A 59,286-nucleotide genomic window follows, 5' to 3' on the forward strand; every position below is an offset into this window, starting at 1 on the left:
GTGCATTAAAATACCTTTTAACCTCTCATAATGATAAAAGGTAAACCTCTCACAGGAAAAATTAGCATCACTCCCCAAATATACACACAAGCAGGATAGACACAGTATTTAAATAATGTCATTTTTTCTCAGTTCAGTGGGGGAAAAAACGTATTCCATTAAATGTGTCCTTAAGTGTTCTGGAAGTTATCAGTGGTGAAAACAACAGTGCAGTCTCAGATAAAGAAGCAGCAGAAGAAATGCACTCTCCTTAGATGTTGAATCCACCACCAACAGGGAGAAAGAAAAAGACTACTGCACTTGCATATAGTTGTGATTATAAACTGCTCCAATTGCACTTATTTATAAAATCCCTTTTATTAAATCAACTATAGAATAGAATAGAAATACTTTATAGAGCCCAGGCTGGGAAATTGCAGCGTAACAGCAGCATTACACAAAGACACATCAGTAGTATAAAAATACAATATAAAAGATACCTAAATGATAAAATGTATAAATAAGTGGTCTAATTGTAGTGCATGTGGTCTAATTGTAGTGCAAACACATGCTGATAATCAGAAATAACCATCAGGTACACACAACAACACTGACTGTACTGCAGTACTCTGAAGTATTTTTGAATGAACTGCAGATTGACCATCAGCTGTGTCGCAGACCTAACATGAACCTGCAATGAACCTGCAACCTAGCATGAGCTGGCAGTAATCATCAACACCGCAGCTACTGTACATGTGGCACAATAGTCCCACTTACAGTCTAAATAAACCTCTGTGAGCACTAGTGGTTCATTTGAGTTAATAATAAAACTGTCTAAACATCATATAATGCAACAGAAATAAAAATTGATGACAGGGGATAATATTGAGTAATATAAAAGGTCTTTTTTCTTTTCTTTTTATACCGTAAATACCCTGGATGCCAGGGTTTGTAATGTTTTCTATTGCAATTTGCAATGTTATCATTCATTTTCATTCATTCATCTTCAACCGCTTATCCCGGGGTCGGGGTCGCGGGGGGCAGGAGCCGATCCCAGCGGACATCGGGCATGAGGCGGGGTCCTGGACAGGACGCCGGTCTATCGCAGGGCACATAGAGACGCACAGAGACAGACAACCATTCACACCTACGGGCAATTCTTAGAGTAATCAATGAACCCAACACGTGCATGTCTTTGGATTGTTGGAGGAAACCGGAGAACCCGGAGAAAACCCACGCAGACACGGGGAGAACATGCAAACTCCACACAGAAAGGCCATTTGTGATGAATTTCTGCAATTTCATTGACTCTAGTTATTCTGTTGTGTCCTGTAAAAGACTAGTTTATTACCAAGCAATATTAGCCACTTTAATTTTTACTGGCAGCAAATTGTTGCCTTTATGGCCGCTTTATCCTACTGAACATTCCACTGAGCGGCCCTGGAAGGTGCTGGGCTGTAAAACTGTAACACAACTTTGATTACAGAATATATTATCGTCATAAATCAATATAATGTGAGCAGCTGAAATCTTTCATTTTCATCCCAGTAAAACATTTTAATTCTTTTCCCAATAAAACATATTAGATTTTCAGCACAGTGAATTCTTAAAGCCTGAACCTTTTTACGTTCAATTGAATGTTTCTTTAAGCACTGAAATACACTCAGTTGCCAATTTATTAGGTCCACTTAGCTCAAAGTAATGCAGTCTGATTCAACTTCATGGTTATTTTGGGGTTTTCTCAAGATGTATTTTGTTACACAGAGAGGTGTTTCTCTCTACTCCATTTACACCAATGAGGATAGACTAAATATTGGGGCATATTTACAGTGAAACAGGGTAAAAGAAAAGATGCCATACCAACAGTCTGACGATATAATTATTTTAACGATGCTGACATACTGATGCTACAGGACTCAGGCCCTACACACTTAAGAGTTATACGAGAGTTTGTGGATGAGTGCGGAAGTATTGTGTTACAAGTCAGGTATGCCATTTAACTAACTCAAACTTCAAATGAAGATGGAAAGCATGGTTTTATCACTCTGGTGATTGTGTCTGTGGCTTGACCAGAGAGTGAGACTGATATATTTATCCCCGCAAGTGCTAACACTGACTGTCACCCACAAAGGCAGCAGACTGACACCATAGAGATGGAGGAGCCACAGGAGAGCAGAGCTCTCAGCTGGGGGTAGATGGAGGTATAATAATAATGAGTACACACCGGGACTGTTATGCACTCGTTTTTTTCCACAGCAGGTGATGTCAGCAAACTGATAAGATTAATTACAGAGAGGAAAAAAGGAGCCTCTCTGTAAATCTGCCTGTGCCTCCAGGTCGAATCTTGTAATATTTAGGCACTGCAGACTTTGCACAAAACTCTGCAAAGCCATACATTCTCTAGATGAATAGGTCGTCCAGTGACATAAAATTATGAGCATCTCTTCTCACTGACTTTTTCCGTGGAATATGAAAACAACCAGCTACTTTGACATGAAAAAAAGATGCAGAGGTCACAACAGAGGTCAAATGTTAACCCTGCTAGTGTAAACTTCTTAAACCTCCTCCTTTCCACATTGTCATAACAAGGTCACCTCACAAAAACCAGCGCATAAAGAAAGTGGGAACATGACATTTTGTTTCAGTGACACCATATTTCACGAAATTACGTTGAAATGGTCATGCTCCGGTGAAAAATTGCCAAGCGTAGTTTCTTTTTTTTGCTCACTTTTGCATTCAAAAAAAATCTAGAACTAGATGAAAAAACATTTCCTTTCCCTTCTAATTTTTTTTTTTCACTGAATTTTCCATGAGATGAAATTGGTTATACACACAAGCCCAACTCTCCCTATAGTCCAGCGCCAAGTAATGAAGCCCAGTCTATGTCTCTATTATCTCAATTGGCCAGTGGCCAAGAAAAAGAGAGAGACAGAGACAGAGAGAGAGAGAGAGAGAGAGAGAGAGAGAGAGAGACAGACAGACAGAGGGAGAGAGATGGCTGAACAGAACTGCACTGTGGCTGTGTGTAAAATTATCTCATAATCAGTAGCCTACATATGATCATGGCAAATGTAACCGATGAGCGGCAATCATCTAATAATGCTAATCACTTCATTTGAACCTAATTTGCTTTCTTAGCCTGGAAATTGGCGAGCCCAATTAGTTTATAATAAGTAATGCCTTGTAGATATCCAGATCAAATGACTCATCATAGGCTGACACTTAAATGCCGGTTTTCCCCACATGAGTTTTCATGAATCAGATGTAAAGTACCATTCAAACACAGACTGTAGGGGATTTCGTCCTAAAGAGTTTTTTTAAAATTCTGTTTCAACACGCTTGAAACCACAAGAGGTTTGGTAGAAAGAACAGAAACAAACATTTGTCACACGCGTAAACGACCTTCAGCTTTCATTTTACAGAAAGAGCATATACCCTATAATAAAGCCTATTTAGTTTGAATAATTTCTGATAGGCATACTGCACTTAGCTGCTTCCATGTAAATCTCAATTTGCAGACTGAAGCAATATCACATAGATAAACACACAGGGAAGTGAACTACTCAACCAGCCTATATTAATAGGCTAAGAATATAAATGTTTCACTGTAGGGTGGCGTTCACAGAAGATAGATTAGAACTAATCTCTTGTCAGTAGAGAGAGTCAGAGAGAGAGAGGGAGAGAGATAGATGGAGAGAGAGAGAGATAGATAGAGAGACATAGAGAGAGAGAGAGAGAGAGAGAGAGAGAGAGAGAGAGAGAGGTCCCAGTCCCATCTAATCGGCTTTGGCGACTACAGGTTAACAGGCTGATGTGTCTCTCCGCCCTGTAGTCTACACGGGACGGTCGTGTGCGCGCCGCTTTTACTTTCTGCTTTAGCTCCACTTTTTGTTTTGTTTTGTTTTGTTTTGCAAAATGTATCATACGTTTCCACTCGTGTGCGCTCGGACCGGATAAGTGTAACTACAACCCCACGTGGTTTCGTTTTGGGAGAGCGCGACAGAAGGTTTTCACTCCGTGGGACGTTCACGGCTCAGATGGGCGTATTGTCTAAAACTCGAAAATGACAGTTACTGACGGGCAACTGCACGCGCAACATGCTTAACTAGGCCTGACGCGGGTCAAGGAGTTTGTGTAATTTAGGCTCCTGTGGGGGATTTAAGTGACTCTTTAAGCTCGGGTCACGATAGTTTGGATTCCGCTCTTGTCTGAGGACACCCACAGTCCCATGCCCGCGCCCCGCGTGTCAGGCTGCACTCTATACCCCGTGGACACTGCCCTAGGCTCGGGGGTTAGATGGTGCTGATCACAGACGACAGGGATGGAGGAGGCGCTTCGTCCGTCCGGGTCAAACAGCTACGGCAGCAGCAGCAGCAGCAGCAGCAGCAGCAAAAAGTCGGGGGAAACATCCCCCAAAAAGTCCAACCGACCATAAACGAGCACCCGTCGTCCAACTGTGACGACGAGGACTACCTGGGCTCGTGCGAGGAGGAGGAGGAGGATGAAGAAGAGGACGACGGAGGTGGGGAGGAAGATGACGATGATTTCGAAGAGGTTGACTTTGAGGACTTAGAGGACTGTCGGAGTATCGCGTCGGACGACTCCTTCTACCCGCTGGATGATGTGTTCGCGGACTCGGAGCGCAGCCCGTCTCCGGAAAGCCCCGAGCCGCTGTCTTTCTTCCAGGCGTGCTGCAGCAACAACGCGGCTATCGTCCGGATAATGATACGGCATGGGGTGAAGGAGGAGGAGGTCAATGAGAAGGACAGGAATAACAGGGTATTAAACGCATAACACAACGAGTAACGTAACTGTAGGTTAGTCCACTTTGACACCAGTCTTTACCACATGAAAAGTTGTGCTTGTGACCTGAAAACAGACTGGTGTGATGGACAGGACAAGGCTCTGTTGAAGCTTTAGTCCAGTAGCTGAATTGGCTACAGTTGCAATTATAAATCAAAGTTTTTATTCAACACAGCATTTAGATCTATTTGCATTTGCATATAGATAAGTTATGAAGCAGGTAGGCCTCAGTGGTCTTGCTCAGGGGCACTAGATCTTTCTTTAGTAGGGAAGCACATCTTCAGACAGACAGCCTCCATCCCCTTTCTGTCACTCAACAAGTGCACTAAGTTCAGTTAGTAGTAAGAGCCGTGGAGTCAGTCTAGGAAGGCCTGTTGAAATGATAATCCCTAGGTCGCTGCAGTATCATAGGCCTGCTTAACTACATTACCCTATATTTCCAGGCTCCGACTGTCCTGCCTCACTGACAACACTAACATCTCTGTGACTTAATTGCAAAGATGAATTAATAATCACATTTATAATCAACTGGTTAAAAATCAAACAATCTGATATTTCAACCAGACAGGTTGGTTACCAGGCTGTCAGCTTGAGAATGCCACATTTAGGCTACATATTTACTTTTTTTTAATCATTATTTCATTGGTTCAGTTCATTTCTATAAGCGGACACCTTTTTATCCAGAATTCATAGCAAACTGTATTTTTTGACAGGTCCGAATGTGTGTGTGTGTGTGTGTGTGTGTGTGTGTGTGTGTGTTCACAGACCTCAGTTTTGCTAGAGCGAGCAACCTCAAGCTCCATAAAAACACTGAAGTCTCTCATGGTTAGCAGAACACACAATCCTCTGTGTGTGTGTGTGTGTGTGTATATGTGTGTGTGTTTGTATGTGTGTGTGTGTGTGTGTGTGTGTGTGTGTGTGTGCTCATGCAGGCACATTTATGTGTATGGGAGTATGCGCCTGAGAATGCGCATTTGTGTTTTTCTACTGTTGGATTTAATTTGTGTGAGTCTGTAGGAAAACCCATTATCGAGCAATAACATGACGGCATTAGTGTGTCTAAGTGCAATTAGAACAGTCGAGCTAATGACCAAAGATGCATTTTAAAGCCATAAATTACAAAATAGGGAAGTAGCAGTGCCTGTGGGTTGAATTATAGACTTTACCAACATCAGATGTGTAATCATTTACCACTTCAGTCCATTGACTTTAAATCACACACACACACGTTTTGTAATATTTCACTGAAGGTATAATTCATCATAAGAGTTTCGACTTATTAGAAAATGATTGGAAATCATACGGTCTCTGCAGTGAAATCAAAGCATGTATCCCTGTTACACCTTGTGTATCACTTCACTCCTGCCAAAGAACTGCAGGCCGGGTCAAAGAGATAAATCCATAATGATGGAACACCAGATTAGTTTTCATCCGTCGAGACATTTCGCTAATAGTAATTGAATTAGCTGGCAATGGGCACTGTGCTGAAGAGGAGCCACACTTTAACTTGTATTGTTGTGACTTAGTTTATTTCTTTACAATTTGATTCAGAAAAGAGTTGACAAAGCTATTTTTCTTATTAACAGCACATTGTTTTATAGACTACTCTCAACATAAAAGATAACTGAACTGAAGTTTTCTACCATTGGCAATTAAGGAGTGTGACTGCAGTTGCTGAGGAAAAAAAAAGTGTGCTTTATTCATTTACTTTCTCCATTGAAAATCTCCCAGCTGTTTTATGTTTTCATAGTACTGACCTTAAATCACAAATCCGCGTTTGTCACCTTGAGGCTGCCCCATCTCTCTTTATCTCCTCTCCTTTCTCATCATCCTTCACCACAACTCGCTCCTATTTCTCTGTATGTATGTAGTTGCTGATGAGGACATAGGAAGGAGGAGTACCAATGACATAATTTGAATGTTAAGACTTCTCCTCTTGTCTGTATGACATGGGACACTGAGGAATCCAGTTACGTGTTTGCATAGATAACCAGGATGTGACCTGTGACCTCAGGGAGCGTGCGTCTACCCAGACACAACCCCTCGATTGGAAACACATGTTGATAAGACTCTGTTAAGGTCAACATCCTGACACAGATGTCAACATCCTAATACAACCTTAGCAGACAGCCTGACAGGGTGATGTGCAAAACAAAGAGGCGTGTTACATCCCTGGCTTGGATTTGGCCAAATACAGCATATTTCCCCTTTCTACTCTTCAGAAGGGAGATTCTCAGTATAGCATAATGATTTAAGTCAAAGAAAGTACAGTAGAGGTTATGTCAAATTCAATTTACAGTATATTGTATATATATATATATATATATATATATATATATATACATATATATATATATATATATAAGTATTGTATTGTATTGTATTGTATATTAATAGTAGGGTTGATAAAAAAAATATAAATTATACAACGATTAGTTCCGACCAAGTAATGTGATTGGACAAGTCAGGCATGACTGGAACTTTTAAATACATGAATCACTCCGCTTTACAAGTGTTCTAACCGTTTAATTACATTATTGGCAAGTACCGACTACAAGACTTTAGCCCCGATTTTCCACTCGCCAACAGATGTTGGAGCTCCCTGACAAAGGGCCCAGATCGGAGGCAAAACAGGGTTGGCTCAGAGCTTGCACGTTGGCGTTTGAGCGCAATGTGCAAAGTGTTCAAAAACGCGAGCCGAGCATCATAGTTTGTAACAAGCTTTGCACTGCCAAGATGGACATATTTCCACAAATAACACCTGGTCTTTGAGCTGCTTTCAGACTTGGGTAAGTCTCAAAAATATAGGCTAAACATCGACATCCAGTCCAGTAGTCTGGAGAGCAGAAAACGATGGAGTGACGTAATGCTACTGTCTGATCAAGCTGTTGACTCGTCGGAATCACGCATGCCACCAAAGCGGCCATCAAAAACAGACTCATATTTCACTGGTTTCACAGTAAATGGAAACATACAGATACATGTACACGATATAGCTGGCCCGCGGCAACCTGTAGACCTAATGGCTTACATAAAAAAAGCAAGCCAGTGCGCAAGCTAGTGCGGAAAATGATTAATTAAATAAATAAACGAAAAATCATAATCTGTTGTAGCTTATTACTGTAAACCATTAAATATCGCTTGTAGAACTGCTGCCTAAAAGAAATATCATACTAGAGGTTGCGCTGGGTTACTGAATATCCTCACGGTTGTGATTTGCTGTGATACACCACGCTACTCTGAGAAGAGAAGTCATTTTTTGTAGACTTCTTTGGAGAACTAAATAGGCTCTTAAGTTGCCTATTTTATGTGACACACATAATCATGTGTGGCCTCTGTTGTCTTTGGTCTCCTTCAACAGGGAGGACCGGGTCAGTTGAATGTAGGCTCAGTAGATTTTTGCACCAAAGCATCCACAAGGGTCTGTTTGGCTCATATAAATATGCTCCAAAAAGAGGTTTCATGATAAAATGTTGAGCACATATCAACAATCCTTGTGGACAAAACATCTTGTGACACAGATTAAGGATAAGACACGCAGAGAGGATAAAAAAGTACAAGTCAAATATCCTGAAACAACATTTGCAAAAAATGAACCCAGAAAAGACAAAGATAACAAGTGTTTCATCATCGACCTCTAGGAATGCAAAGGAAATCTGATAGTCATCACCTACAGCTACAAACCGACACTTTCAATAAATGTTCCATGGCAACTGGAGAATACGTTTTGAGGTTCACGAGAAGGCTTAAACATTCAAAAGTACATTTTATTTTTCCTGAAATATGAAGCACCATGAACACCCAGTCACCACTCTTGATAGATTTTTTTCCAGCATGTTTTAAATGCCTATTTGAATCTGGTTTCAAACCATTTTTTTGTCTCAATCCAGCATTTGGAGCAAATAAAATCATACTTTCCATTGCCAAGCGGACATGTTGAAACTTGATTAACTGTAATCATGATCACAACATAATAAGTCAGACATAAACAGACAGTGTCTGTCCCCTGTACCCTCAGGAGACAGGGAGAAACAGTCCATGTTTCAACTAACACAGCCTGAATGCTTCATTTAGCAAGCAACTAAATGACAAGCCATTATGTAGGCCATAAGTATGTGTATTTAGTTAACCTTGTATATGATTATGGCACAGTAATTATATATATGCTGTCAGTGTCAGAATCCCTGCAGTATATCCTCATTGTTGTGACTGTGATAGCGGATGTGTTGGATTAAATTTCAACAATTTATTGCCATTGTTTAAATGCAAGTCAGTAAACATCAGGGTAATCGCCTCTGAATGTTAATATATTTAAATATACAAATATCAATGACATCCTAAGGCATCCTAACTTCACATGAAAACTCAATAAATACACGCACACACACACACACACACACACACACACACACACACACACACATAATTCAATCGGCTTAAAAGGGGCCACCCACATGACCACACAGATACAGTGCAACAAATCCAACCACAGAGCGTCAGGCAGGCAGAAAGTGAAGCTGACCAACACGCAGATCGACCATCAGGCAAGCAGACTAAATGACGCACTGACAGGAAGAGGCAGAGATTTGGCAGAGCAGAGGTTAGCAAGCATGCTGCTGCTATAGCAAATACAGACGAGTGGAAAAATCAAAGCGACAGTCCAACACATTTGATTTGATACAGCCATGTGAACGCTCAGCTGCAGACGGAAACACAGTTAACAGGGAGGCTATTGACAGAAACACAGCCCAGTACATCTATGTCAGTCCTGTGGTGTATGTGATTTAGGGCGGTCTAGAGTATATTTGCCTCTGTGTGTGTGTGTGTGTGTGCATGTGCATGTCCTTGAACAAAGATGCACTGTAAAATGCCAAACGAATGCAGCCATTTATGCTTGATTTTCTGCACCACGCTGCAGAGAAACAGGTTGTCTGCTGCTTGGATGATTTGTGGGATTAAGCTTCAACCGGTACTTATATGGAAGTAAAAGATACATGGGTTGGCATGGTTTTAGACCGCTAACAACTGCGTCCAGGTTTTTACTATAGATATTATTATAGTTACTGGAAGTGTGTCTGTCTCTGTCTTTGTCTCTGTCTTTGTCTCTCTCTGTCCATCTGTCCGTCTTTTCTTTCTTTCTCTCTTCTTTTCTTCCTCCCCAATCGGTCAAGACAGATGGCCGTCCTCCACAGAGCTGGGTCTGTCTGACGTTCCTGCCTGTTATAGGGAAGGTTTTCAACGCCACCGTACTCTACGGGGGAATTGTTGGGTCTATGTAAATCATAAATGAGTCATAGAGTGTTGTCTATACCTAGTCTCTAAAGTGTCCTGAGATAGCTTTTGTTATGATTTGGCACTATAAATAAAACTGAATTGAATTGAATTAAGCCCTTATTTAGGAAACAAGATTGATTTTTTAAAGAAGTCACATTGGGGAGTGCACGAGGGAAGCTGGCTCTTGGTTGGAGGGCTAACATTGGACATTATGGGGAGATTAAACAGGTCGGGAGGCTATCCTAAATGCTACATTTTCCAGCAGTAGCAGAATGATAAACATCATAAGGCATGAAGAAAAGGTTAACTGGACTAATAAGGATTAGGACATAGTTTGTTTGATTAGTTCCATCAATTTAAAACCTTTAGGATGCAAAAAGTGTAAATTGAACTTCTTACTTACACTTAATAATTCCAGATCCTCTTTCGTGTCCGTACAAGCCAAAGTCGATCAATTCAAACATGTTCATCTGAAGACGCTAGGGTACTTGTTCAAACATATACGTTGGTCTGATTTACATGATTTAATTAAGATGCAATTGATAACATAGTTGGACATTGTTGGTTGTGAATCCTGTATTTATTGTGTGTTTATAACAAACGTTAAGGGTTACAACGGGTAGTGTGTCATCCTCGTTGGAGCCAATTACTACTGCATTCTCACATCCACTGTAGATGCACGGTAATGCCCGTCTCCCTACCCCCCCTCTCTGTCGCTGACTGATACAGCTAAGCCTTTCTATTCCTAGCCCTGGATATTCCCCAGATTACTTTGTGAGTGTGAGTGTGTGTGTTTGTGTCTTTGTCTGTTTGCATATGAGCTAATAATAAGTTGACCAGAATTTACGTCTGTGCCAGCGTTCAGACGGTATGAGAACCCACTGACCTTGATTGCAAATGCAAGTTTTTAGATTAAATACAATTTCAATTAAAATGTATTTTTTCGCTGAGGAATATTTATGTAACCCCCTTGGTTTGTTATGGCATATGGACTCATTTGGCCAAAATTGTCATTACCGAACATAATTTACAATTTTCAAACTCACCAGCATGACGGATCCTAGATGTTAGATAGTGAAAGTGAAAATAATTGTATCCACATGGATGCACCAGAAATAAAGAGATTGCTACCCACATGTGTTAGATTTGAGTGATCTTAATCCAGACAAGCAGTTTTCAGCTTTGATACTATCAAGAGATCGAATACCACTTCACACCACAGGGCAAACGTAACGTATACTACTTTGTACTTTACAAGCTATTGTAAAAGTAAACCTGCACTTCCATCAATTGGGGGCTAATGTTACAGAGGAGATTACAGTCAGGGAGGGCATATGTCTACGTCCATCAGCATAAAGTAATGAAAGCTTTAAAATCACCATAGTGTGCATCTTCATTCGGCCTACATACAAAATACAAAATCCTCCCAAAAACTGGTGATCGGTAAGGATTTGAATCTCTGTAGTGCTAAAAGTCCCTTCACATTTTACTGTAGCTCTTTCTCACACACATGCACTGCACACACACACACACACTCATCCATCCCTGGAAGTACCTCTCCTGTTTGATTCAGGGTTGTTGAGCTACCTGGTGTTGGTATTTTAATCCGTATAGCATCACAGTTAGTCACTGAGGGGGTTATATTATGTATATTATGTTGTATTACGATTGCATTTTCCTTAAGGAATAGACACACATGACTTGGAGCCAAATAGATTTAGCAAACTCCCCAAATATAGAAAAAACTGGAGAAAAGGGTAAAAAAACAAAAAGAACGAAAGAAGAAATTAAATGATAGTACAGCGTGAGAAAGGTTCACAGAGAAAATAGGACATTGCAGACAACTGAGATTGCTCCAGACATGCTGCAGGGCATGCTGCTAAAGTACAACACAGCAAGGCTGGAGGCTTGCCAAGAATGTGTGCGTGTGTGTGTGTATATGAGAGAGTGGAAGACATACAGTAGACAAGGTCTACACACGTAGACTCGACACCAGATAGAGCAATCTGGAGCCGGGCCAGTGTAAGTGTACTTTCAGACAACTCAACTTACTCTGCAGGACCTCTCTCCACCTTTACCCCTTAAAACTCTCAGGGCTGACAGCACTAATGTGACTACATCTCCAGTTGGCTAACAGCCTGGCTTGCTTCAGCAAAGTTCAGTTTGTCTAACAGGTGAAAAACATCTTCTAACTGTACATGTGCAGTAAATGCTGCAAGGCATCGTTGTAACCCAGGGTTCAGTCTGATACAGGTTGACACAAGTAAAGGCAGGGGGACAAGGAATTATCAAACCATCATGTGTGCCACTGTTAAATTGGTCACATGTAACATTAAGCTGACACAGTCTTGATCCTGATTAATGAAGGATAATGGAACCAACTTTGTCAGTTTTGTATATACTTCAGGCCCTCTCTGTACCAATCATTATTATATGTATTCATTCCAGCGAGACAGAAATTTTGACTACATCCATTCCAGAGTTTGAAAGATTACCGGAGTAACACAGTGTACTCGGGGGGGAAACAAGATTAGAAACCTGTCGCGTTTGAGTGCTCTTATGAAGAGAACATTGTGGCCCAGAAGCAGGCTCAAAAATCAAGGAATATCAAACGTGGAACAAATTGGAACAATTTACCTAAATATCATATCCTAATACTTGACTCTTGCGGACTCTCGGCAAACCTCCGATGCTCCGAGCTCTGTGTGCTGCGGCCACGAAGGGAAGCCACCCTTCATCTGCAACCACTGCCCTCATTGCAATAACACAAAGCTGGATTTAAATCAGCAAAGCTGTTTAACTGTTATGGCACAGGTCTGATATTCACATGGCATAAATATGTACAAAGATGTTAAATACCTCACGGTGTTATACGGACAGAGATCTCTCCTGTAGTTTAGTCAGTTTTTCTGTCATTTTCACAACAACTGGGAGGTGTTTTAATCACCTGTTTGTGCTTGGCATACTTCATCATACCTTATGATTTTAGGTTATGTACAGCATGACTTACCTTAACAACCAGGGATCTGATTTTTACCTTTCACTATTTTTTAAATCATTGAAAGAGACCTTAAATTTGTGAGAGTCAATTGGATTGGATTTATTTTGTTTGTGGAAATACAAGGACTACATGAAAAGGGCTACACTTTACGTGTTAATTACTCTCAGCAGGCCCGTGTAGCAGAATACATAAATATTTGTCTCGCAGCTGATGCACACACTGTCTACGTGCGTTTTGACACAGAGTAGGTCTGAGTGGTTGACCTTTCCAGCACACCTGGCTTTAATAAAGCACTCATTACTTTGATGATAATTAATTAATAATTAAGAGTCCCTGGAGCACTTCTAGCTTGCCAATCAATAGGTTGTTCTTAACAACACATTCATTGTTTGACTTTATTGCAAGTTCAATTTTTCTTAAAGAAGTTGAAACACAGTAATACAATAATTTAACATTTTTAATGAATAACTCATAATATCCACTGTTTCGTCACTTGCCTAGAAAGTGTTTCATGACTCTAACCAATTGAAGAGAAGAATAGCATGTTTGACCTTTCACATTGAAAACAAACCCCTGAGTTCTATTTAAAAGAATTAAACGCAGTGCATGTCAGTTTTATACCTTTCATGGAACAAAACAAGACACCTGTGAAATATGACATGGAATGGTTGCTGTGAGGAATGAAAGGTTGGATAAACATTTAGAAAAAAAAAAAATTACATATTAAAAACAGACTGTGCCAACATCAGCTATGAACAAATATACAATGTGATGCCTCCTGCGGGTGTCTAATTACATTTTATCTAAGGCATTTCTTGTTAAATGCAAGTCATTTCCAATGAAACTTGCATTCCAAATCACTATTTATCCACCTGTGCTCCGGTCATCCAGTAGAAAGATCTCTTTCTAACAGAAATATGTAATGTATAAAAACACTGTGTATATGATATGTCGACTGAGAACTCTGTGTTCCTAAATTCTACTCGCAGCTTTCCCCCCATCACTCCTCTGGTGGTAAACTTGTTTGTCTTGGCTGATGAAGTGTGCACCTTCCGGAAAGTACCCAACTTTTACAGGAGTTTTCCAGGACTCACACACACCCGAACTCAGTTAAACTCACACTCGCAGACTAACATTTACACACACACACACACACACACACATAAAAGGGATCCTATCCTGGCATATACACACAAGCGTAAATACACAACACCATCAGACAGAGAGACAGGTTATTCTTCCACAGAGTTCAAAACCATTCGCAATGAAAAGATAACGGAAGTCACATTTATTCAAGGATATTAGTTTATAAAGATTCACAGAGGTCTCCTGTTCTTCTGGGTTTCTACTGACACGGCTGTGATCATATTTTTCTTCATTCCGCTTCCTATATGTCAGCACTTTACTGCGGTTTTGATTGATTTCCTCCCTTTTTCTGCTGATTCTCTCTTTCCATCTTTTCTCTTATAAGTCCTGTCCCTTTTTTGTGTCTCAGATAGGGCTGTTGGTTGCGTGTTACCAAGGTTTCGTGGACGTCGTCATAGCACTGTCTCAGTGTCCGTATCTGGATGTCAACTGGCAGGACAGCGAGGGGAATACAGCTCTCATCACTGCTGCTCAAGCAGGTAACACACAAACACGCACGCACGCAAACACGCACACGCACACACAGGCACTGACAGGCTGGTTCAGAGCACTGTTGAACCCATGCACACAAAGATGCAATGAAGATAAAACAAAAAAACACACGTCTGCACTCGTACTGTACTTTTTGAGTTTGTTGTGTGAAAGCGAATGAAGAGAAGATCTTGCCTGTCCAAAACATGATGGACAAGTGTGAATGATCCCCAGCAGACGCCGTGTGTTTCCAGACTGTTTGTTGTGACCTATAGTAACTACTGTTCACCGCTCTTTTCCTCCAGGCCACATAACAATCACTAACTACCTGCTGAACTACTACTCTGGGCTGGACATAGAGAGGAGAAACTGCCACGGCTTCACCGCTCTGATGAAAGCTGCCATGCAGGGCAGGGTGGAATGCGTACGCTCGCTCATGATGGCAGGTGAGGAAAATGTGACTGATGACACTAAATGTACAAAACTCTGTAGCAATCAGAAAGATGGAAATGTGTCGATTTCACACACAGGCACACCTGTCTCAGAACTGGGATGCTTATATGTCTGTATTAATTGGGAAGATTATATTGATTACAACCACGAAATATGTGATTTTTAAGTTGGTTCTGCCATTACTCTGCCATCAAGGCTGTTTAGAACGATCAGTGGACAAATGGACACTTTGAATATGTTAACTAACTGATATCAAATACCAAATCATCAGGGTTTCATTTTAAATTTAACAATGGGAATGACACCTTTAGATATACAGTATATGCATTTTTTTTTTTAAAAATTCAATATCTTTAAAGCAATTCTTACCTTTCTGGCATTTTAACACTTTTTCACACTCTTCTTAAAATGCTCCTTATAAGCGTATGGCACACTAAAATGTAAAAGGTATTAAAACTCATCAATATTCAATTCTCATATATTTCTGATAAAAGTCTGACCAATTATTTTATTTGGTCCGTATAAAATTATTTGCTGAGCTTCATGCTTGTCATCCGTTGCCTTGTTTAATTTGGGCTGATCATGCTGCGTTCGAGTGCCATGGGAAGTCCAAAGTTTCGGACCTCCAACTAGGCAAAATGCACTGGAATGCCTGTCAAAGTGGAACCTCCTACTAGTGAATTCGGGGTAGGTATATCTCCCCCGTGTTCATCAGTAGGAACATTAAATTGGAAATTTCGGACTTCCTATTGCACTCGAACGCAGCATTTCTCTCAGCAAACATGTTGGGGGAGTGTCAGAGGCCTGCCAGGGGAAAGAGGGTGAGACTGGAGGGAATGGTTGGGGCTGTTTTTATACATGTGTGTGACATGCAAGAACAGTAGGAATTGCTTTAACTATTGCAAGAGTTGTATAAGGGTGGCGTGCGTAAGTTGTCCTGAATATAGAAACAAATAGCAGCATTTGCAGACAAACGTTTATCTTCAGTCATTGATTTGCTTTCCTCTTTACTCGTGATACATGTAACTATTTCCAAATTTCTACCTACCTTAACCCATAGCTACAAGTTTATCCACCGTCTGTTTGATCCTTTCTTTGACATATTTAACCCTCTTTATTGTGTCACCACCAGGGGCTGCCTTGAATGCCAGGGACTTTGGCCGCAACTTCACTGCGGTGGATTGGGCCTTCTTTACGGGGCGTTATGAAACTGCCTGGGTGATTGCGCGCCTGATGGAACGGCCCTGCGCGCGCCAGTTCTGTGATACATACAGGTAAAGTCATAACTGGATCATTGTTTCTCTGTATGCCCGTCTCTCATATACCAATATCTGGAAGAGTGATGCAAGTACAGAAGATGAAATATTACAGATGCATTAAGCAACACATAAAAAAAGTGGCGCTTACATCCTGCACTGATATGTAGCACTCTGTAGTTTGGCTTATGTGAAGCTAACCCACCTAGTTAAGTCTAGCTGTTCTGAGGTTGCACCCTCATGGTGGAATGTACTTATTGGAAGTAACTTTGGATAAAAGTGTTGGCTAAATGAAATGTAATGAAATATCAACTTTGCTCTCCAGTCTAGAGTGGCCCCCACTGGCATCACTGGTGGCCAAAGCCCAGGAGCCCCGTGGCTGTTTGAAGCGCCTGTCGGACACCGTGCGAAATGTCTTCAACATGGCCAACGTCACCAACCCTGAGGATGAAGGTGTCATCGACCACATGGTTTCTATAACAACTGCCATGAGGAGCCCCGTCATTGCTGTGGCATGCCATACAGTGAGTATTTAAGCTCTAGATCATGTTTACTCTCCATTATACACAAATTCATTAATCAGCATTGTAACACATCAACCCCAACCCACATGCCCCTCACTTTTTGCCCCTCACCAACAAGCGCTTTGCAAATTTAAGCTGAGATAAGGGGAAGTAGGTAACTACTCTTTGTGATAGTGGAAGGATTTGGAACGGAAGTCTTTAAAGTTGCTCTCCTTTGCATTATTCCTGGCGGTGTCAGTACATACTCAGCATACTTGCAGATATCAGAGCTTATTTTCTTATCTCCAGAAGGAGTCAAGCATTTTTGTACGATGTGGAAATAACCTTCCACAGACTTCAGCTTCAACAGTCCATATTTGTGTTTTTGTATCAGTGTAAAAATGACTTCTGTTCTTGTGATTAACAATTAGTAGAATAAAGCAGTAGTAACAATAATGATAAGATTGTTGTAATGGTGCTATTAAAGGATAAATGATGAATCAGGCGCTAATTTATTTTTTAATGTAACAGCAAATTCTCTGCTTTTTTCATGGGATTTACTCACCATAAAATTATATAATTAACAGCTGCCTTATCTGATAAGCTTTTATGCAAGATTAACATTACTACGGTACTGCAAACAAAAGAGAGGCAGAGAATACTTCTATTATCACTATTTTTGCTACAGCAGTGCTACTAATACTGATATTATAACAAGTAATACCACTCAGGGACCATTGATTTTGTTTCAGGTGTGTCCTGACAGCCCCCCAAGTGTAGGAAAGCGGCGCTATGCAGTTCCTGAGATCATCCGCCAGCAGCGCGCCAAGGAGCTCCGCTCCATCAACCCTGACAGGGTGGAGAGCCACCTCAAACTCTTCCAGAACTCCCGAGTCACAGTGGTGGCCAAGAATGCAGCAGACCGCCGGGCCAGCCTTCAGGCCCAGAACCTTGCACCTCGACACAGGAGATCCAGCATGAGCATGGTGGCTTGTAGCGAAGCTCTGGAGCTGCGGAGAACCAGTCTGCTGCCCATGCACATGGTGCTGAGGAGGAGCAGCGTCAGGCCGGGGTTCAGCATCCCCAAAGTTAGGGTGTCCAAGGCCCCCGTGCCCACCTATGAACCAGAAAAGATCCGAAGGAAGAGCAGCAACAAAGATGGAGGGGGACACTTGCTGCAAATACCAAAGTGGCGGTACAAGGAGCTAAAAGAAGAAAGAAGGAAAGCCGAGGAGGCAGAGAGAAGGAGGCTGGAGGCTGTGACCAAGAGACACCTCGCCGCCGGCAAAAGGAAATAATATCATTGCCTCAGGAGATGCCATGTACTGTACACTACGCCAAGAACAGACTAAATCTGGACTGACAAGGCTTTAATGTTCTTCAATAAAATATGAATTATCAGCAGTGTTCTGTGAAGAGGTCAGGAGACTGAAGGCTGCTTTTGTCTGCTCAGTTTTACAAGGGGTTTGCCTGTTGCCCTCTTAAAGATGGCTGCCGGATCTTTGACAGGGTTAGAAGTGCACGACGCCCATTCTCCTTTATGATGTCCAACCGTGAATACCCAGGGGATTTGATACTTGAAATGTTTTTAGCTAACTTATTTTTCATATTTATTGCTTTTTTGATTGATGGCCTAGTCCACTTTTTGCTACATTTTGGGTGCCCAAGACAGCAGTGTTTTTGTAGTGTGTTACACCGTATCGATTGAGCAGAAGACCCCCGTGAACATTCTCTCGGACTGTAACCACGGCAGAAACATGTGTGTTCATGTTTCTGCCTAAAAAAAGGAAGGAATTCATCAAAAATGTTTTGGAATTTTGTCTTTAAAATACTCAGTGGAAAATACTACAGCTAAACATAAGCCCATATAATATTTAATAGCATTTGACAGCAATAATTTTTGGATTATTTTTATTTTGCTTTATAATGACCAAGCCATGAATGTATTTCGCATCTATATTTTATATTAGAGATTTTAATGCTTTTTGATGATAAACGTTTTATTTTTTATTCAGTATAGACTTTTTCACATATAAACAACTATGTTTTCTAGTCCCGACGTTTGAGACCAAGACTGAAATGTAAAGCACTATTGCGATGTAACAACTTAAATGTTACCGCGTGGGAAGGAATGTTTACATTGCATAAACACATTCACTGCGACGAACGCAACTCTAAGATTGAATTTGGTGTATACAGGGTACGGATGATGTGAACAAAATAAACACTTCTGCTGACAGCGAGTGTGGATGTGATTGAGCCAAACATTGATGCTTAATTGCTGTAATAATTCCAAATACCCCAGCCATGTTGTGTTGGAAAATAAGCAAATAATGTTGTTTTTCTTGATTTTCATAAAACATCTTAACACAAGGGGCTTGCGTTTAATCTATTAAGAATTGTAGAAGGGTTAGCCTCGGCCAATGTGACAGTACAAGAAGCATTGAAGTGATAATCCCTGACATATGGACCCTCTGATAAAAACACAGTCAAACCATCATAGAGCAAGAGGTCAGCACCCTGTTTTAACATTAGAACAGTGTAAATAATGGGGCGCAAAATAGCCGTGAGTTTAAAACACACAGAACCCCGGGGAGAGCGGTGATATAACATTGTCAGGATTCTTCAGAGCGCAATTTCACGGTGCTCACCCCTCATGGCGATTGCAGCCTAAGTGCCATCCAAGAGCGTGTGTCTAATATACATGGTGATGAGTTGCTAAAGGGCTTACAAGGGCACTGCGCAGCCAAATCATTTCTTCGAATAAACTTCATTGACTTCAGAGTGTCATCTGCTCAGATACCGCCCAGAGGAAGTCATCTGAACACGACAAAAGATGAGCAAGTTCTGCACTTAACAAACTGTAAGTGGACGCAGGATTAACATATTTAACATTAGGATAGGTTTTTTTTATTTTATGAAAATGGCTTTTTTTCCTACTGGCAAGGCAGTATCATGACCAACAATGTCTAGGGTGTGCAGTTTGTCATGAGGCATACTAAGTTTGCTGACCAAGAATGGTTAAATGAATTCATTGGCAGTGGAGTTTTGTGAGTCAGTATGGAGCATTTTTCATGCTCCATTTCATGTTTCTGCAGAAGTTCTGTGAACTGGTGACAGATTTCTTTGAAAATAAGGCAGAAATCAAGATACTTTTAGATAAATCACATGCTTATAATTAGGACAGGATATTAAAATTCTGGTATTCATTTGTACTCGTTTGTGTTATTCAACATCTATTCCAAGTTCACTCATACATTGTGTGTGTGTTTGTGTTTGTGTGTGTGTGTGGGGGGGGGGACCTATTAGCCCTGAATGCATCAGATAATATTTAGGTCATGGTTGTAGCTCAAACAGCTGTTGGCTTACATTGTAACCTGAGATTATGAAGCACTACAGGCTGGGTCAGTGATTCCCATGCCGCCGCCGCCCTTCGTCCCGCACCACGACCCACATCCCTTATAGAAATCCAAAAGCAGGGCACTACCCACTGCTTTAGTATGACGGCCATTATGTCATGCTGTGATGCTACAGGCTGGGATTTAGAAAGGGTGACCTGATTCTAGATCAGCACTGAATGAGTGCTTCTGTCAAAACCTCTGAACTTCAGGAGGGAAATCCTCAATTGGGGCCCTCTGCTGGTTGGTTTTGGTACAATACGTAGAGGTTTCTGCATGTTGGCGTATACCTACAGTGAGTGGCAGTGACATGAAGTGCATTGATTAAACATGACGGGATAATCAATGAACAATACCATTCCTGACATTTTGTTACTTCTTTACATGCTTTTTTATTACAACATGTCACACCTTTATCTAACTAATAATATGCAGTGATAATGTGATGTTTTTACATGCCAGATCTAAGATTAACACATAATATTGCATCTTGATTAGTTATATGATGTGGTAGTTATTAAATTGTAATGTATAAATATATATATATATATATATATATATATATATATATATATATATATATATATATATATATATATATATATATATATATATATATATATATAAGAAATGGAAAATAATAAGAAATTATCAAAGTATTTCATGTCTCTCGGGCAAATTTAATAGTAGTGAATGACTGTTGAATGGCTTTATTTAGAAGCAATACATGCTCAAAATGATTATTGTTAAGTCCAAAATGACTTTCTCCATATATCTGAGATTTGGCAAGAACTAAATAATATATCCCAGTGCTCAAGGTATGAGAGCTAAATCATTTAAATTTCCTTTTTTTTTTAGTATTATGTGAAATTATACTGTGATGCAATCAAGCATAAAGTAGGTCCATCATAATGAATCCATTTCCGAAAACCTAAAAAGTATGAAGAAATGAAAATGTCTCAATTAAATCAGGATCAAAATTATCTCCAACATTTGAACTACAAATTAACTGCAAGTGGTGGTGCCCTCACTGATCAAACAGTGAGGAAAACTTGGCAAAGAGCGGCTCTCTCCCAGGAGTTTGACATCAATTTTTTTTTAATTATTAAAAAGTACCCCATTATACTTTCTTCTTCTTAAATAAAAGGTAGAAGTAGTTTGGTTGTGGTGAAACTGGACCTGAAATGTCACCAAAACCTTGTCATGTTAGCCCTTAAACCTTATCGGAATGACCATGAGAGCATCCAGAAAGGTCCTGACCTAAATTACCCCTTACTGTTGCCTGAGTAAACACCAGTGGAAGATTTTCACGTGGCTGTGTCCCAGAAATCACTTGTCTCAACTAGCTGAAGCCAGTTTTAATGTTCCTGAGGACCTCATGTCTAACAGCTGGTGGTGTATACCCAGGGCTAATAAAGGGGCTCTAAATGAGGACTTGGCGCTAAGGATAAAGTACCTTCAAGTGTAACCTTGTTGTTTTTATGGTGTTGAAATATTTTTTATTTTTTAATGCAGGTTTCCCTCTTAAATATACCCACATAGAAGGCAGTGCCTTGCTCATGGGCAGATGTTTGAGCAGACCACTGACTGAAACCACTGACTCTCTCCAGACTTCATCAATTATGTACCAACAAGGGAAAAAATAAAGCTACATAGTATGGGTGGTCATAGATACAAGTGAAGAAATATTTGCAGTATTATGTGCTAAATACTGATATAATGATAACCAGTTAGAGTACAATTTTGTTTCATCCATTTTCTGAGTATTCATGGATAAATATTGATCTAATTTACTCACTTACGTGCGAAATTCATACTCACACGACCTGAAATAACGGAGGACGGCAGTATGAAACATTTTTAGCAGTGTCTTTCAGTCAGTCTAATACGGTATGACAGGGGATGAGAGGTCTGCCGCGTTGAGAGCAGCTATATAAAACCATGGAGAGTCAAGGAGATTCAGTCTGCTTTAATTGGGTGTTTCAGCTTACTGACAGAGGCTCGTACCAACTAAGCCTGCACTGGCTGGTTTATTGGGCTAACATAAACTGACAGAACACCTGGTTGCAGATGCTTGTGTAAAGATGGATTACATGCAGTAACACCTGGTGCACGCTGTGTGTGTGTGTGTGTGTGTGCTAATGGAAAGAAAAACAGAGGACAGCTCTTGGAGAGATGCTTCTGTTTCATTTCAAAACACCACCTGAGCCTAAATCCTTCAGTTCATGGTGCCAATTCCTCATGGGATGTTCAACTACTCTTGGTGAAATACAGGACCCACTCCATCAAGTAGGACTACTTTGAAATGGAGTATAAAATATTAGAGCCATATCATTTACATTCTCTAGTACTGAGCTGAAAGTCTTTTTTTGTTGTTACAAAGGTGTCATATTGTAAAAAGTGAGCTATCCATGACTTTATATTTATAAAGTGGGTTGAGGTGCTATATAAATACTGTGAAAAAACACATAATCCACAAAGACATGCACAGCCGGTATTCAGAAATTCTGTCTTTAAACAAGCCGTCAGGACTTCTGTACAGCTGTGATGTCTCACGCACGCACACTTGCACACACGCACCACACACACACAGACACACAGCTGAAATGACAGAGCAGTGATGCTGAGGGCATGAAAACATTGACCAATCAGCAGACTGAGCTTTTTTTTTTTCTCCAGGAGAAAGACTTAAAGAGACAGGCGAGTGTTTCAGACAGAGGGTGAATACAGGTATACTTAGACATTCATTCATTCATCTTCGACCGCTTATCCTGCGGTCGGGGTCGCGGGGGGCTGGAGCCGAGGCGGGATACACCCTGGACAGGACGCCAGTCTCTCGCAGGGGCAGACAACCATTCACACCTAAGGGCAATTTTGTAGAGTCATCAATTAACCTAACACGTGCATGTCTTTGGATTGTGGGAGGAAACCGGAGAACCCGGAGAAAACCCACGCAGACAACATGCGAACCTGGAACCTTCTCGCTGTGAGGCAACAGTGCTAACCACTACACCACCATGCAGCCCTTATACTCAGACAGAGTATGAAAAATAAAAACCTGACTCTCGGCAGATGAATTTCGTTCCGCCTAGCTCCACTCAACCATCTGGGATTGCACCATAGGAAAGTGATTTCAGGTGGTCGAGCCAATCAGGACCACCGAGCTGGGGTTTTATAGATGTGACGTAGCGGAGAAGCGACTGTTGTGATTCAGACAACAATGGCGGCTCGATCGAGGAAGCAGGCGTCAACATTGATGCTGCTATTTCAGCCGTTTTGTCCAATCTAGCAAATATTTCTTTTTTAAAAGAACACCAGAGAACGGCTCTGAAGGCTTTTGTTGGTGTTTTCGCCCTTCTCCCGACCGGGTTTGGCTTTTCCCTGCGTCGCTCTCATCAGCGGCACAGGTTGGTTTTCGATGTGAGTGGATGAAGTAGCACGTCAATAAAGATGACAAACAAGTGGTTTATCCAATCATATGCAAGGACTTTTGATAAGGCCCAGCCTCCTGAAATGACTTCCCTGTGGAGCAAGCCCAGATGGATGAGGGAAGCAAGGCGGAATGAAATTCATCTGGCGAGAGTCAGGTTAGAAAAATACTGTGTTGTTTTGAACATTAACTCATGAAAACATGTTCTAGTAGAAACCCAAAACACAAGTATGGACCTCAAACTGAACATGTCTCCTTTAAGACTAGACATCCCTCATTTCATTCAAATATAGACAAGCTGAGAAAAAGGCATTCTTCAAGATAGCCTATATCTTTATTTATTATGACAACCACACCTAATACCTAAGTCCACTCAATCACTAAAGATTTGTACAATTTGAACAATTTACTCAAGAAAAAAAAAACAAAGAATAAAACTCTTTTAAACTTAATTAAATTAACACAGGAAATCTTTCCTTCTTGGCAAGATACATTTCATTCTTTCTTTTCTGGAAACCTGAACATTAGTGTTGCAACAAATTACACTTGAATGTAAGGGGATGGGTGATTAAGGATACGGGTGATGTGTGTCCGTGTGTCTTGATATGTAATAATTCTAGGGAAGTACCGATCAAGATTTTGGGGGCTGATACAGATTTCTGATATGAAATGAGCTACGTATAACTGAAGATATCCTGGCAAGTAGAAGTAAATGCATTGCATTTTCCTTGTACACTGACACACTGCCACATAGCTAACATATTTGTTTAAACACTTTTCTACGGAATGTTTTTGCATGGCGATTACCTTGATACCTTCAACTTACAGTTAAGAGCCTTACTATTTTCTGAACTCCTTCTCTGCAATGCTTTGTTGATGTTGTGATGTTGAGGGCTGATGTTAATGCAAACACAGCATCTTAAGATTTCATTATATTCTAAGCTATATTTTCATTATAGTTGACTGGTGAATAGCAGATAAAATGTAAATCCATGCATGTCAAATGAGGTTTAAAAAATCCTGAAATCTAAGCAGCGAGGCACTCGTTTTTTTTGGGTTGCATTTAAATGACCATTGCCAGGACAAGATAGACAACAGCTCCAACAAGGCAGGCAAAAGTAGAGAATAGATCAGAAAGAGATCAGTAAGTCTCCTCTCCGTTAAATAAAGGAACCAAGAGTGACACGAGAGCATCTTACAAAAAATATATTAGCTTCAGCTTTAACTGTAAAGTCATCTTAAGTCATGACACTAAAGACATGCATCAAGTAACATCTCAGGTAATGACGGCCATCATTACACAGAAGTGGGTCATATTTTGCATCTCACTGGTTCTCATTATTGGGTATCTATAGTAATGAAATGACCAAGTGCTTGTTGAAGTTGCTAGTTACCTCATCGTTTGGGCTAATAGTTCATGTAATTAGTTACTTTAACTCTCTGGTCTATGCTGTACCGGTGCTATTTGGCAACAGTCTCAATGATACACACATCAAACTGAGTTCTGCAATTTAGAAGCTGCTCTCTGTGTTATTTTTTTTTGGTTTCTGTTAATAATGTAAAACTGTGTCCCCATCATGATTTGTTGATTGGTTCTTTTGGTCTGTGAGGATCATAGGTAAAAGGCTGGAGCTCAGGCTCATAACTGGGACGTGATTGGTGTGCCTGATTGATAGGTTGCTGTGATTGGCTGGTTGAGAGTTCCCCCCCGCAGACTCAGATTTCTCTGTTAATGTCTAATCCTAGACTAATAGCCATTTTAGAAGACCCTCCATCCATTTATACAACCTTAAGACTATACAACTGTCAAAACAATCCCCCTTAAAAGGAAAAGGACACAAGAAGTGCAGAACTAATCGTGCAGCACCGATGCAGCTGGGGCGGAATGAGAGAGACTTCTACAATGGCTGTATTGGCATTTGGAGCCTGTCACTAGATACATTCCTCATACATGTAATGCAACAGGCTCACAAAGCGACTGATTATTAAGAGGAGATCTGTGCCTGGTGGGGAAACATCTTCATCCTATGTGTTCCATTTGGGAAGGCCGGCTGGTGGAGTTCGCATGGCGTAGCCGTTCACTTGCGGGGCTGGTTGATGTGCTGGTTGATATGCTGGCCGGTGGGCAGCTTGGGGACACAAGGTTGGGGCTTCTGATGGGCCACCTGGGCGGCCGCAGGGGTGAAGTCCTTATCACCCTGAACAGAACACAGTCAGTTAATGTCTTTAAATGGGAGAAATGAAGTGTATTCATTGTTTTTGCCCAAAAAGCTAAGACACCAAAAGCTTACAGCCAAATCTGAAAAATGAGTTCATGCGTAGTCTTCCTGCTACACAAGATGAAATGAAACACTACAACATGTACGACTCCATATCATGCCTACTTAATATGTTTAAGTGGAAAGAACAGAAAAAATATTGATAGTCAATATAAAAATGCTTAGATGTCATGTAATTTCAGGAGTTTCCTAGTAAGTTACCATCTCAAAGACCAAACAGCTGGTTTTCCTGCAGGTGTAACTGCGCATGAAGCATGGAAATCCTTTGTAGAAGTGCTTAAACCAACCTTTGTCTTGTATTAATCCCATTTATCTCATATCTGCAAGCTAGGAAAATCATGATTGAAGCTGAACTTCCACATGACACCGCCCATAAGCGCCGCTGCATCATATCTGTTGCCCACCTACCACTGCAACATACGGTAGAGCCAATATCTATCCAGCCGAGGTTGGCTATTAAACAGTAGGACAGTGATGTGATTACCAGTGAGAGGCTCATTTTCAACGTTAGTATTGCAACTAGAGTTGTAGTAGTAGTTGAAGTAGATAATGATAAGGGTGCAAAAGGACATAACTTGACGGTAAGGGTTCTGTACAATAAATGTGTGAAAGCGCATATGTAATGAAATGCTTTTTAGATTTTTTCTACGCCCGCACAGTGTATGTTCACTTCATGCTCCTTTTTTAATCCTTTCCCCCTGATAATCATAATAACAATGAGGAAATCCCCTACGGTGAAGGGGTAGAGTACGGCGCACTCATCTGTCCCCGCTGATGGGCTCTGCAACCTCAATCGGTTATTCCAAGAAAAATGTCCATAAACAGCCACTCGCTTCTTAATCCGATCAAAGCAGGAATTTGATCACTCACGGGGGAAATGCAGAATTTTAATCAGAGATTTACTACAATAATGACTCGATTCCTCCCCTCTTTTTTATCTTCACCTGCCAGCATTCTTTCTCTCAATGCTTCGTATTCTCTCCTTTCTTGCACCTGCTCCTCACTGCCCTGTTCTTCGCTGGTGTTTGTCAGACCGTCTTTTGTTCCTCACCTTAAGTTACCTTTTCTCCCTAACCTTTTTTTTTTACCCCAATCCCATTTCTGAGAAAAAAACATCAGTCCAAGTGGATTGATGAGATTTAAAGCTAAAGCATTTCCCACTTACATCTTACACTTAGGCTGAGCAATTTTGAAAAAAATAGCTAATACCGATTATTTTGACAGATATTGCAATACGTTGCATGATATTGGATCATGTTGTGATTTTTTTGGCGAGGATCTGTAACCAAACTAAGACTAAACGTTTCTTAAGTGTGTAGAATATGGTTTGTAGGCAGAGACATCTTTGCAGCATCACAATACATAAAAGGAAACATCAGCTATTTTTGAAGTGTAGTTGTATGAGGTAGGTCCTTATCCATAGCAGATTACGGTTAGCACACAGCCAGTTTGGAGAAGCAGACAGGAGTTCGGACACAGAAGCTGCAGCGTACAAACTGAAACTATTTTTTTTAGGTGGCTAAAGTACATTTAAAGTGCTGCCCTTGTCCACTTCAAAATAGCCAAACCATCTCCTTAACACAGAATGGTATTTTGACACATATTTGCCGCTTACAAATATTGCTCCTCCTGTGATTTGGATATTGCATTAGTTGTCGATATGCCAACATTGATATAATTCTGATCAATTGTTCAACCCCGCATAAAACGCAATACACATTACATCGTAGCTTGCATGATTCAGTGAATTAATATAAGTTTTAATTCTGCCATCTCAAATACTAGATTTAATTGAGTTGCAGAAAAAATGTTGCCATATGTGGATGTTACTAATCCATCATATATATAATAACTAAACACATGGTTCCCTCATATTCTCATTTATTATGATGTCTACATGGATAAAGTCATATAACCAATTTTAATCAACACTATGCAAACACACACACTGCCCGTCTGTTTGAAACTCTTTGTGGACTACTCGCCCATCCCCTCCTTGTTTGACCCTAATCCTCTCTGCATGTACTGTACGGCATGCAAGGCTATCAGCAGCTCTCCTGCATGTATGTGTGTAGGTGGGCAAAAAGCATTGACTGTGTGTGTGTGTGTGTGTGTGTGTGTGTGTGTGTGTGTGTGTGTGTGTGTGTGTGTGTGTGTGTGTGTGTGTGTGTGTGTGTGTGTGTGTGTGTGTGTGTGTGTGTGTGTGTGTGTGTGTGTGTGTGTGTGTGTGTGTGTGTGTGTGTGTGTGTGTGTGTTTCTTTAATTTGAAGCCAATTCCACAGCTAACTGCATGGGATGTGGATGGATTTAACCACCAATTGACTTTCTTCTCTCTTCTGAAGCTCAAAGTTTCCGAAGTCTTCTCTCTCTGTATTACTGAATCAGAGGTACGGGAGGGAACGCAACACTTTTGCTGTATTATTGCACCAAACTGTGAAGAGTAATCATTATGAGTGGCAATACCCGGGTGCAGACTACAGGGAAGCCAGAGGGAGCTTGGCTCTTCTTAATAAGACATGAACTCCTGACATGACATGATTTGTGAAATTTGGGTTTGCATTTTTTCACCATGTATTTCTATTATTCTGGATCTTCACCTTCATGCAGCATGTGTAAAACTGTTGTTATTATTAATGTATGATTCCTGCATGAGGATGAATCATACATTACTTCACTTTAATAAAAGATACAGGCATGAATGTTATTCTTGTCATCACCAAGTGTGGCCGCGCATTATCGTTGTGGACCTTTGATATGATGGTCATTAACTGATCATTAGATGTGCTAACATAAAGAAGAAAACTGTTAACAGTCCACCCTGCATACTGGGTCAGTTTTGAACCAGCTTTTGCCACCTCAAAATACAACAAGTAGGTCTAGATGTTTGTAGCTATGAATGTTTCTTTGGAACAAGAGTAAGAGCCAGTCCTCTTTTTACATCCATGTGGTATAAGCAGATGTCATTTCTTGAATTGGTCACATTAACATAACGTTTTTTTTCTGTCAATGCATTTTGAAAAAATCTATGCTTTTTTTCTGCAAATTTATTCTCACCAAATATGCATTTACGTATGCCTACTCTACTCAACAAAGTATTACTTCTTGTACTATTCAATTTCTGGTGAGACTTGATCCCAGCAGCCAGGAGGACATGTGGTCTGAACCACAAAACCCAACCCTGCACATGAGGATGGAATGTATTTATCCCCTGAATTTAAGAGATATTTTGCTGATTAAAATCCAGCTTTGAGTCAAGGCAAGGTGGGCAGTGTGTTCAGATGTTTGGCTTCCCTCCATTAACCCAGTGCACGGGTCGCGGACCATTGGTGGTCTGCCAAGAGTCCGCTTAGATCCACTGGATGACACAAACCCCCCATTTGGAAGCCAAACATTGTTTATCTGTACACACTGACCCCACAGACATGATACAGAACTGGTTTATTTAAAAATCGTTATTTTCCTTCAGAGTTTCTACTCCATCTTTAGATGCACAAGAGAATCCTATTCTGTCGTTTGAAGAGAAAGAAAATATAGAAAAGACATACATAAACTCCACAGACACACACACAAACACTGAAGTGCTTAACTTAGCTCCTGAAAGGCTTTCCTGAGGCTTTGTGCATTGCTAGCTTGATGGTAGTGATAGGGGGTGAATGGGAAGGCTAGAGAAGGATCGGGGGATAAATGGAATGACTGCCACCTTGCTGATATCACTGCAATCTTCCGCAAACAATCTGTCTGGTCTGACACACACACACAGAAGGGAAGTCAAGGACACACTTTTTCCACACACATACACGCCCTAACACTACATTCGTGGCAAAAGGCCAAAAACATACAAACAGACTTTGACCCACTTTTCATACTTGCAGGACAAGGCTGTACACACACACACGCACACACGCACACTCACACACTCACACACACTCACACTCACTTCTGGTGGCTGGCTGCAGTACATGTCATAAGTCCCGCCCCTTCCATGTTAGCATATGGGACATGGGCCATGAGTTAAAAACATAGACCTCAAGTAAATATTCCCTAAAGATGGTTTCTGTCAATGTAAGTTGTTTGTATCACACTGGTGTTTGTTCAAATGCTCAATTGTTCGTAAACATTTGGTTAAAATTAGTTATTTGTTGCTGTAAAAACAGGGTGAAATGTCATGACTGACAAGCGTGACTGGCTGGATTGGACTTTGATGACATGACTCTACTGTCTGATCCCTACTGCACAGACTCTGGTTGAAAAATTACAACATGGCAGTTCCCGTATGTGGGATATATTGGCTTCACCTTTGTACAGTAAAAGAAGAGGCAGTAGAGGTGTGTCATCCATCTTTATATACACTCTATGGTTACATGTCACGCCTCTTTTGCTTCCCTAATGTTGCATGCCATCTAAAATTCACACACTGATGCAGCATTATGGCAGCATCGTTTGGTTTACAGTAAAAATGGTTATTATCTAACAATTCATCAAACTCACAGCATTATCTTTAACTACAGATTGATTACTGATCCTATGCCTTCTTAACTTTATCACATCACATTTTTCTTTTAGTTTGGCACTTTCTCCATTTTTTTCTCCTGCCCTTGTTCTGCCATGTTATTCCTCTTCTGTCCTTCTATCTCAGTACTATGCCTCCACCTCTCCCTTGAGTCGATGTCCAAGTTATAGCCCACCTTATAATGACTACTGGTGGTCTTTGTGTGCATGTGACTCACCTTTGTCACCACTCCAGACACAATCACGCGAGTCTTTGGTGGACTAAAGAGGGGGACAAAAGAAAATGGGAGAATAATAAATTGAAAATGATTTGTAGAATCCACAACAATACACAATTCAGTAAACAGAGTGTGTCCCGTGCTTCATTCTGTGGTTCATTGTGTGTGTAATTAAATCATGTGTGCAGGCCAAGGGTGCAGTTTCCTGTGTGGCAACATTTACAAAAGTTGAACAATCTGGCTACCTCCAAAAGTGACACCGCGCAAATAAACGGACAATCTCACACACACACACACACACGCACGCATGCACGCACGCACGCACTCACGCACGCACGCACGCACGCACGCACGCACGCACGCACGCACGCACGCACGCACACAACCTGCCAGCAGAGTAAATAGCTCCCATCCATCCTGGCCAAACACTGGAGCTCACAGCTTCGGGATGGAAAGCATGACAGGAAGGATGGAGGGAGGAAAGTGGGAGAGCGCTGAGGCTAAGAGAGGAAAAGAGACTTAAAGAGGATGCTGATGATAAAGGGAAGAGTTTGGAAAGGAGGAGAAAAGGAGAGGAAAAAGTGGAGGAAAGAAGGGGGGCAAAAGGGTAAAGCAGGTCAGTTCCGATAGAGGCGAGGGGGCAGGGAGGACAGGGGGACAAAATACCTATATAATAATAGACTGTTAGAGGAGAGGAGAAAAGGATGGAGGAGAGGAGGAGGCGAGTGGCTCACTCAGACATAGAGAAAGGGAAGGGATGGAGGCAGAGAAAAAGATGAGGAGGAGGAATGCGGAACCCAAGGTAAGTATCGACCTTGACATGACAAACGAGCGCCGTCTCATTTTACGGCGTCGTCACCCTCCGGCAAAAGAGTACAGTTGTGGTAGCCACCTTCAAAACTCCACTCAAAGACATTAGCTACAGTAGCAAGCATGTCCACACTTATGGCTTACCTCATTACCAGCATAAATATGTTGAAAAGATGAAAGGTTTGAAAAACCGCAGCCTCAGCAGTGAGAATCTAAGCACGAAGGAAACATCTGAAACATCTGCTATTTTCTTATTTATTTTATGATGCACAACTTTTTATTCACTATCAATTAGCAGTTATGGATTTTCAACACATCTGGCTAGCCTCCATCTTTGCAATCAACATCCTGGCACTGAACAGCCTTCTGCTAGTTATCTTTATGAGAGCATTTACACCTTGCTATTAAATTAAAGCTTGGATATGTTGAATTTCACTCATTAATTCTTCATAATTTGGGGTTGAGAGGTTCTCTATTAGCAAGTCAATTAACTCGAATATGGCATACTGATGTGTTTCAAATTCAAATGAATGCCCTGCTAGATGTGAGGTAGTCTTGCTAGCTTACCGCTAACATTTGGCCTGATACCAGAGTTTGAACATTTGAAGTCTATCTGAAGAACAAGTTCTGGGGAATAAATGTGCATATGGCAATGTGCCAGATTAAGAAAAACCTCAACTTTGAAAAAGGCTAACAGGAGATTCATTACATATGTTTATGTCCAAGAAGCTGTCGGCTAAACTCTTATCATAAACACATCTGTTGGAGCTCCATTAATTTCATGCATTATCATTAACTAAAAATGGTATGCTAGCATCATATACCAGATTTCCTCATTTATTATAACAGGCCCTTCTAGCTCTATGCTAGCCCGTCAGGCTGTTTTTCTCCATTAGATAAATGAAGAAACTTTCTAGTAGAAATGACGTGCTTCACAGGTAAAATATGTTCAGAACAACTTTACATGTTCTAAAGGGAGTGTAGGCCTCTCCGGGATCCTATGTTCCCCAGATCAATATCGTCGTAATATGACCTATTAAAGAAACTTGTCAAAGGGGTTTATGTTGAAATCACTCATTTCTAGTGATAAGCAGACACGTTGACTTGAGTTAACTCGACTTGGACCCGAGTCGACTCAAGGGCCTGTTTTGATGACTTACAAGTTGACTTGACTGAAAATAAATGTCTTGAAACTCGATTCGGAAGTTAAAGACTTGTGACTTGACTTATGTATGTTTTCAGTATTTACAAAACTTTCAAAATGTTCAACACTGTCAATGTTGACATTACAAATGACCATGTCACGTTACCCGGTGTCTGCGAGGGCTGATGTTAGCTAACGTTAGCAATCTGATACGAGCTGTTCCCTCACAACTCTGTAGTTAGCCTGATAACAACCGATGCCACGAATCAACCCAGCCGCCAGACTAAAATGGTGGCATTTTGATTGAAAAGCAATAATTTAAAAAAAAAAAGCTGTAGTTATTTGTTTGATCACCTCGTCTGGCTCTCAGTATTTTGCTGGGAGTGAAAACAATTGATGGAGAGGGAATATTTTTTTTTAACATCAACATTTTTGTCTGAACACATTTATTTCTCTGACTATCAATAATTGTAATACAAATTAAATTGCCATACTTTGTGAAGAGAATAAAATAGCTAAATAAATTGAACAATAATATACTCTACATTTTAGAAGTGTAAAAAAAGTGTACCTTGATCCACAAATATTTCACTCTCCACAAACATGTATTTTCAGAACAATGGCCGGCCGATGGGACAGTGGTTAGAGCAGTCGCCCCGTGTAAAGAGGCTGAAGGTCCTCGAGGCAGCAGCCGTGGGTTAGACTCCAACCTGCGGTGCTTTGCGGCATGTCTCCCTCTCTCTCTCACCCCATTTCTTGTCTGTCCTATGTAATAAAGGCTTGGAAAACTGCGTAATTTGCAAACATATATCTGTAAACATTTTTAATTTCACACAAAGATGGTTTCACAAATGCAAACAGTTTCACCACTTGGAGCCACTGAAATCATTGATATCTTGACCGTGGCTGAACTGATCTATTTTTTCAATTCAAACTGCATTTAAAAACATCCATTTCCCTCCTTTTTTTAGCAATTTGAACTGACCCTGGCCTCAAAATGTATTCATACTTGTGTTTGACATAATGCCGCAGAAACATGCAGCACACGCTGCATGTAGAGTAGCTGCTTTAGTTACAATTGCAGTTGAGGTGAAGTTGGATATGTATTCACATTCACTGAGAGAGCGTGGGCTGACATTCACCTCACGCTGGGTTGTCACGTGTCCCTGTTCTATTGAATGTTGATCTCCATTGTGCAATCTGAAGATAAATCCTGAAATATTGAAAACAGACCGCAAAGGGAGGGGAGCTACGGAAGACAACCAAGGATAGCAAAAAATAATCAATTGCATCTGAAGCATATTAGCACCAACTTCGCTTGCTGTTACAAGGACTGGGCATTGCACACAGATGAGGAATTATATACTACTGGCACCTATTTTTTATTTATTCTAACTGTAAAGTAAAATGGAAACAGAAACCAAGAGAAAGGCACAGAGAGAGAGGAGAGATGAGAGAGAGGAGGGGGTATGGAGGGACAGAGGGAGCCTGCAGGGGGCAGAAGAGAGCTGCAAGGAATCCTGGGTAGTTTTGTGCCAGGAGAGTTAGAGGAAAGGAGCGTAGAGAGAGAATGAGGGAGGAAAAAGAGAGAAGGAGATACAGAATGCTAATTTTTAACTAATAACTCACTGTAGTGTGCCTTAATGGCATGGTGTTTTCTTCTCTCTCTTGGCTCCAAAGCCACACCTCACCACCACCATCACTACCCCACCCGTCTCTCTTTGCTTCAGCAGAGCAGGAAGTTTGTTGCCGTGGGCGAGGAGGTGGTTGCCATAGAAACTAAAGCCTGTTGCCTGTCTCCTCCTCCTCTTTCCAATCCTCCCTCTCTCCCTCTCCTCTCAACTTTTCACCATGAGCTGTCAGCTTACTGCACATTTCACAACATGTCTTACATTCAGTGCATGTGTGCCGCGATTTAATAAAGTGTGCATACAGCACCACCTGCTCTTTTTTCCGAGGCTGTGTGGCACACATTCGCCTCTTGCCAAAACATGTAAGAGAGGTGACAGCGCAACCGACATTTGGCCTATGATCACCTCCCATGTACTGACGTGTACACAAACGATTTATTCACTTTAATAAGCAATATACTAAGTGATGAAACAACCATCTGTTTACCTTCTTTTCTACGCCTCCCTCTCTCCTGCTCTTCCCACTGCAACATCACACTTTTACACAGAAGACACATGGATTCATCTGAATCTTCAATTTATTCCCGATGCATCTGAAAAACCCATTCCTGACGTTCAGTCGGCAGGAAGCCTCTGCTGGGTCACGACTTGCTCTGGCTTATTCCTCCCCTTCTGGCCTCAACCTATCCACCCATCTTCAATTTCCCCCTCTCTTAGTGAGTAAAGCCTTTCCTCTTTCATATCTGCATATCGCCATGGCATCCCTCGCTTTCCATGGCATGATAATTCTCCCCTTTCCTCCTCGTCATAATCCCAGCCACCTATCCCTCTCCCTTTGCCCCATCTGTCCATCTCGGCTAGATTTGTTACGGCAGGTGTTCCCCTGACTAACGCATCACTGGCTGCTGCTAATGCGAAATTTACCCAGTAGCCACCTGCTATACGTCCATCAGCGTGACACGGAGACGGAGAGAGTTTCGCTGACTGCATTTACTGATGGAGTGCAGTTACTCAGCCGCTCTTTTTGGATGGGCTGACAGGTCATTTTTAGTTAAAGATAAACATTTCACAGGAGGAACGTAAACCTGTATTTACAAAGCCAGGCCAGGAGGAGTTTATCAAGCTAAGGGATTGAAACGGTTTCCCTCCGTGATTAAACTGCACTGTTTGTCTAATTTATTTTCATAGCCCAAGTTATAATTCCTCTTCTTTGACTGCAAGCTCTAAAAGGAAACATTTGGAAGAATAAATCAGACAACTACTAAACCCTGCATGGCTCTGCTGAGACAAGTGGCCAGTTAACACAAATGTTTAAACCCACAAAATCATATGATGAATTTACAAAGCTGACATTTACTTGGCTCATCTACCAGTGCAACTTATTATAACAGATTCATCACGCCTTTAAGAAACACTACAATGCAAGTAATAAAGTAAAAATGATATAATCGTAAAAACAGCAGGGAGTCTTTTCTCTCAAATCTGAATACAGCTTTGTGAAGCTTATGCTCTTTGGAATATTACCACTAGAAAATTAATCTGAAAGTATTTTGATAATTGATTTTTCCTTCCGTTCTAGGTTTTCGAATATGGGGTGTTGCTGTGTTTCTTTTTTATATCATTGTTGACTGTCAAATAATAGTCTTGATAAATCAAGACACTTCAAATCCAAGTCCTATTGGGTTCTAGGGTCTTTTAATGGACATTCATTCCCACTATTTTCTGATTACATTTTTAAATAACTGGAAGATTAATAAAGAAAATCATAAAGAAAAGGTTAGTTGCAGTCCCAAATTCATTCCCAAAGATGCACGGTAAGACTTAATATTCTCTGAGGCAACACAACAAAATCAGGAAGTGCATATTCAACAGGCTGGAATGGCGGTTACACCCTGACCAGTGTCTGCTATGACTTAATTAAGTGTTTCGTTTTTTTTGTTGTTCTTTCTCAAGCAGGCCTTCACCCTCGAGTTTAAGCCAAGCTTGCTTGTTATTTTTTGTACTTCTGTTATCAACTTGACCTCACTTTTCACTTTAATGCCCGGTGTGATTATTGACACTCATTTCGGCACACAGGAAAGGGGCGCAAAAGGAAATTACTTATTATAACTGACAGGCTTGGCACTATTCCTGCTCTGAATATCAGGAAAATACTAAAACAACAAGCTTGGTGATATGTATATTTCATATATATCTGTGTGTGTGTGTGTGTGTGCGAGAGAGAGAGAGAGAGAGAGAGAGAGAGAGAGAGAGAGACTAAAGAAAAAAAGTCTCGACAGTTGGCAATGTTCTTGAACCCTGCTCCCAGCTGTGCACTGCTCGTCAGTTCTCATTTATCAACTCTGTCTCACACACACACACACAGAAAGAGAGAGAGAGAGAGAGAGAGAGAGAGAGAGAGAGAGACAGAGAGACAGAGAGAGAGAGAGACAGAGAGAGAGAATATGCCACCTGTACCGATACTCATGAATATTGAGTAGACGTATTTAGCCGTAGAAGCAGACATTCAAAAAAAAAGCAAATACTTGCACACTTGCACAGAATGTGATCTCAGTAAAAACATTCAAAAAACAAAAAACAAGCATGCTAATATGGAAACAGAACAATTATTGTCGCTTCGAAAAAGAGCCAGTGTGATGTAAAACATAGAACTGCGGGCTCCTTATAGCGAACAATAGTGACTGCTGAATGGGCTGTTCAAGTTAATGCTGTAATTATGCAGTAATTATGTTGTTTACCGAATTAGCTGGCAACAGTACTCAACAAGTCTTCTGCAAAACTGCCTCCAGAACAGCCTTATAGAAATGAGGAAGCAGCCAAATTGCTTATTTGACAATTTTCCGGTTGTATGTTTGTGTGTGCGGGTGTGAGTAACAACATTCAAAACACCACAGAATCGTACCTTGCGGAGATTTTCTCTATGTCAAAGTAGAGAAAGTAGTGAACCAAATTTACCTCTGCAGTAAATGTATATAGCTGCTTGTGTGTTAAATTATTAAAGTATTTCTGATTCTGATTCTGTGTGTCTCTCTACCGTATGCTTGGACGGGTTATGAGACAATGGGCCCCTGGGCATAGATGTGAATAGGTCGCCTCAGCTCTCCGACGTAAGAGCAAGACACTCAGACTCAAAGAGACACAAAAGGACTGTAAATGATGTGGCGTAGATATCGTATTTTAAGGTATTGTAATATTGTAATACCGCATGTGTGTCATCTTGTTTTAAAGGCTCCATAAGTCAATGGTCATTATATCCACATTACTGATGATTATTTATGAACAATCTCAAATCATATCACCCATCCTAAAAAAGATGCATGTAGCTTCCGTGTCTGTAAAGTGAAGCCAATGCAGGAAGTGCCTTAAACCCGCATTCTTTCTAATGTCCTCCACTGGTTGCAAAGAGAAGTCCATTTGTATAGAAGTCAATGGGAAAATAACCCTGCTTCTCACTTGATTTATCACATCAATAAAAACAATTTTCCTAACCAGATTATGATTGCTAGTATATATATATATATATATATATATATAGTGTATATATATATATTGATAGTATATAAAAATGATGGTCCCGTTTAGAGTAAAGATAAAGTAGTGTATGCTTTAGGGCATGGCTACCTTGTGATTGACAGGTAGCCGTGCAAGCGACAGGATGGAGGCTTAGCAATGCATATCCATGGCTCTGTGTACATTAAAATAGCTGTGAACTAGTTTTGGGTGTTGTTGCTGTTAAATTCTAAGGACTTCGACCCTTTTCCAGGGTGTTTTCACTTCATTACAGTCAATTCTAACATTATGGTCACCTAAAAACGTCTTGCTTGGTGTTCTGTTGCACCTTGAAAATCGGCTTTTTAGTGTTTAGCTTAGCACAGTGACATTGAGACGACAGCGGAGCACAGCCTGAAGCTGCCTAGCACTTGAAGTGTTTTTTAAACTCCACCTTCTACTACTGCTCAGCTCACTTGGAGCCTGGACCGAGGTGGTATCAAATAAAAAGTACCTGGTACTATACAGAACTATTGCTAATGGAAAACCGTGTCGGTACCATCCAGTGAAGAAAAACAGCATTTGTCTCATCTTGTGGTGCTTTTGTCTCACTTTATCATTTTATGTCTCTTTGCGGTCATTTTGCATCTCTTTCTAGCCATTTGATTGATTTTCCAACAGGTAATGTTACAGTCATTTACAGTCACAGCCCAGGGGTCACCTCACTCCTTGAGGTAATATTTCCGTGACCGTGTGCGTGTTGTACCTGCTGCTGACGTACTCCTCCTCATCGTCATCTTGTTGTGGAGGCTCTGGAGCAGCAGCAGCCACAGCCTGCTGGTGCTTCTGCACTATCCTCATACCTCCTGCCCTTACTGTAACACACACCCACACACACACACGCACACACACATATGCACACTGATTACCGGATGAAGTGAGACAATTAGTTCAAGAGTTCACAAATGCTGCAGCTAATTATAAGTGAGAAAATACAAAGATAGATATGGGTATAAAACAAAACATGTAAACATTGCTTTTAGATAGTTTGGTACTTCACTTGCAGCGTAACGGTTAGGGACTTCAACATGGAACAAGAAAATATTATCTCTTTATTCTTTATAGACATAATAAAATATTTAAGTAGCACAATAGGTTAACATTGTGAGTTAGAAGTCTCTCCCGGAACTAAAAAAACTATGTAAAAACGGCTGTGGTGGCACGCAGCCATCCTCCCAAAGTGTCCTTGTGCAAGTCCTATTAGCAACTGAAGGACAGCTGTTCTGTTGCTGACCTTCACCTCTGACCATACTGCAGAGGGGCTGGGTATAGAAATGAGAATATCAGAGCAGAGTGGCTCTATAGATTCACTACACAAGTTGTGAAGGGCCCCACACCTTGCGCAAGGGCCCCGCATTCTCCCTGTGTGTGAGTGTTTACAACTTTGATGAGAGGATGAAGCAGGATTATCATGGAAAGAGAAAAAAGACACACAAGAATGAGTTGCGCCAGCAGCAATCAGGTAAACATGTGTTCTCTTCTCACAAAGAAGTTTGAAGTCAGCAAATAATATTATCATTAAGTTCTGTTTGTCTTGCTTGCCAAAACTTCCAGGGCCGTAGCTCAGTGCACAGGTGACTCGGCTGGGAACCGTAGGGACGCCGGTCACAATCAGTCAAAGAGGTGCCAGTTCATCTCCTGGGCACTGCCGAGGTGCTGCTGAGCAAGACACCGAACCCCCAACTGCTCGGGGCGCCGATCCATTTGGCAGCCCCCTCGCTCTGACATCTCTCACGTATATGGGTCCTGTTTGTGCATGTGTGTGTATTTCGGGCCTGTGCGTGTGTAACAGGAACAATATAATAACAGAGTGAAAAAATTTAATTTCCCCTTGCGGGATTAATAAAGGAATTCTTCTTCTTCTTCTTCTTCTTCTTCTTCTGTGACTCAGTGCCTGACAAAGTGAGAGTGAAATACAAAAATGTATTACGTTTGCAGCGGCATACGGGGCCATATGGACGCACATCTCTCAGTAAATAACAACCATCAAGTATTCAGGCAAGCCATAGTTCAATTGGTGAAAACATATAAAAGGAAACCTGTGGGAGTCACACAGCTGGCTTAGTTTTATTTGACTATTTTGATACATAAAGCTGTACCCATATCCTATAGCCTTATATTTACACAGTCAGTCAAAGGTCATTGTTGTGAGGGCTGCACTAATTTACCAGGGCCGCTTTGCAGAATTTAGCTTGGGGCCCCTCGGAGGTCAGGACCGGTTCTGCAGAATGGCATCTATACATCTTACATCTATATTAACACACACCTGCATGTTTGTTACAGACTGACCTATAGTACATGACGTGGACGTCCCACTGATCCCAGGTTGGGTGCAAGGGGCGTTTATTATCTTACTGTGCTATCAGTCCTGCAGCTGCTGAGGCCCAGTGCCCGGCCACACTGCTCATGTCCACGTACACCTTAACAGCTCTTCCTCTGCCTCCATACACGAGACTGGAGCCTATGACCTCCACGTCAGCGCCATCCAGCAACAATAACCGCGACATTGTAGCTAAAAACACGCACGTTAGACTGCGACGATTGCCAATCGCTACACCCCCAGCTGTTAATGCTGTTGTGAGATCTCAATCAGGAAGTAAGGAAATGTTCAGCATTTGAGAAATATGGCAGATTAAACCGCATGCAATCTCGAACCCTCACACGTTGTCAGCCGCTGGCATCTGCAAGTGTGGCGACTGCATGAGAATCAATCATCATCATGTGATCTGTTATGTTTGAGACACTGCAGAAGCAAAGGCCTTCGTGTTAGAAGGGAGCTTTTCAAAAACAACACAACCGCAGTGGGAGCAGCATAGCACGAGGAGCTTTACCTGCAGGGAGATGTCCTCCTTTGGTTTCCACTTTCTCCTTCGGCGGGGATGACATGTCTGCTCTGATCTGGAGTCAGCAGCGAGAAGGAACCAGAGCGTCTGACAGCTGCAAAAAAATCCTGTTTTTCGCCCTCAAATTGTGGACTACACTTGAGTCTGAAACGTCAACGTGGCTTTTTTCCTCAGCATTGTTTGGAAACGGTGCGTGATGACGTCACGTGGAACGGTGCTGAAAGGCGTGAGGAGCGCGCTGACGTCGGTCGCAGTCAGCCCTGAATGTGAAGCTACTGTATGATGTGAAGAAGCTGTGAACCTACATTAAGCAAAAGAACAGTATGATATTGTGCTTCTTATGTAATCTTTCGACTGAGGCTAGTTCCTGTTTAGAGAAGTATCAGATCAAGGACTGTTCTCCCTCAGAAATCCCCTGCTTAACCAGAGACTGTGAACTGCACACAAGAGACTGTCTCTAACAATATTATATATATAACAACACTCATTATTTTATCATATTTTAGCGTAATCTTAGTTTATTTGTCAGTGCTCTTATTTATTAGAATAGCATACATAGCAGGCAACTGTATTTTATTGCTTTGAATTATTTTATTGTTTATCCCTTCACTTAGCCTCATATTTAAAAAAATGTTGGTAGCCTACTGCTTATTTATACCATTGTATTGTTAATTTATTGAAAATGAATATATGAATTGTTTCAACAAATAAAAAAATATAGTCCACTTAAAAAAAGAGAAAACGATCGATTTGAAATGTCATTATTATGTGTATTATTATGTGTATTATTATTATTATGTGTATTATTATTATGTGTATTATTATTATTATTGTTATGTGTATTATTATTATGTGTATTATTATTATAGTTATTATTATTAGTAGTAGTAGTAGTATGTGTATTATTATTATTATTATTATGTGTATTATTATTATTATTATTATTATTATTAGTAGTAGTATGTGTATTATTATTATTGTTATTATTATTATTATTATTATTAGTATGTGTATTATTATTATTATGTGTATTATTATTATTATGTGTAGTATTATTATTATTATTATTATTATTAGTATGTGCATTATTATTATTATTATGTGTATTATTATTGTTATTATTATTATTATTAGTATGTGTATTATTATTATTATTATGTGTATTATTATTATTATGTGTATTATTGTTATGTGTATTATTATTATTGTTATTATTATTATTATTATTAGTAGTAATATGTGTATTATTATTATTATTATTATGTGTATTATTATTATTATTATTATGTGTAGTATTATTGCTATTATTATCATTATCATTATGCGCCAATGATATTTGGTTATTTAGTTACCTCCAGTCGAATTGTATATCTGAATTATTCCAGTTGATTCCCTGCATGCCTTCTAACAACTAATAACTGCCACATATTATATATATATATATATATATATATATATATATATTATATATATATATATATATATATATATATTATATTTCATGTATATAATTCAATGCCATATGTTTAGTTTTGCTTGTGTTCATGTTTATATTTATGTAGGCACTGTCAAATCAAGTCAAATTCCTTGCAATGAAAATTGTCTGGCAATAAACCTGATTCTGATTCTGATTCTGATTCTGATATCTAACTGCCACAAGAAAAAAAGTCAAGTACTTTGTGACAGAAAATGACAAATGTAAAGATCTAATTGAGCTCATAAGCTAATGTCTGACTTAAACGTTATGTAAATGTTAAATATGGGAATAATTACTGTTTACCTCCATTTGATAAATGATTTAAATAAGAAAATATTATTTGAAAGACAACATTTTAAGTGCCTAATAGCTGTCCACCTACACAGAAGCACCCTGGAGCATTTATTAAGCAGACCTTTTCTAATGAAGCAGCCAGTTTTCCTCTGTCACTACTAAGCCCACTGTTGCACCAATACAGCAGCAGAAGCTTTAGAAAGATGAGCAATAATAGGCAAAAGAGACAATCCAACAGAGAGAAAAAGAAACGGGCTGATGTGTGTGACAGTGGTGACCTTTTTGACCACCTACTTTCTGTTTTCACGCTGTAAGTCCACAGCGGTTTATTAATTGGCTGACATGGCAGTGTCCTTGGGCAGAGCTGAGAACTGCAGGCGGCAAAGCCTAGAGGTGTTATAGGCAACTGAGAACAGTTTTTTTTTTTAAAAAGGAAATAAAAATTAAACTAAGGATTACAGTTTCAAGTTATGCATTTCCCTTTGTTTCTGTTCATATGCTAGACGATTGAGAGCATGTATTGTGTATGCAAAACACACACAGGTTGCCATTTTTAATTATTCTTTTATTTGAATTATTCATTGACATGAAAAATATTCAGATCTGTTAATTTCCAACACACACACACACACACACACACACACACACACACACACACACACACACCCGGGGTTTTGGCAGAGGAGAGGTGGTCCGAGCATCAAATTTGTCCTCAAAGTGCAAGAATCTGTTGCCAGGTCATTAGTGTCCCTGAGGAGGGTGTTGACAAGTTGACGAGTTCACTGGCAGGTCAGGAAGCACTCTGCTGATAAGAGGATGAATCATGATGTCTAATTAAAATGTTTGGACTTTGCCAACCCTTACTTAACAAGACAAGTTGATTAAATGTCATTCTTACAGACAATAGTAGCTAGGGGCGTATTTCTGACACAGAGGGAAGACTGTTTACAATCACACCTGCAGAGTTTTCATACTTATCAACATTTTTATTGGCATTAAGCTTCTCTCCCACCCATGAGGCAGTTGTTACCCACGTGAAAGCACACTGATTTTGCTCTGCCACCCAGAACATGCTGAACTTTTGGCAGTAAGAGACACTTTTGTACACAAAAACGATTTGCTTTACTGGGAAACGTTCTTGAAGGTAGGTGGTTGTAATGGTACGTGTGCAAGGGGTCGCCCCACTTCCCAGCATTGCACTCTTGATGAGCTCTTCACCAGCAGTTATCAATTTCTCCTCAATGATCAATGACAAACCGTGGCTGCAACTGATTGGATGGTGTTTCTGAAAAAAAAAAAATCCTAAATGAAACTCTGGGGATTAAACAACGCACCATACAGTTTTTGCACCATAAAGTTTTTGGATGTATGAGACATAAACAAAGGACACAATTAAAGGAGCAGAGGACAAGTAATGCTGACGTTTATTCGCTTTATGAGCTACATTTCCCATAATGTAACTTCACAGCAATTTTTTTTTAGACCCTACATGCCTGGTAAATCAAGGTACCTTTCAAGTTTGTAACTTGGGCTTTCCATTATTAATTTGCAGGCTCCAATCCTTATTCCAAATAGGCCACACAATATTATATTATTATTCTTAATATCAGGATATTGATTTTATGTGTATCATCCAGCCCTAAGTGCAACCCAGCCACCTGTGTAAATGTGTTTGTGTGGTTCTGCCTGTTACTGCATACATCTATGAATGCATGTATGCAAGTGTGTGTGCATATGTGGCCACTAGATGGAAGGCTGCAGCTTTGCTACATCAGAGCGATCTCCAGTTGTGTGAGTGGGCATTTGCGTCCTGCAGGATTCATCATCGCTGTCACTCCAACAAAGCTCGGCCTGTGATGTCCCAGAAAACCTGAAGAGTCTCTGATAGAAACTGCACAACTCAACTGCAACAAAGTAACAGATACAGAGCTTCACATCCAGCTCATTTTTCCCCTCCCTATTACACCCATACACATTCATGCAAGACCGAAAGAGAGGGAGTGCATTCATTACCAGGGTGAAAATACATGGCACACATTCAAACTGCCATAGGTGAAATCCTCTTCAGAAGTCAGTGATCTCAACACCTGCCCATGGCTGATATGAGTGTGTGTGTGTGTGTGTGTGTGTGTGTGTGTGTGTGTGTGTGTGTGTGTGTGTGTGTGTGTGTGTGTGTATGTCTGTGTGCGCAAATGGGTGCATGCATGTGTTGCCTGGGCCTGTAAGAGGAGCACTGTCAGTGACGGCTTACAGAGAGACAGAATGAGGACGTCATAGGTGAATGAATTTACCCAAACTGACAGGTGTGTACACATACACACACACACACACACACACACACACACACACACACGCACACACAACCACACACACACACACACATACACAACCACACACGCACGTACACATGCACACATTAGTTCCCTCACACACATGCATTCATGCCTCCAACACATACATACGCTCCCTTTCTCTGTCTGTGTCTGTCTGTGTCTGTTTGTGTCTGTCTCTCCCTCTCTTGCTCGCTCTCTCTCTCTCTCTCTCTCTCTCTCTCTCTCTCTCTCTCTCTCTCTCTCTCTCTCTCTCTCTCTCTATCTCTCTCACACACACACACACACACACACACACACACACACACACACACACACAAACACACACACACACACACACACACACACACACACACACACACACACACACACAGACGATGCTCTGTGGGAGCCAGCTGGGTCCTCTGCAGCAGCACCATCACACATGAATAACCAAGGCTTCTTCCCTGCTCTGCAGCATTGACTGTTCAATACCTGACAAGGCGCCTTATGGTATGTGAATGTGTGTGCATGTGTGTGCATGTGACAGAGAACCATCCATATGTGAGTACATTTAGTTGCATGTGTCCGTGTCAATCATAGTCAAACTGAAACAGGGAAGAAAGTGAGGACAGCAAAGAGTGAAGGAGTGTTGCAACAAGACGATTGATTAGCAATAATGTGATGCTTTATCGATCACCGTAACTTTACTCCCTTTGCTGTAGTTCTAGTTTTGTGGAGGCTGAGGTTAGGTTCAGTAAGGAAACAGTAAATCCAGAGCTGATTTTTCTCTCAAGCACATAGAAAAGTCAGATACTTAGTGTGAGGGAAGTCTTCCAGCTGCCTCAAGACAGGGTGCACCTGAGGTAGCCATCATTTTAATGGCACCACAGAGACATCTGAGTACAAAATACTCACTCATCTCTGTATGCTTTTGGTTTCTATTGATGGATTCTGTTGAGCATGACAAAAGGTGTCCTGATTGTGCATTGTTCTGCATACTGGATCGAATTCTGGGGCTGCAGTGTTAATAAACTAGAAAAAAAAAACGCTTTTCTATCTCTTCCGTGCGCACAGCTTTATGTCGAGGGTGACGGTCAAACTTTTGTATGAAATAGGCCCCTGCTATCTATAAGGTATTATTTGATTTTGAGCCGATCAATCAGACCACGACTTTAGAAAACAACTTTGAATCACCATGGAATTTTGCTCATTAATGGTTCCCAGAGGATGTACCCTGATGACTTTTGCGATCCCCATTTACTGAAAGTCTTGCCAACTTTTGGAGTGACTGCTATGCAATTGGGAACACACATTCTTGTACTTCTCTGGAGGTACTGAAATACGTGAGATAATCTTTAACATAGTAGTTAAGAGGCAGATAGCTTTAGTGCCACTATCAGGTAAAACGCGCACTGCTCTGCCTAAATACACCTCAGAACTGCTAGTGTGGCTGTAGAGTCCTAAACTCCAGACAACATCAGATGAATCCAGTGTGGTTGAACTTCCACACTAGTAGCATACAACAGAAGATTCCTGATCCGATGTGTTCTCACTTACTGGAAATACTCTGTTTGGTTTAGGCGAGGGGGCCGGACATGATGCAGATTACAACGCGGCTACAGAGGAAGGTTCATGATTTGGTCATAATCAACCAAGTCTCTTCTCGATTCCTTGAATGTCAGCCCTTACCAACAGAAGTTCCCATATCTATGCGTCTCTTTAGTTTGTCATTCTTGTTCCGAACTGCATGATACAAAACGTCATCAACATACCCACTCGCTGTGAACTCTCACATTTGGCCTTAATTTGAGATTACACAGATTTGTACTAGCGAGCTAGCAGGGTAAAGTCTATGTAATGTCCTGATTCTGACATTTGCGTTCTCACTTGCCGGGTAATGTCGAGATAATGTCAGTTTTGCAGTGCATGTGTGATGATCACTTTGTGACTTCTCTTATTTACTCTAAGTTGTCTACTGCTTAATGGTCAATAACCAGTATGCTTACAAGGTTTAGCACAGTTTAAGACTTTTTTTTATACTTTTAGAGGCAGCTACTGGTCTACGATTTCCATACTGTGTGAAAATCACTTACAGACAAACAAACAAGTCTGCATTGATTGTTTTAAATGTTACTTTCATCAGATAAACATAACATAAAAAACTGAATCAACACCATACACATTCAACGTTTTTCCTCTTCATTTTAGCTTTTGTATCAAGGCTTTGGTTTTATTCCTGCTGAGCTTTTCATAAAGGATTACCATCACTGCTGATTTTCAGAGGCTAACTTCAGAATCGTTCAGTCTTGGTGCCGTGTCAAAGAATTATTGGCAAAGATCAAATTGAAACATCCTGCCACTTCCCGCAGGTATAAATGAACCATGATAACATCCATGTCAAACAGCAGTGAAAATCTCGTTGTGGGGAGGCTCCCTGTCATATTTCTTTCTTCTTCTGTTGCTTAGCTGGTATGTGCAGCAGAATTCATGACGCTGGGGGAAATGAGAAATGAGAGGTGCATGTACTTGATTCAAATAAGTGGGGATTTGGGAGAACTACTCTCGAGTTCTTTTTTGACTGTGAGAGCAGATGCCTTCTCCTCTCCAGTACCTTATCTCTTCAATCATCTCTCATCCTAGTTCTCTGTAATTTTGCCTCCAAAATCACACTCCATCCGTCTCCTTACCTCCCGGTGCAGCTTCTAAGTCATCTCTATGAAGAGGCAAAGCTCTGCACACACTATGAGAAAACACAAACCCAGCATTTCCATTTTAGCAATCTTAACATAATGCAGTATAAAACAGGCTGTTTGTGGAAAAAGAAAAAGGATGGATGTGTATTTATGAACCCACAATTTTTCTCTTGCTGCCGGCAGTTTTCAGCTCAAAAGCTCTAAAAATCAACTGCATGCTACTTGTCCAGCAAACGACAGACACGCACTCAGTTATAGCGACTAGTGGAGCACATATTTCCCACAGCGGTTGGTAGAGAGAAATAACAGAGCTGAAAGTAGAATGAATACTGGACTTACATTCATCCGGTGGCCACAAATACAACATCAAATGAATGCTGCTGTTTCTTCTCGATGTCCAAACAAGCAAAAGTTTGATAACAAGTGTGCGATAACCATAGGCCATAAGGATTTAGTGGCATCTAGCAGTGAGTTTATGGCTTGTAACCAACTGAATATCTACTGTTGAAAAATGGAGGTGCAACATGACAGCCTCTGTAGTTATGTAGATATTAAAGGCTCATTCTAAACTAATGAAAATACAACAATTCTCAGTTTCAGGAAATTATGACTGAAAACATTATATTAAACTTAATTTCTGCCGGTAGATCCCACTAAATCCTACACACTAGTCGTTTAAAAGGCGGATAATAGTCCGGTGTGTGTTCACAGCTTTTCCCCCCTGCACCTAAGGGGCAAAAAAAAATCAGTTCTTGCAGGTTTGAGGGGGAAGTAACATGAAGTTGTTTCAAAGCAAAATAAACCTTTTCTTTTTGATAGTGAATATTTAACTCTGAATAATGCATCAAGTTACTGCTCTTGCATTTGTCTCTGTGTTTCACTCATGGTTTTGTTTTATTTGATGATTTGCACGTAAGTGTTCACCTGCTATGAGGTGTCTCAGGGCAGGCTGTTCTCATTTACTGCTTGTACATGTAACTACAAAAAGTAATGCAGTTAATTGTGAGTATTCCAGGTATTTAAAGCATTGGACGTAGTAAAAACACCAGACTTTAATTGGGGAACCACCAATTCAGTTGACTTATATTAAGTCGGCGGGTCCATTTCATCTTCTATCGAGAGCAGGAGATCCAGCCACCTGTTGCATGATGGATACAGCCCGGCGAGTTGAATTTGCACAAACACGACTGGACCTGAATTTTATGCAAATGGTGTTTGTCCATTGCTATAAACCATGCTTGCGAAACACAGATCACAGCCAAACTAGTCAGCACAGGTCAAATATGAACCAAGATTCTGTTACTCCATTGCATAGCTCTTGCTTAAAATGTTTTCAAAAACGTATATATTAGTGTCTGCCGTGTTGAAAACAGTCGAGCCAAAACCAAGCACGACCCGGGAAGTACAAAGCCAAACCACAGACTTTTTTTCCTGATCCTAACCAAGTTGTTTTCATGCCTAACCCTCACCCTCACCTTTTGGTGCCTAAACTTAACCAACACCAAACATAACCATCGCGGCCTGTTACCAATTTGAAAGCTATCATGCACATTTTTGTGCATAACTCTCTATAAGATATCTTCATACCATGTTCCTCAAGCCCAGGTATATGCAAATGCAAAAAAAAAATGTAGTTGTGATGTTCAGAGCTTTCCAAACACCTCAACAGAGTTCAGCCCATATGATCCAGCTTGACAAGGCCCAAAGTCAGCTTCCAGCTGTTGCAGGCTCATTACACAGACTCCTGGAATAAGTTGTAGCTTTTTTTTAAGATCTTTTGGGGAATCTCTCATTTCCATTATATTTTCTTAACTCAACTAATCTTTTCTAGTTTCTCCATGATGTTGTTTCCAAAATCTTGACTTCTTCTACTACTGCTGCTACTCACATTGTTTGCTATTATAGTTTCACCATCATTACAAAAGCCTATACGACCTTCCCCATGTCTTAGATTTCTTTCCCTACCTTTCCATCTTCCTCTCCCTCATCCATCCTACTCTTCATCGTTCCACCTTCCTTCTCCTTCAGGCTCCACTCTTTCCTTTCAGATGAGAGCATTCATTTCTCAAGGTCTATCTGTGGCACACAGTGGCTCCATGGAGCCTCACTTCTTCTTAAACACAAATTGATTTCACGCTCAAATCCTCAGAGTATTAATCACAGACCATCCACCTGCTCCCCACTGCATCTCTGTCTCCTCCTTTCTCCCTTACATCTCACTTTGTACCTCCTGCTCCGCCCCGCATTCACATCCTCCGTGGCTCAATGCTGACATGCACCTGCGTGCACATACATGGGTATACACACATACATGTACACACACCTTTGAGTCCTGAGTGATATGTGATGGCTGGGTGGGGACGCTGTGAGAATTAGAGGGGGAGAGAACTGGGATATAGGGTGTAAAACAGTGAAGGCCGGAGGCATAAGCAGGGTGGAACAGGGCAGTTTCTAGGGAGGCTGTGCGTAGGAAAATTGAAGAGCTATTTTCATGCCACATTAAGTTACACCAGCCTTCCACTATGGAACTGTGCTCAGACAGGGGAGGCTTACCTCTATTGTGATGGCTAATAATCAGAGCAATGGAGTTATTACCCAACACTACATTTTACAGGTCTAACCTAGACATCATCAGAGAAGGTGAAGGGAGGGAGAGAGGAGGGGGAGACACGAGTTCAAATGGATTGTAACAAATGCTGCTACCTCCAGCTCAGCCTCATTCATTTAATATGCTTCAAGTTCAGGATGGATATCTGGATGAATGGGATCAAAGTTGGATGGGGACGACGCATAAAGGGAACAAAACCATGGGAGAAATATAAAATGGGAATTTCCATTACTGCATCTTTGATGTCTGTCCACTGTCATTAACATGACAATAGAGGCTGGTGGATGTAGAAGCCCTTGAATTCAATTGGCTTCACATCTTATGTATTATACTATTAACACCACTGTAACCACATCTAGCCGCTGTCTCTCTGAGGCAACATCACAGTCAGATATTACGCCCCTGTCATGCCTATCATTACTACGCTGTGTAAGGTAGGTACATTAAAGGGATAGTTTGGCTTTATTGAAGTGGGGTTGTATGAGGTACTTATCCATATTCAATGTATTACCTCCAGTAGATGACGGTTAGCATGGTGCCAGTTTTGAGAAGCAGACAGGAGTACAGACACAGAATCTAAGCAATGTACTGCCGTGGATGGGGGCAGCACTCTTAATGTATTTTAGCCACCTAATAAAAAAACTATTTTTCAATTTAAATATATGCAATGTTTAGAATACTTTCTCTGCTTTACCTTGCTGTCACTTTGCTTTTCCTCCAATCTTCCACAGACGCTTTCTGTCTCTCTCTCTTTCAGCTGTTCAGTCTCCCTCTGCAAAAGCTCTTCGTTATACTCCGGATCATAAAGGGATCCTCTTGTCTCCAAGTCTGACTCAAACAGCTGGTCTGTGGCAGAATACAGTGTGTGACACAGTTGCACTTATGTGTAGGAATACTTTGACAAAATGTAGCTCCAAAGGAAAGGGAAGACGGCAAGCTAAAGCAGTGAAAATATTCAAACAAAGCACATACTTGATAGAGATATTGATTTTTTTAAGGTGAGTAAAGTACATTTTGTTGCAGCTGCTTCCCCTCGTCCAAAGCTTCTGCGTCACTAGCCCTGTCTACTGTAGGTAATACACTGATTATAGATAAGTAGCCTATCTCTTACACCTCTACTTCTCTCTTTTGAACAGACGGGCCGGCTCTGTGGTCGGCATGAAACTGGACTTGCTGGTGACGGTGGCAGAGAGAAGGACACTGGACAAACAGCTGGACATTATGGACAATGCCAGCCACCCCCTGCACACTGTCATCAGCACCCAGAGGAGCCTGTTCAGTTCCTACACCAAGTGTAGGACCAACAGGCTCAAGAACTTCTTCGCCCCCCAGGCCATCATCCTCTACAACTCCTCACTCGGGGAGAGGAGGAAATAAAGAGGACAGAAGGGAAAGAGAGGGAGCCACTCACTGTGCAATTAATAATCTACTCTTACATACCTGGACACTTATCTTCTTTTCTTTGTGCAATAACTTTATCCCCCACTTAAGTGCAATAATTTAATCTTACTGCTCATTTCCGTCATATACAGTCATACATATTTTATCTTATACATTTGCTCTACATTTAACTTATCTGATTTCATTTTTCTGTGAATTTTATTTGACCTGTATTCTTACATCTACCTCATATAAATTTGACCAAGAGTTTATTGCTCACTGTTTATTGTTTTTTTTTTTATATATACCTTCTGTGTTTATTAAGCTAAGAGTTTATTGGTTATCCTATACTGTTTTTTTTTTTTTATACCTCCCTTGTGTTTTTGTAAGCTACTGGAAACTCAATTTCCTTGCGGGAGTCATCCCAAAGGGATCAATAAAGAGAAGTCTAAGGGTTTCAAAAGGGTACTTGAGCTTTTTATATTGTTAGAGAGAAACATTAAAATACTTCAAAATCACAATAGCAGCATCCTGATTTTTAGCCTTTGATATAAGTCAGGATCCATCACTTCCAATAATGGAACTTGATAGTGTCTTTCCTTAGAAACTCCCAATCAGAGAAACGGCACCAACTCCATACCCCCACTTTGTAATGCCTTCTGACTCCAAACTGATCAGGGTTATTTTCCCAGGCAGGGTGGTTTCATACCTGCAGTTTGGTTCATTTGGTCCAGACTCCAGAAAAAGACAAACTATACTATGTTGCATTTAAATTATGTTCCAGTTCATGTTCACACTGACATTTTACATACAAACCAAGAGTAGTAAATATGAGGCAGCACTTCAATGCTTCTGATGTGTACATTTCTTGTCACAAAGAGCTCACGAAGAAATGACTGATTATAAGCATTTTTAGTATTACTAGACTGCAAATCAACCGCGTGTTTGGACTAATAGCTAGAGACTGGCCAGAGGCTGAAAAAGGAGGTGTCTTGTACAGTAATAATGTGGGACTTAATACTATGGGGATGCTCCCTCACACTTTTTAATGGACTTAACTCACAGAGTCGGATAAAAGCGCAGCAGTTTTAACATCTTTTGACCTATTAGTCAGGGACAATACCTGTGACATGTGTATGTGTTACCGTGGTTAGCAAATTATTTGCATGAATAGGTTATGTAGGCCTACATGGCCTTATACAGTTCAATTATAAGATCGCTATCTGAACAGATATCCCAACCAGCAGATTGATTTTATTTATGATAATGTTGTGCTGGTGTTTTAACAGACTGGATCAAATTTTAATGTGTTTTAAAATGTACATTTATTTTGTGCCAGATGTTGAATGGATTTCTTTTTCAGATTTAGCTATAACTGATAATTCAAAGCTTTTCCAAGGGAGTGTTTATTGTAGTGTTACTCTGGAGTAGCAAGGTAGAGAGAAAAATAGGTCAGAAAATGACAGGTTTAATAACAGAATGCAAATTGCTCTGATATTGTGCTTAAACAACGTTTCGCTTTTACAATATCTATTACACAATACATCAAGCCAGGTTGCCTTCAGTCTTCGGTAGCTAGCGTCCCCTTGTACATTCAACATATATTTACAGTAGTTACTATGTTCAAAAATGTATTTGTACCCAGTAAGCATCACTTGGTTTGACATGATTGGATAGGCAAAAAACTGTGTTACCTGTTGTTACAGAACTGTTTTGAAAGTCTGACTCAGAAACCTAAGGTGGGCTGTGGGAAGGAAAATGTTCTGGCATCATGCTTTTAACTCTTCAAAGCCACCTGAAGCCCCTTTGAACAAAAGTCAAACTGAAAGAATGAGCACAAACATGAATTAATCTAAAACACATCAAAGTGTGTCAGATTAACCCACACCATGCACCACAAGATTTATCTTTCCTTGTGAGAAAAAAAGCATTTTTATACAATGAACATGTGAAGAAAACATCTGGCGGTCTGCTAATTCAGGAGAGAACTGGTCATCCTTGTCTAAAAATGATCAACAGTAGCGGAGACCGTGGTGTTTGATTGCAAAGAGTCTTTATTTTTCCTTGTGTTCAAGTACGGTCCTCTCTCAGCAGGGTCATCTAAGAAGCATGGACACACAATAACACACAACTCGCACCAGAGCCTGAGCATCTTCAGGTGGGATTTTTCTTTTGTCTCGATTTGAGGGCGGGGGGGGGCAGCTTCCACGTTTAGGTCAAGTGAACAAGAGTCCTGTTGTACACCACATAATCATTTTTTTCTCTGCGAACATTTGTTGCATTTAGTGACACTGACATCTGCACATAAAAATTATATATATATATATTTATATTTATATTCATATATTCATAGATTTGTCATTCTATATCAACAATTCATTCTAATGATTTTTACCTTGGATTTTCATGTTGTAAAACTGGACAAACTGTCGGTAGGAATGCCTTGTTTGGACATTGATTTACACAGGAACGCACACGCACATACACGCGACAGAGGCGCGCGCGCACACATACACACACACACACACACACACACTACTACACACGTGCATGCATAGATACGCTCGCTCAAGTTTACATGTACACACACGGGCCGCACATTCGGTCACATACATGCACACGTACACAAACGCACGCACACATTCCCACACACGCACACGCACACCCACACATGCTCAGCCAACACAGAGAGGCAGGTCTGTACATCTATGGGAGGGAGATGTTACCCATGATCCCCAGCAATAAGTACGGCTTCACCTGATCAAAACACAAGAAAATAAAAGTTACAAACAGCAGAGAGAGTCAGCCAGTCATTGTCTGTAAACTTCGACAGAATATCCTTTAAAGTCCTTTAGGACTGGCCCACGTTGTGTCAAAGTTTGGCACACTGTCATGTCTCTCTCTTCCTCTTTATCTCTACTGTACACTGAAATGTACAATAGTCATGGCGGCTCTTGTCAGACAGACCAGTTTTTATGCACAAGTGATGATGACAAACCACTGAAAGTTGACAGGGTCAAACATATCAGCTCCCCATAAGGAAAAGACAACCCTTTCCAAAAACAGAGAGTGTGCTTTATATTTTCTTTAGGCAGTGAAGAAGCACTTTTGTTGACAGGGGACTCTGGAGCGATGTTGCTCTGCCAATCTGATGCTCTGGCAGCCTTGAACTGCTCTTGACATTTGAGCATGTCCACAAAGAAATTCATTTGATGGAGAGAGAAAAACCCACTGCGTGGTTTTCTCTCTGGCTTGGAAAAGGGCAAAACAAAGGTGTCCACTGTCATCCATCATGACGATGTCCATCTTTTCTGTTTCTCGTGTTCACATTTCACTTCTTTTTGTTGCTTTTTCTGTTTCAGTCAGTAGTCAGTCATTGGGGGGAGGGGGGGGGGGTTCATATTTTCACAAGTGGCCCCATCAAAAACATGTGTAATATACACACTATATCACCTTTGAACTGTACACAGAAAATAAAAATGCTTTTTGTGAAAGTGAAAAGTACCTCTATTTAGAAAAGTACAGATAAAAAAGATGTGAAGGAATGATTACACAAAATGAGTCTATTGAAGATGACATTCCTTAAAAACATATTCAGAAGCTGCTGGCTCCATAGGCAGCAAAGCCATTGCAACAAAAAGGGTGGAATAAAAGCAGTGCTACTTGTCATTTGGGTGAAATGGTAAACATCCACTTCTTGCCTTGTGTGCTTTCATCTTTTTCTGTGCTTTTATTCCTCCTGACTTACTCAAGACCCCTCATGCCATCTTTGTCTCTACTCCCGTCCTCTCTGTCTTCAACAAGAGGTCAGGCAACTTCCTGCTCCTGCAGAGTAAGAGCTCACGCTCACCATCTGATCCCCATTATTTCTTGATCCCATCTCTCTACGTCTCTGCGTACTCTTTCTGCTTGGTAATTTTCTCTTTCTTTTTTCTCCTGCCCACTCCTCTCTAACACTTTCAAACACACTTCTTCATATCTACTACCCCCTTATCCACTCACAGGTGCAATGGAGCTGACTTTGAAGAAATAAAGCTGTCTGAAAAAAAAAAAAAAGGGAAAATGTTCGCATGCACATGCACAGTCTCTTTGTCACTCGACCTGACTTTATATTTCCTCACCCAATCTAGCTCTGTCTTCCCCGTTATTTTAGAGAACACAAATTTTCTTGCCACTGGCTACAAGATCCCGTTTCAGCATGCCACTTGCTTTCACCTTGTTTTATTTTGCTGTTGATCGATTGCCAAAATAATCCCTTTCATACACACACACACAGACTCTTTCCTGCCCCCCAAGCCCCATCATCATAGTCTAACTAGACCCAGGAGTCAGGAGAGGCCGGGTAGTGGCTGGTCTCGTAGTTCAGTTCGCTGTATGGCCGAGAGGCCGAGTAGAAGTCCACGTAGTTGCCGGTGGATTTGAGGCCCAGATGCATGCGCAGGTCTTCCCTAGGGTCTCGGGGCGGTCCGGTGGAGCTCGGAGGCTGCTGGGGTTGGGCCTGAGGCTGGGCTTGAGCCTGGACCTGCGGCTGTGGCTGGGATGGAGGTGTTGGAGGTCCCTGGTCCTCATAGTAGACCTCACTGAAGCTTCGGCTTTGGCTGTGAGGCGGAGGCTGCGGCGGCTGAGGCTGGGGGAAGGAAGGAGGGGGAGGGTAGGGGTCGTAGTCTTTTAGCACAACTGCTGACGGGCTGTCCTGCTGGGGCTGGGGGGGCATGACGCAGGGTGGTGCCGGAGCCTGGTGAGGGAAGCGGTGGAAGTGTGAGGGGGGAGTGGGTTTTAGGTGCAGCAAGCAAGAATGGAGAGTCATCAGGGAGGGGGATAAAGGTGGAGAAGGGAGGAGAGTGAGCACATGGGGGAGAAGGTCTTGAAAAGGCTAGTAGTATGGGTAAAAAGCTTGAGATAGGAATCAATTGAGGAAGACTCATGCTGTGAATTCTCTATTACATGCAGGTATTGAAGGGGACAATTCATCTCTAACAATGTAACTCTCACAGGAAAGTTGTGTGTGTCTTTCTGGGTGTGGATGTGTGTATGAAAATGTGTAAACACCTATTGCTCACACACCCATTTTAGTTGTTTAGTAGAGTTTAACTTCCAGTTGTGAAGCGAAAGCTTATATCCAAACAAAGGACCTTATACAGAAATTATGTATTTCATACATATAATAAAAAAAACCCACACTATTTTGGATTCTTATCTTTCTAGTCAAAGGTTATACTGCACATTAAACAGAAGCAAATAATTAACGCAATCAAACGAGGTAATGGATGAATCGGTAGTCGGGTGTAGTTTCAGGTTGCAGTAGTTTGATGCTGCCTGTGCTGAGGGCGTGTCTCCATTGCACACTCTACTGACGCGTCTCTTATCACAGTGAGGCACCTTTCATGTGCATGTGTGTGTGTGTATGTGTGTGTGCGTGTGTGTGTGTGTGTGTGTGTGTGTGTGTGTGTGTGTGTGTGCGTGTGCGTGTGCGCCTCTTCCATTCTGCTGCTATCTCTCCTAATAACCACCTTGTCATGACAGCATATGCCAATTTATGAGAGCCCTGACGACACGCATGCACTGCTAAAACCTGCTGGGCCGCTGAGTGACTGTTACTATTACTCACCTGGTTTTGCTTGATGTCATCACTGGCGGTTAGGTAAGAGTTCCTAAACAATGTTGATGTCCCACAGGATACTTGAACTGAATGGATGGAAGGTATGAAAAAAAGAGAAAGACAACACCTTAATATGAATGAATGATACTACCATCACTACTACTACTTATATTAATAATAATTCAAAGACCAAACAAATCGTGGGAAACTCCACAATTGGCTTAGTAAAAAAAACCCAGCTAATTAGAGCTTGAATCTTCTTGCAGTTTATCTGACAGTTAGTCTGTCCCTCGTGACCCTACCGGAACATTGTGAGAAATAGACAAAGCAAGTATAGAAACAAGTCCAATAGATAGAAACAGAAACAAAGACAATGGAAGAGGAAGAAAAAGAATAGAGAGGAGAGATAGTGAGCAAGCAGAGATGGAAAGATACTGTAAAGAAAGACTGGCAAAGATGGAGAAAAATCAAAGTGTGTGAGTAAGAGAAGAAAAATAGTGTGGGGTCAAAATAAAGACAGATAAGGGTAGAGATAATGAGAGATGAAATGGGGAATGAAAATAGAAGAGAAAGAAAGATAAAGAGGGGGATAAAATAGAATCATTTAATTCTCCATCTCTCCAGTCTCTCCATCACACACACACATACACACACACACACGCACCTGCCATGCCGTCTTTCCGGGATGTGTGCTCTCCTTTGTTGCTATGGAAACCAGCGTTGGTTGCCGTGGAATCGTAGTCCATCTTGCGTTCCTTCAGACTCATCATCTCTCTGGGGGAGGCTGGAGCGCTCGCTACACACACGCACACGCACACGCACACGCACACGCACACACACACACACACACACACAAAATAATGAGCAATAAACCCTCAACAGCATGTACCTTCACACTCGGCGTGCTTATATTAGTGTGTGTGTGTGTGTGTGTGTGTGTGTGTGTGTGTGTTTGTCTTGGTCTTTCAAGGTGCACAGTCATTATTCATCATTTAGCTTGTCAGCATAAAGGGTCACCTCCAGCCTGTTAAAGAGCTTCTGGGAATTCACATCCACATACACCACTTTTTGGACACATTAGTCGAATATCAGATTTCAAACAAGTTTTCTCAATTCAGACAATGTATTTCTTTTTTTATTCTTCTTTATGAGTTTATAGCTTAGGTAAAATATTCACATCTGATAGACATTAACAGCTGGAAAAAAGATTTAGAGGCAGTCAGCAGCTCTGCTGGTGACACACTACACAAGTGAACACTGGACATCGTACTGCCACACAAACAAGCCTTATTCTTGTGTCCTGACAAAACTTGAACAATGTCATGACTGACAACACAATCCCAAATCCTGCAAAAAAATGGAGCCATTAGGAAACGACACACAACATGAAAATACACAGAGGCAGGACAATGTGATGCGGTAGTTTCCATGCCATGTAAGAATAAATGGGATCAGATTCAAAATATTCAAGTTCTTTACCCCGCAGATCTTCAAGTATGAAAGAAGACTACAGTTAACAGCACAGGTTTCCACTTTCTGACTTATCAGTGTGATGAGTGTGTGTTTGTGTGTGTCTTCATGGCAAAATGTGGTCGTGGAGACACCTACTGTAGCAGGAACTATCACAGAGGCAATTTTGAGTATTTTGTTAGGTGTTTATATGTCTGTCTGTGGACAGATTTTGTCACAGGATAGCGTCGTTACAGTGGAAGAAAAAGTAACGGAAATTTAAAAGTGGGTTGTTGAGATCAAAAGGAAGGTTTGAAGATGGGTGTGGTCCGAGCTGTAGAAGCAGCAGTAGAAGTGGTAGGAAGTATGGAAGGGGCCATGTCTTTCCTCGTTTGTTAACTAGTATTCATACAGTCTCAGTCTCAGCAAGCTGAGTTAAGACTGATGGGGGGGGGGGGTTGTCCTGTGTTGTTGGCCATTGTTACCTTTACAGTAGCTGAGCTTGATGGATAATGTCCTCACAAATACAGTCATATTGCCATTCTAAACATATTTTATATTAAATCCTTTAACCTCACAATTTTTCTGTCAGTCACTAGACCGGATCTATTCTCCACACATGAATGCATCACCACACACATGCCTGGGTGCACCCATACATGCAGAGGCGAGGACAGACCCTGCACACATTCTGTACACACACACACACACACACACACACACACACACACACACACACACACACACACACGTCATGTCACAATGTAATCCCCTTAC

General features: G+C 41.0%; 3 protein-coding genes across 3 annotated transcripts in view; 1 reads left to right on the top strand and 2 right to left on the bottom strand.

The window, feature by feature from the left end:
• The first annotated feature begins 4,136 nt into the window (after positions 1–4,136).
• On the top strand, positions 4,137–18,338 carry ankrd33ba (ankyrin repeat domain 33ba). Its single transcript, XM_083936139.1, has 6 exons — positions 4,137–4,758; positions 14,553–14,682; positions 14,980–15,120; positions 16,260–16,401; positions 16,709–16,907; positions 17,639–18,338. The coding sequence occupies exons 1-6, from the start codon at positions 4,276–4,278 to the stop codon at positions 18,182–18,184; spliced, it is 1,641 nt and encodes a 546-aa protein (XP_083792265.1). The 5' UTR covers positions 4,137–4,275; the 3' UTR covers positions 18,185–18,338.
• Positions 18,339–24,035: 5,697 nt separating this feature from the next.
• Positions 24,036–40,871, bottom strand: dap (death-associated protein). Its single transcript, XM_083935702.1, has 4 exons — positions 40,686–40,871; positions 38,561–38,669; positions 30,721–30,763; positions 24,036–25,912 (listed from the first exon to the last, which is right to left on the bottom strand). The coding sequence occupies exons 1-4, from the start codon at positions 40,738–40,740 to the stop codon at positions 25,793–25,795; spliced, it is 327 nt and encodes a 108-aa protein (XP_083791828.1). The 5' UTR covers positions 40,741–40,871; the 3' UTR covers positions 24,036–25,792.
• Positions 40,872–55,776: 14,905 nt separating this feature from the next.
• The window catches only part of ctnnd2a (catenin (cadherin-associated protein), delta 2a), a gene marked incomplete at both ends in the record, with an annotated part of 219,090 nt that continues 215,580 nt past the window's right edge, over positions 55,777–59,286 (bottom strand). Inside the window, 3 exons of the mRNA XM_083935772.1 lie at positions 55,777–56,196; positions 57,070–57,146; positions 57,725–57,856. Coding sequence (XP_083791898.1) covers positions 55,777–56,196; positions 57,070–57,146; positions 57,725–57,856 — 629 coding nt within the window. The remainder of the gene's footprint in view (positions 56,197–57,069; positions 57,147–57,724; positions 57,857–59,286) is intronic.

The sequence above is a fragment of the Echiichthys vipera genome (genome assembly GCF_963691815.1).
Source record: "Echiichthys vipera genome assembly, chromosome: 21".
Classification (NCBI taxonomy): Eukaryota; Metazoa; Chordata; class Actinopteri; order Perciformes; family Trachinidae; genus Echiichthys; species Echiichthys vipera.

Bases quoted from the DNA above. Each gene is read 5' to 3' on its own strand.
- ankrd33ba (XM_083936139.1), top strand. From the start codon at position 4,276: ATGGTGCTGATCACAGACGACAGGGATGGAGGAGGCGCTTCGTCCGTC. The intron at 14,683-14,979 runs GTAACACACAAA...CTTTTCCTCCAG, and splicing joins CATCACTGCTGCTCAAGCAG to GCCACATAACAATCACTAAC. The intron at 16,908-17,638 runs GTGAGTATTTAA...ATTTTGTTTCAG, and splicing joins TTGCTGTGGCATGCCATACA to GTGTGTCCTGACAGCCCCCC.
- dap (XM_083935702.1), bottom strand. From the start codon at position 40,740: ATGTCATCCCCGCCGAAGGAGAAAGTGGAAACCAAAGGAGGACATCTC. The intron at 38,670-40,685 runs GTAAAGCTCCTC...TGTGTGTTACAG, and splicing joins AGGAGGACATCTCCCTGCAG to TAAGGGCAGGAGGTATGAGG. The intron at 30,764-38,560 runs GTACAACACGCA...CCCCCTCTTTAG, and splicing joins GAGGAGTACGTCAGCAGCAG to TCCACCAAAGACTCGCGTGA.